General features: G+C 53.2%; 3 protein-coding genes and 1 long non-coding RNA gene across 5 annotated transcripts; 2 read left to right on the forward strand and 2 right to left on the reverse strand.

The window, feature by feature from the left end:
* Positions 1–2,245: 2,245 nt before the first annotated feature.
* Positions 2,246–3,199, forward strand: LOC108580746. Its single transcript, XR_004178866.1, has 3 exons — positions 2,246–2,383; positions 2,757–2,906; positions 2,999–3,199. It is a non-coding gene; the product is annotated as an uncharacterized LOC108580746 (long non-coding RNA).
* Positions 3,200–28,881: 25,682 nt separating this feature from the next.
* RPS19BP1 (ribosomal protein S19 binding protein 1) lies at positions 28,882–32,588 on the forward strand. Its single transcript, XM_003905566.3, has 4 exons — positions 28,882–29,044; positions 29,208–29,336; positions 31,777–31,874; positions 32,061–32,588. Exons 1-4 carry the CDS (start codon positions 28,993–28,995, stop codon positions 32,193–32,195), a joined length of 414 nt encoding a protein of 137 aa, XP_003905615.1. The 5' UTR covers positions 28,882–28,992; the 3' UTR covers positions 32,196–32,588.
* A 6,208-nt stretch (positions 32,589–38,796) lies between these two features.
* ATF4 (activating transcription factor 4) lies at positions 38,797–42,240 on the reverse strand. The gene is made up of 3 exons (XM_009217323.3): positions 40,734–42,240; positions 39,816–40,133; positions 38,797–39,714 (listed from the first exon to the last, which is right to left on the reverse strand). The coding sequence occupies exons 2-3, from the start codon at positions 40,039–40,041 to the stop codon at positions 38,885–38,887; spliced, it is 1,056 nt and encodes a 351-aa protein (XP_009215587.2). The 5' UTR covers positions 40,042–40,133; positions 40,734–42,240; the 3' UTR covers positions 38,797–38,884.
* A 1,116-nt stretch (positions 42,241–43,356) lies between these two features.
* On the reverse strand, positions 43,357–59,045 carry MIEF1 (mitochondrial elongation factor 1). Of its 2 annotated transcripts, XM_003905565.4 has the most exons (6): positions 58,800–59,045; positions 56,387–56,716; positions 50,091–50,241; positions 49,487–49,664; positions 49,019–49,281; positions 43,357–47,962 (listed from the first exon to the last, which is right to left on the reverse strand). In XM_003905565.4, the coding sequence occupies exons 3-6, from the start codon at positions 50,232–50,234 to the stop codon at positions 47,156–47,158; spliced, it is 1,392 nt and encodes a 463-aa protein (XP_003905614.1). In that variant the 5' UTR covers positions 50,235–50,241; positions 56,387–56,716; positions 58,800–59,045; the 3' UTR covers positions 43,357–47,155. The 2 variants fall into 2 exon arrangements, with proteins under 2 accessions (XP_003905614.1, XP_021777258.1); XM_021921566.2 differs by lacking the exon at positions 50,091–50,241.
* Between the last annotated feature and the right edge of the window lie 5,064 nt (positions 59,046–64,109).

Below are 64,109 nucleotides of genomic sequence, written 5' to 3' on the forward strand. Positions count from 1 at the left end.
AGGGGAAGGGCATGCAGGGTGAGGAGGAAGAAATGGGGAAGAAGTGGGCAGAGAACTTTGGTCAAAGGAAGGGGAAGGGGCCTCCGGCCAGCCCTGCAGCCCCTTCCCCAAGCCTCCTATCGTGAGCCCTGGGGCAGGCACAGCAGCTCTGCACAGCTAGGAAGAGAGCATGGAGGCCACGGTGTGGTGCCCAGGCCCTCTGAGGTTGTGGGCAGGTTCATGGGTTTGGTGCCAGGCCAGCTCAACAGCCTCCAGGCACACTCTTTCCTTTTCCTCTTCCTCCCCCTGCTGCAGCCCCAGACCTGGTCCCTGCTCAGTGTCACCCTGTCCTGTCCTGACCTGTCATCCACTGGTGTCCCCTCCCTCTGTCTCTGCATTGACAGTGGAGGCGGGAAGGGAACTGGGAGGTCTCTAGACTCCCAGCCCAGTCCTGGATCCTGAAGCCTGAACAGAAAGTTTGTCCTGAAGGGTGGACAAGAGTTCTGGAAGTGAGTCCTTAGGGCTAAGAGAAGCCACAGATCCAAGAGGTGACCAGGTGCCAGCAGGGCCTGAGGACGGGGCGCAGGAAGGTAGGCCCACACCCCGGGCCAAACCCTTCCCCTGGGCTGGGCCACAGACCCACACCTCTGTTCACACAGCATCCTAGCCCCGAGGCGGTGCCAGCCTCTGCGGGGTGAATCCTCCAGGCGGTGAGAGACAGAGGACGAACTGGCCACTGCCTGGGCCAATCTGAGTGCTCCAACCAAGACTCTCCTCACATGGTGATCAGACCCCAGCACACCACACACGCCAGACACGCAGGCCCACTCCAGCGCTCGCTCATTCTCTGTCTCTCTCTCTCTCTCTCTCTCTCACACACACACACACACACCTGGACCCAGGACACAGACCCTCAGGACGAGAATATAGCGCAGAGGTCTTCTCAGACCCCAATCTCATCCTCAGATCAGGACCCCCCAAGGCTCTGACAGGGAAGAAAGACACTAGCAGAGGGGCTGACTGAGGCCTCAGCCTGGGCCCCACCACAGCCCCCTCCCCCAGGCACCATGACTTCCCCCAAATAGCCTCCCACCACCGCTGCCCCCAGTCCCCCACAGCTCCCCCCTAACACCACCCAGTAGGCAATTAGTACCCAATCATCATGAGCACTCATTACATAACACCTCCAGCCGGCGAGGGTCCCTTTCACCCCTACAGCCCCTGCTCCGACCCTGGCCTGGCTTCATGCAGCGAGGCCTCCGCGCCGCTGGGGTGCGGGCCAAAGAGGGGGTCTCCGCCACCCCCGCCTCCAGCAAAGTTAAACCCTGCCCGGGATTCCCCCACCCAGTGCCCCCCGCTGCCGCGCTCCCGGGCCAGCGCTCCCAGCTCAGCCCGCCGGACACGGGCACCAGCTCTGGCCCAGCTGCCCGCAGAGCCGCAGCCGCTGAGGGGCGGCCGGACGCGCGGACAGCCCGGGCCCCGGCCGCCAGCCTGACTTGTTGAATAAATTTCTGCAGCGCTGGCTCAGCTGGCTTCAGTATTGGCACCGAGAGAACTTTCGTGGCCTTGGAGAGGGGACCGGTCAAAGTTTCCTGTCCTTCCTCCCAAGGCATGGCCCCGAAGGCGCGGGATGGGGGGCTCACCTGACGGGTACGCGCGGGTGGGAAGGATCGGTCCCCAGAAATAAATAAATAAATAAATGCCCCAGTGAAGAGAGAAGCCAACGCGCCAAGAAACTGGCATCGAAACGAAGCCCTCCCTTCCTTCCCCCCACCCACCCCGCCCCCACCTACCTTGGTACGGGACCTGGCCCGGCCGCGGGGGGTCGTCCAGGTTAGAGACGCGGGGACGACGCGTCCGCACCCGAAGCCGGCGATCGAGAGGGACTCTAACCGCCAGCCGACCCCCCGCCAATTCAGGATCAGCTGAGCCCCGGGCGCGGGAGGCGGCGGGCGGCGGCGGCCTGGGGCCCGGGCCATGGTGGGAGGAGGCGGCGGCGGCGGGCGGGAGGGACCGCGAGGCTCTGGGCGGGCGGCGGGCGGGAGCGCGGCGCTCCGGGCCGGGGCCGGGGCGCGGGTGCTGCGGGGACCGAGCGACGGGGCAAGTGCCCGGGAGAGACCGGCGCGGCGGGGAGCGCGGGGCTGGGGCCGGTCTCTCGCCCGCCTGGCTCTGCTCTCGCGCCTCCGGCCCGGCTCGAAGCGCGGGTCTGCGCGGCGGGGGCTGGGGTGGAGGAGCCCGCGGGCCTGGCGGTGTAGATCGTGCGGCGGCGGCGAGACCGAGCCGCGCCGCGTGCGAGGAAAAGCCGTCCTTATACTGACACCAAATGTCTTCGGGGAAAGCTGCAGGCGCGGGACGCTGGAGGGGGGAGGCGTGGAGGCGACAGACAGACTGACGGCGGTGGCTGGTGAGCTCCCTGCCCCTCCCCAGGGGGCAGGAAGCCCCCAGCCACCGCGACCAGCTCCTTAAAATTAAGGGTCGTGCCTGGGGGAAGGTCCTGACCCCTCAGCATGGGGGCTGCGTCAGGAGTAAGAAGGTGGGGGTGGTAATACTGACCACCCCCGTGTCCCAGGTGACTGCTCTGCCGCATTCCACCCTGGCTTCCCACTGAGATCCAGGTCGGGGGTGTTTACCCCACTGTCCCGGGAAGGGGTCACCCACCTAAGGCCCCAGCTCTTAAACGGTAGAGCTGAGCTAGAACCCAGCTCTAGAGGTCGCTCCACCTCCCGGACTGCCTCCCCACTTCTCATTCACACCCCTGCTTTTTCCCACCCTCCTAGGCTTGGCTGAAAGGCCACCTCCTTCAGGAAGGCGTCCCAGAGGGCTCCCCCCAGGTGGAACAGATGCACCTCCTCCAGGAAGGCGTCCCAGAGGGCCCCCAGGTGGAACAGATGCACCTCCTCCAGGAAGGCTTCCCAGAGGGCCCCCAGGTGGAACAGATGCACCTCCTCCAGGAAGGCCCCAGAGGCTCCCAGGTGAACAGATGCACCTCCTCCAGGAAGGCTTCCCAGAGGGCCCCCAGGTGGATCCAGCTGCAAAGGCTTCAGTCTCACCACTTCCCAGGACCCTGTCACACCGATTCCCCCAATCCCATGCTCCTCAGGCCTGTCTCCCTTCCTATCTTACCCAAGGGCTGTGGACTGGGGAGAGGGAGTGTTCAAGGTTATAACCTCCTTTTATTTGTTCATTTGCATGCAAACAAATTAAAGGCATCAAGACTCTCCTCAATGCAGGCCAAATGGTCTACTCACTGCCTCACAACGCAGGAAGCATTTAGTGAGCACCTGCTGTGTGCTAGGCACCTCTTTAAACCGCCTGGAGTTCCACCCTTTTGACCCCATTTTACCGATGAAGAAACTGAGGCCAGAGATGAGCTGCCTGGCAAAAGTTACTCTGCTGGGAAGCAGTAGCCCCCAGTACGAGTCCAGTGCTCCCAACCCCTGCCCATATGTCATCACGCTGGGCTGCCCAGCACAACCCTCTCCACCTCCTGGGAGAATGTGTGGTGAGGGGCACCAGGGGGATGCTGAGGGCTGCCTTGGGCACCCCCATGCTGGCAGATAGTCACAGCTTTAGAGAAAGGTGCACTCTGGTTTGATCCCAGCTCTGCTGCTTCCTGACTGAGGATGGGAAGCAAGCCCCTTAACATCTCTGAGCCTCAGGTGCCTCATCTGTGAAATGGGGATAAGGGTTCACACTTTGCAGGATGCAAACCATCTTTAAAGGGCTTAGCACAGTGCCTGACACATAGTAGGTGTCCAACAAATATTCATCCCTTTCTAGCTTTTAATCTAAGGAGACAAGACAAGCCTTTGTAACCAGACTACAAGGCAAGGTCGTGTAAGCACACAACGGGCTGAGAGGTGTCTTATAGGTGTGAATTCAGCAAGCCAGACAGCCCTGCGGGTGGGACGGATTTATATCAGATCAGAGTGGGCTTTAGATCAGGAGTCTTCAGGGAAGCCTCATCAAAGGCGAGAGACTTGAGCTGAGCCTTGAAAGCTTGTACAGGATTGAGATAAGAAGAGAGAAGTGGGTAGAGAAATGGCATCAAGGATGGAGAAGGCGGCCGGGCGCGGTGGCTCAAGCCTATAATCCCAGCACTTTGGGAGGCCGAGACGGGCGGATCACGAGGTCAGGAGATCGAGACCATCCTGGCTAACACGGCGAAACCCCGTCTCTACCAAAAAAATACAAAAAACTAGCCGGGCGTGATGGCAGGCGCCTGTAGTCCCAGCTACTCGGGAGGCTGAGGCAGGAGAATGGCATAAACTCAGGAGGCGGAGCTTGCAGTGAGCTGAGATCCGGCCACTGCACTCCAACCTGGGCAAGAGAGCCAGACTCCGTCTCAAAAAAAAAAAGGAGGGAGAAGGCATGGAGGCAGGAACAAGGTAGCATGGCAGGCACTCCATGTCCTGAGAAGCTGAATGCACAGCTAGAAAGCCCCAGGCCTGGAGGGTGAAAGAAATCAGGCGGCACGATGGGGAGAAGATACCAACCATCACCAATTTCCTCCCATTTTCCTCCAGCGACGTTTTCATAAAGCAAAGTTCAGAAGGCTGGACGGGACCTGGAGAAGCCACCAGACGGTGAATTCTCAGGTCTGGGTCCCTTCAGCTATAGTCCTCCGAAGTGGCCACCCTGTCCCTGCTTGTACACCTGAGGTGACGTAGATCTCACCACCTCCTGGGGCAGCTTCTCTGCTCTCTGGGTATCTCTGATCATTCAAAGCTCTTTTATAGATTTGAGCAGAAATCTGCTACCCTCCGTGATCTGGGCCCCTTCCTTGTCTTGACCGGACTAACACTCCCACCTCAGCCTCCTTCAAGCATCTATACTAGCAGAAACCCCTGTTTTATATCTAACCTAAATGCCTTATGTTTCTTTTTTTCTTTTTTTTTTTTTTTTTTTTTTTTTTTTGAGACAAGCTCTCACTCTATTGCCCAGGCTGGAGTGTAGTGGCTCAATCACGGCTCATTGCAGCCTCGACTTCCCAGGCTCCAGTGATCCTCCCACCTCAACCTCCCGAGTATCTGGGAACACAGATACACGCCACCACACCTAGTTAATTTTTTGTACTTTTTGTAGCGACGGGGTTTCACCATGTTGCCCAGGCTGGTCTCGAACTCCTGGGCTCGAGCGATCTGCCCACCTCAGCCTCCCAAAGTGTTGGGATTACAGGCATGAGCCACCACGCCTGGCCCATGCTTTATGTTTCAACTAAAACCCTAGGCCAAGTGAGGTGGCTCACACCTGTAATCCCAGCACTTTGGGAGGCTGAGGTGGGTGGATCATCTGAGGTCAGGAGTTCAAGCCTAGCCTGGCCAACATGGTGAAGCTCTGTCTCTACTAAAAATACAAAAATTAGATTGGCGTGGTGGCAAACGCCTGTAGTGTCAGCCACAGGGACGCTGAGGCAGGAGAATCGCTTAAACCCAGGAGGCGGAGGTTGCAGTGAGCTGAGATCATGCCGCTGCACTCCAGCCTGGGTGACAGAGCGAGACTCCATCTCAAAAAACAAAAAAAAAACTTACTTGTCCACTGTGTCACTATTCTGTCCACCCCACTATCCACCCAGGATAGGGAGTGGGTTATGTGGATATGAGGGATGACCCTGAAACCCACTGGGGCTGAGAGTACTACTCCATGTCTCAGCAAGAAGCAGGACTGGGGAGGTCCCTCCTGAGGGCCCTTGCTGACTGCAGGAGTTTCGTCCATGCATTACTGCTATTTATATTGTGCCTGGTAATTGCAGAAGACTGCATCAGCCACACCTTTGTTGGTCCCACCATGTCCTGGGAGTAGGGCTGCCAGGCCACTGCCAGTGGGCAGACAAGGTGAACCCCGGCCTGGCGCCCCCTAATGCACCCACATGACAAATGAACCAAGCTCCCTAGACCCGGAATCGCCTGCCCTCTTCCAGGGACAAAACCCAACCAGGTTCTTCCTCACTACTGCAGCAGCTGCTGGGCCCAGGCTCACCTCCGCCCCCCAGAACTTGTTTGCAATTGTAGTGGCTGGATAGAAAGGGATCTTCTGTCCATGGGGACAAATAAACAAGCTGGGCTGAAGGAAACTGGGGCAGAATTCCTGCCCTACGACATGAAATAAGGTCCCTTCCAGGCCTAAAGATCTTAATAGCACAAGGACAAAGATTCCAGTATGCTCAGAATTCACACTGATTTATTTCTCAAATGCTCACAGATGCTCTATCTGTGCCAGGCCCTGGTGTAAGCACTTGACAAAAATTAACCCCCTTAAGTCTTACTATAATCTTGTAAAATCAGACCAGGCGCAGTGGCTCATGCCTGTAACCCCAGCACTTTGGGAGGCCCAGGTGGGTGGGTCACTTGAGGTCAGGAGTTCGAGACCAGCCTGGCCAACATGGCGAAACCCCGTCTCTACCAAAAAATACCAAAACTAGCCAGGCATTGTGGCATGTGCCTGTGTAGTCCCAGCTACTCAGGAGGCTAAGGCAGGAGAATCACTTGAACCCCGGAGGCGGAGGTTGCAGTGAGCCAAGATCATGCCACTGCACTCCAGCACTCTGGGTGACAGAGTGAGACTCCAACTCAAAAAAAAAAGAAAGAAAAGAAAAGAAGGAAGGAGAAAGAAAGAGAGAGAGAGAGAGAAAAAAAAAGGGAAAGAAAGAAAGAGAAAGAGAAAGAAAGAAAAGAAAAAAATCTTGTAGAATCATTGCTACCATTTCACAGGTGAGAAAACATTGGCACAGAGAGGTTAGGTAACTTGCTCAAGGTCACACAGCTAATAAATGGAAGGGCTGGGATTCCAATTCAGGGGGTCTGTGCTCTTAACTAGGATCCTAAGTTCTAAGACTCAAAAGCTCTGAAAGTCCACGTTTCCAGGATTCCAAACTGACAGAGTAGCTCCACCTACTAAAGGAGGAAGGGAAATGGCCTGAGTTCCCCTCCCGCCATAGGCCACCCCGAGGTGGAGCACATTCCTCTGGGACATGTAGACAGGCCTCTCTCACCAGGCCTGCTCGGGCCCCAGAATCCCAGTCATGCTGCAAGCACTGATGTGGCCTAAACACCTAAGAACCAGGCCAAGACAGGAGCACTGGACCCCAAATGTCCCTGGCCTGGGAGCAGTCCACCATGATAGGAGAAAACCAATGGCAGAATGCAAGCTTCAACAGTCCAAAAGCATCTGTTAATCACCTACTGCATATCAGGCCTGTGCCATGGCTGGAGGACATTACCAGATGGAAAGTCCAGAAGCGCTGACTGTGGGTGAAACAGAGATTTGGAATGAGACCCTAGGGAGGATGAGCCAGATGCTGGGCTTCCAATATGTGATGGGGCAGGCTGAACCCTGGCACCGGTGGGCACCTTGATGGGTTTGAAGAGGCCAGGATGGACCCAGAGCCCAGTCTGGAAGGTAGTGGCTGGATTGTTCTGCAACTTAAAGAGAGAAGAACTAGAAGGTCCAGAGAGAAAAAAGTGGAGAGGGAAGGGAGAGGAGAGAAGAGATTGCAAGATGGAGAAGACCAGGGACACGTGGAGGGGGATGCACCTGGAGGGATCCCCCAGAAGCGGGGGGACTTTGATTTGAAGTGGTTTGCATGGCTGCAGTGTCAGTGTCCCTCCCCTGCCAAGTCCCCAAGAACATCTGCTGGACACACAGGGGTACTCAGTGTGTGGATATCAAGACAGGAGCCGAGCTCCCCTTCAGTGCTGACATGAACAAGAACAGCCCTGGGCAGGTCACCCAGTCCATCCCCAACTGCACTAAGCCAGCAGAAGCAAAAGGTCAAAGCCAGATGGGTCCAGGAGAACACTGGCAGCCCCCCAAGATTGCTGCATCCATGGGAATCTGGGCAGGAAGTGTGGGGGTGGAGCTGGCTTACCTAGCTAAGGAGTGGGGAGCCCCTGGGCCCGGCTGCGGGTGTCCACTTCTTCCATCAGCCCACTTAACTCCCAGCAATCCTAGGTGACAGGGATCATGCAGCTCCATTTACACTCGGGAGAACCAGAATCCGGAGAAATTAAGTAAATTGCCCAGAGTCACATAGCTAATGAGCAGCATAAACAGGATTCTATGCCAGAGAGAGAGAGAGAGAGAATGTGTGTGCGTGTGTGTGTGTGTGTGTGAGAGAGAGAGAGAGAGAATGGTCTATCTGCCCTGAACAAAAGCCTGGAGTGGGGCCAGAGCATAACTGGGGACAGACCCCAGGAACCTCAAGTTCCTGCCAGGTGGGAGGTCCCTGACTCTCAACCAAAACAGGTAGTTGATCCCTGAGGAGCTTCCTGGATGGGGCTCAGAGAATCCAGTCTCTACTAACAATACAGAAATTAGCCGGGCATGGCAGCGTGTGCCTGTAATCCTAGCTACTCGGGAGGCTGAGGCAGGAGAATTACTTGAACCCGGGAAGCGGAGGTTGCAGTGAGCTGAGATTGCACCGCTGTACTCCAGCCTGGGCGATAGAGCGAGACTCCATCTCAAAAAAGAAAAAAAAACGAAATTGAAGTCAAGAGAGCGGGTGTGACAACAGTTACACGCCAGGCCGTCAATCGGTAATGTCACTGGCAACCTACTAAGTGCCACCTGTCGGCTATACAGAAACAGATGAACCCCAGCCCTGTGGGGAAACAGCTACATCTGGACAACCTGGGTTTAAGCTCGGAAGAAAGGAGCTAGGAGCCCCCAGGAGGAAACGATATTTTCTGGGGTCAGACCAAGAGGGCCAAAGAAGGCTCCACAAAGGGAGAGACAGTGAAGGCCTGGAAGGGACAACAGGTGGTGGGCAGATCCGAGTTTTCCTGGCCAAGTATTGGAGGAAGGGCATCTCAGGCCAAGGGACAGCAGGAGCAAAGTCCTGCAGAGCATCAGGTAAAAAAAGACATGAGGGTCTGGGCACAGTGGTTCACCCCTGTAATCCCAGCACTTTGGGAGGCTGAGGCAGGTGGATCACCTGAGGTCAGGAGTTCGAGACCAGCCTGGCCAGCTTGGTGAAACCCCGTCTCTACTAAAATACAAAAATTAGCCAGGCAGGTTCACAGGCACCTGTAATCCCAGCTACTCGGGAGGCTGAGCCACGAGAATCTCTTGAACCCAGGAGGCGGCAACCTAGGTTGCAGTGAGCCGAGATCGTGCCATTGCACTCCAGCCTAGGTGACAGAGAGAAACTCTATCTCAAAAAAAGGCCAGGCGGTGGCTCAACCCAGGTAATCCTAGGGCATCTTTGGGAGGCCGAGACGGGCGGATCACGAGGTCAGGAGATCGAGACCATCCTGGTGAAAACCCCGCTCTACTAAAAATACTTAAAAACTAGCCGGGCGAGGTGGCGTGGCGCCAGTCCCAGCTACTCGGGAGGCTGAGGCAGGAGAATGGCGTGTGAATCAGAGGGCGGAGCTTGCAGTGAGCCGGAGATCCGGCCACTGCATCTGTGCCTGGGCGACAGAGCAAGACCCGCCTCAAAAAAAAAAAAAAAAAGAAGAAGAAGAAGAAAAGAAAATGACATTGGAGGAAGAGGTGGAGGAGGGACCGAAAAGCCCAGCTTAGGAGCGATGGAGCCAGAGAGGAGAGCGGACGACGAAAAGAGCAGAAATCACCTTGGGGTGCAGGGGGTGGGGACCCTCTGGCCTTGCTGGCTTCTGTCTACCTCTGTCTCTGTCTCTTTGGACGTCTCCCTCCTGCTTCCTGTTTCCCTTGCCTGGCTCCCTTCCTCCTTGGTTGTTTCTCTGTCTTACCCTTTCTCTGGCTCTCTCCATGCCCCTCTGTCTCTCTGTCTCCCTAACTCTTCCTGTCTGTCTCTTGCTCTCCCATCTCCCTGCTCTGTGTGTGTGTGTGTGTGTGTGTGTGTGTGTGTGTGTATCTCTCGCACACATGTGCCCTCACACTCTTCCTTTCTGCCATTCCTGCTGCTTGGAGACAGAATAATAGAGCAAGCAACTATCCCTTTTATCCTCAGCTGGACAAAGTCCTGGCACCCCGGCAGTCAGGCTTCCAGGCAAACACCCTCAATGTCGCCATCAAGGAGAGACGATGAGGCCTGTGCCATGGGAGTGGGTCTCAGACTGGAGGTTCTGCAGTTGGCCAGGTCATTACTGTAAGTCTGGGCCCTGCCCTGTGGTCTTTCAAGCCCTGATGGCTTAGGATGGGCATTTGAGGGAGCAGGCAAGCTTTGCCCAGAGGCAGAAGAGGCAGCCTCAGCCTCCCAGGGCACTTGAATTCCACCGTCAGGGCTACAGTGCTTTCTTGCAAGGTTTTGATCATTGTTAAAACCAGAACCTCCTGGAAAGGATTATTCAGTCCAGTTCACCAGCTGAGGCCAGTTCTGTGCCTTTGCCAGATGTGGGTTTGGGAGAATATTCACCAGCTCTGCCCTCGGTTCGGCTGTGGTCTTATGGGGGTAGAAAAGGCTATCATCAGATGTTGCCACGTAGAGAGTGCCTTTGTCTCCCTCAGGCCCGACTCCTCTGTGGCAACCCTGGGCAGAATCCGTGGTCTTTCCCTCCAAACTCCTGCCCTGTCTTCATGGCCCACCTCTGTGCCACCCCAGCCAGACTGGGAGCCCTACGAAGCAGGACCCATTTGTAGAGACCAGAGCTGGGCCTAGAGGGAGTGCCAGCAGGTTTGCTGAAGGAATGAATGGGCAGTGATCCTCACACACAGGAGGCTGTGATGGGGCAGCTTTGCCTCTGCAGCAGCTACCCCCCAAGTTCCCACTGTGTGCCAGGCACAGTTTGGGCCCTGGAGGTACAGCAGTGAGCAAAACAAAGTCTGGTCCTCTTGGAGCTTATATTTTAGTGGGGAAGTCAGAAGATAAATAAGTAAAATATATTAGTACATCAGATGCTGATCCACCTGTAGAGCAAATTAAAGCAGAGGTGGTGGGTGGGGAGTGAGGATCGGGTCAGGGAGGCTTGTCATTTTAAATGAGGTGGTCAGGGACATGGTCTGACTCAAATCCTAAAAAGTGGCAGGGCACAGTGGCTCACGCCTATAGTCCCAGAATTTCGGGAGGCCAAAACAGGAGGATCACTTGTGCCCAGGTGTTCAAGATCAGCCTGGGCAAAATGGTAAGACCCCATCTCTACAAAAGCATTTTTAAAATTAGGCTGGCATGGGCCTGCAAGGTGGCTCACGCCTGTAATCCCTACACTTTGGGAGGCTGAAGCAGGCAGATCACGAGGTCAGGAAATCAAGACCATTCTGGCCAACATGGTGAAACCCTATCTCTACTAAAACTACAAAAATTAGCTGGGCATGATGGTGTGTGCCTGTAATCCCAGCTACTCAGGAGGCTGAGACAGGAGAATCTCTTGAACCAGGAAGTTGGAGGTTGCAGTGAGCCAAGATCACGCCACTGCACTCCAGCCTGGTGACAGAGCGAGTTTCTGTTTTTAAAAAAAAAAAAAAAAAAAAAAAAAATTAGCCAGGTAGCCAGAAGCTCATGCCTGTAATCCCAGCACTTTGGGAGGCTAACGCAGGCGGATAACCTGAGGTCAGGAGTTCAAGACCAGCCTGGCCAACATGGCAAAACCCCATCTCTACTAAAAAGTACAAAAATTAGACGGGTGTGGTGGCAGGCGCCTGTAGTCCTAGCTACTTAGGAGGCTGAGGTAGGAGAATTGCTTGAACCTGGGAGGCAGAGGTTGCAGTGAGCCGAGATCACGCCGCTGTACTCCAGCCTGGACGACAAGACCAAGACTCCTTCTCAAAATTAGTTGGGCATGGTGGCATGTGCCTGTACTAAGTGCCACGTGTCGGATATATACTCAGGAGGCTGAAACAAGAGGATAGCTTGAGCGCAGGAGTTCGAGGCTGCAGTGAGCTATGATCACGACACTGCACTCCATCCTGGGCAACAGAGTGAGACCCCATCCCAAAAAAAAGAAAAAAAAGTCCTAAAAAGCTTGCCCTGGGTGCTACATAGAATAGACCGGGGGAAAGGTGTCACTCTGGAGCAAAAGGACCGTGCAGGCTCCTTGGTTCCTGAAACAAAGGGCCCTGACACCTGCACCCACCGACCCAGCTGAGGACCCAGATATTTCTGCAGGCTGGCTGAGCAGAGCCTGGGCTCCAGCTGTCCTGCCAGCCACCAGGCGCCTCTCTCAGCTCCTCCCGTCCATCTCTCATCTCTCATTTTCTTACACCGGCCCCAGCACACACTCTCACACACACTCTCTCCCTTTCATAAACCCTTTCCAGGAATCCCTTCATGGAGGGCAGACACAGGCCACAGTGGGGGGTGTTGGGAGGGATGGAGGAAGCAGATGCACACTCTCTGAGGGGGAGCTCCCTGCTGGGAGCACCTTTGAAGATGTGCCCTGAACGTGGGCGTGGCCATCCACGGATTCAGAAGGGGGGGCCCTTCCAGTGGGGGGCCCAGCCTCCGATTCCATTTGAAAGTCGGCATAAATTATAAATAGATATTTGGGAAGCAGATAAGCCAACCCCTATGAGGCACAGACTTGACCAAGAGTCCTCAGGATATCCGATGACTAGCAGGTCCTCACTACCCTCCCATGCCTGTGAATTCCCTGACTACCCTCACCAGGCCCCACCCCGCAGAGGGGAGCAGGTTCATCACACACCTCTGGCACATGCAGAGCAGGAACCAGAGAAACCAAGAAACTGGCCCAAGGTCACACAGCAGAAAGTTACATGGCAGGGCCTGAAAGCCAAGCCCACGCCCACCCCACTCCCCTTGCCCAACTAGGTCCAAATAAGCCCAGAGCCCGCGACCACCTCAATCTCAGCCTGCAGATGTCTGGGGGTCCCCTTGCACCCTGACCCCCCAGAGCAAACTTGGGGAGTGGTCTCTGATGTTTAACTCAGAGCATTCGCCTCCCAGGCATGCAGCTGCCCTCCCGCCAAGGGAGAATAAACCCATGGAGACACTGACACACAATCTCACACTCCCACGTGTGCACACACAGATACACACACTGACACATTCACACAGACCCACAAATACCCTCACGTGTACACCCAAACAGATACCACTTTTATTAAATACACTCTCACACCAAGATACGAAATCACACAAATACGTTCACACTCTCTCTCAAGTACACACAGACACATCATGTTATTATTATTAAGTTCACACTCACACAAACACAAGCACAAATAGATCCTTTCCCAAATGCACTCAAGAAGGGGGAAAGACGTTGTCGGTACTAGAGACAGAGGGAAAAGAGAGAGAGGAGGAGGAAGACAGGAAAAAAATCAAAGGAGAGAGAAGAGGAGGGAACTGACTGATGGGGAGGCGGTAAGTTTAGAGCATCAAATAGGTGAAAAATTTGGGGAGAAAGACGGGAGAGGAGAGGGGAGAGATGAGGAGAAAGAGATAAGGAGATAAGGAGGCAATAACGGGACCGAGAAGGATGAAGAGGAGTGAGAGGAGAAGGGAGCCTGTGATTGGAGCCTAACTTTAGCTGCAGCAGCAGTGATGACTCACACTTTGGGGGGAGCATTGAGCCAGCTCCAGGTTTCTGTTTATATTCCTCGATGAGCTAAATATACAGGCAAGGGGTTCTTCTGTTCTGGTCCAGCAGCTCCTGTGTTCTTCCTCCCACCCTCGCCTCCCCTCTCCTCCACACACACTCAGAGCCCCTGCCTCCTCTCCCTCTCCATGCCCACAGGGTGCTGCCTGTGTCCTCCTGCAGCCATTGGCACACATCCTAACCTGGCCCACAGTTCTCCCCACCAGGGAGTCAGTGCCAGGAGCTGACCATGGGGTTGGGCTCTGAGCTTAGAAACAACATGGTCCAAAGAGCCCCTTTCTGAAGCCAGGAAATCAAGTGGAAGGGGGTGATGCTTGCCCAAGGTCACACAGCAGGCAAGTATAAGATGAACCACACCAGTCTCCTGTGTCTGCCAGGCCAGACACTCCCCTAGGAGAAGGAAATGAAGGCTTGGGGTAGTGGGACTGAGGACCCATGACAAGGGGCTGGAGAGGGGAGAGTGGGGTGTGAAGGGAGAAAAAACAAGAGCCAAGGCTTGCAGACCACGGAAGAAGTGGAAGAGTGTGTGTGTGTATGCACATGCATGCACTCAAACCTGTTGGGGCAGGTGGAGGGGTGGTCAAGGGTCTTGGAAATAAAGGAGGGAGTGAATACCATTGGCAAATCATCTCTGGATCCCTGAGTCTAGGGGTCCCCCTGCATCCTGACCCTCCAGAGAAAACTGGCGGGGAGGGTGGTCTTTGATGCTTAACCCAGAGCATTCACTTCCCAGGCACAGAGCTGCCCTCCCCGAAAGGAGAAGAAATCCACAGAGACACTCGCAGCCCCACATGTGCACACACACACAGACACAGAGACTGACACGTTCACACAGACCTACAAATACCCCAAACACCCTCACACGTACACCCAGATACTGCTTGTATTAAATACACTCTTACACCAAGGTACAGATTCACGCAAATACATTCACATTCCCTGTAGAGTACACACAGACACGAATGTTATTATTAACTGTGGAGGGGGAGGTGGTAGGGGAAGGTGCAAGTGTGGTCAAGGGTCTTGGAAACAAAAGAGAGACGGAATTTTATAGGCAAATTATCTCCAGACCCACAAGGAGCTCCTCTGACATCATCAGCACCCCCGATCCAGCTCCCTGCACCCCGACCTCCTGAGTCAGCGTTCAAGGCCCTTTGCTACCCAACCAGCGGGTCACAGACCTACAAAACCTACAGAATAACCTTCCTGCGCCAACCGCGCCCCAACCTCGCCCCAACCTCGCATCGCGCTGCTGTCCGTGGTGCTGAATTCCGCTTCGCCTCTCCGCTCCCTGAAAGGTGGCGATTCCTGCCCTAACCTCTCCCAGGAAGGAGTTCAGTAGGATTGAGGGAAGAGGCTGCGACAGGAAGGAAGGGACAGGAGGAGATGAAGGACAGGGACGGTGAGAAAGGCAGCCCCTGCCAGGGATTTTCAGGGAGAGAGAGCAGTGTTTGCTTTGACATCGTTTTCAGATAACCACAGTGACCAAGGAAAACACCACCAGCGAAGATGGCCGACAAGTCGGGGAACCACTGCAGAGGGAGACGCCCGCGTGCCCGGCTGTGTAAGGCTGGGCGAGTATTGACACAGAAACGGATCCAAGCCGGAGGGGAGAGCCTGGGCGGGCTTGGAGTAACGTCCTCAGCCAAGCCGAATCAAAGCACTCCTAGTTTTCTCATGTTTTTGTTACCCATCTAGATGAAAAGGTTGTGAGTTTTCACACTGTCACAGAACAAACAGAGCTGTGACTTCCGTTTCCCAGGGTACGTGGCTGTTTCATGTTCTCCTGACAGCTCCATCACATTTCTGACAGTCTCTAAAATTTTGTTTTCCTCTGGTCAGACCCAGGGGCCTCGTTCACTGGCACGCACCTCCTCAGAGGTCAGTTACACTTTCCCTATCCCTCACTGACTCATGCCTCCAGGCCTCTGCACATGCTGCTCCCCACAACCTGGAGAGCCCTCCTTTCTCCCTCTTTCTCCTTTGAGGTCCAGCTCCCCAGTCTCCCAAACTGGACAGGGAGCTTCTGGAAGGGAGGAAATACCATAACTCATCGCAGTGCCCCCAGCAGCTAGCACAGAGCCTGCCATACCCATTCACTTAGTTACCTGTCCTTCTATACGAGAAAAATACTTGGCTGAATATCCTAGGGTTAGGATGGGGGTACAAATTGGTTCCTCGAGCAAAGACAGGATCGCAGGTATTACAGAAGAAAAAATGTCCAAGTTTGTAGATAGAAACTTACTGCCCATCGCTGAGCATAGTGGCACACACCTGTGGTCCCAGATACTCAGGAGGCTGAGGCGGGAGGATCACTTGAGCCTGGGAGGATGTGCGCATGGTGGCTCACGCCTGTAATCTCAACACTTTGCAAGGCCATGGTGGGGAGATCATCTGAGGTCAGGAGTTCAAGACGAGTCTGGCCAACATGGCAAAACCCCATCTCTACTAAAAATATAAAAATTAGTTGGGCAGGCCGGGCGCGGTGGCTCAGGCCTCTAATCCTAGAACTCTGAGAGGCCGAGGAGTGTGGATCACGAGGTTAGGAGTTCGAGACCAGCCTGACCAACGTGGTGAAACCCTGTCTCTACTAAAAATACAAAAGTTAGCTGGGCGTGGTGGTGTGTGCCTGCAGTCCCAGCTACTCAGGAGGCTGAGGCAGGAGAATCGCTTGAACCTGGGAGGCAGAGGTTGCAGTGAGTTGAGATCGCGCCACTGCACTCCACCCTGGGCGAGTGAGACTCCATCTCAAAAAAAAAAAAAAACAATTAGCTGGGCATGATGGTGTGCACCTGTAGTCCCAGATATTTGTGTGGCTGAGGCAGGTGAATCGCTTGAACCTGGGAGGCAGAGGTTGCAGTAAGCCAAGATCACGTCATCGCACTCCAGCCCGGGCAACAGAGTGAGACTCTCAAAAAAAAAAAAAAAAAAGGAAAGAAAGAAAAAGAAAAGAAATGAAAAATAAACTTACTGTCTAAATCAACCTTAAAGACAATTTAATGGAATCTTTCCCCCCGACTCTTGGTACCATTTTGCGGATGAGAACACTAAGGCTGAGAGAGAAAAGGCCTCTTATAAGATTGTCCAGGAAGACAGTGGCATCTGAGACTGTGGGAAGGGTCTTTCTGAGCAGGAGGAGGAGTGGGGACCGGCTCCCTTTCAGGCTCCTGGGCTGTCCTGGGCCACACACACCTCTCGGGAGGGAATCTTTGAGCCCAGCAGGAAGATGGTCCCACCTCCCCTCCTCCACCACCCCACCTGCCAGAAGATCCAGCCATCAAACAATGAATGATTCCTAATTTAATTACATCTTTAATTCATCTGGGTCTCTGAGGAACTAGGGACTGGGGATTCAGCTGGAGTCTGAGGAAACATCAATAGTTCCCAAGAGGGAGAGAGGATTTCCTCTCCTGTTTCACAGAAGGGAGAAGGAGAGACTAGAAGCTCTCATTTTCCCACGGAACCGTATATACCACTGCTTCCCTGTAAGAAATCCCCCTTCAGACTTGAGCTTTGGGTCGGGGAGGGAGGGGGTAGAGAAAGTATGGGACAGAGGAGAACGCCCCCAGGTGGTACTAGAAAGGACACAGTGCTCACACACGCCATTGGTTGCAGATGGCCATGTGATCATAATCGTGGTGAGCATTTCTTGAAGTCTTCTCTTGGCAGGCACTTAGTATCTGACTTAACTTTTGTTTTGAGGTATTGTTTTTTGTTTTTTGTTTTTTTTTTTTAGATGGAGTCTCACCCTATCACCCAGGCTGCAGTGCAATGGCGCAATCTCAGCTCACTGCATCCTCCGCCTCCCAGGTTCAAGTGATTCTCGTGCCTCAGCCCCCTGAGTAGCTGGGATTACAGACGCCCGCCACTATGCCTGGCTAATTTTTGTGTTTTTAATAGAGACGGGGTTTCACCATGTTGGCCAGGCTGGTCTTGAACTCCTGACTGATCTGGCTCGCCCTCGCTTCCAAAGTGCTGGGATTACAGGCATGAGATACTGTGCCTGATGGTTTTGAGTTTTTTATTTGTTTTTTTCTAGATAGTGTCTTGTTTCTGAAACTCCAGGCTGAGTGCAGTAGCGCATCTTTTGCTCGATTGCAACCTCAACTCCTAGGTCTGCTAGTTCTTCCACCTTGGCCTCTCAAAGTTTAGGAGGCCAAGGTGGGAGGATTGCTTGAGGTCAGGAGTCTGACCAGCTCCAGAACATAATGAGACCCCATCTCTACAAAAAAAAAAAAACTTTTAATTAGCCGGGCATGGTGGCATGCACCTGTGGCCCCAGCTACTACGGATGCTGAGGTGACAGGATCCTTTGAGCCCAGGAAATCGAGGCTGCAGAAGTTGTGTTTGGGCCACTGCACTCTAGCCTGGGCAACAGAATGACATCCTGTCTCAAAAAATAAATAAATAGGTCGGCGCCGGTGGCTCACGCCTGTAATCCCAGCACTTTGGGAGGCCGAGGCGGGCGGATCACAAGGTTAGGAGATCGAGACCACCGTGAAACCCCGTCTCTACTAAAAATACAAAAAATTAGCCGGGCGCTGGCTAGGGATGCCTGTAGTCCCAGCTACCGGGAGGCTGAGGCAGGAGAATGGCGTGGAACCCGAGGCTGAGCTTGCAGTGAGCCGAGATCGCCACGCACTCCAGCCTGGCGACAGCCGGTTCCGCCCACGCACCGCCCGCCCATCTCGCCCATGCTCCATGTTTCATCTTCCCAAGGGTAGGTGAGAGGCATAACCAGGACGCCAGAGTGCTCTGTCTGGCTTAAAGTCCCTGCCCACGTTCCTCTCAGGGGTCTGCCACACCCACTCTGCCACACCCACTTTGGGACGCAATTACGCCATCTAAAAAAAAAAAAAAAGGAGGGTGTAGAGTCTGCAGGTTGGATCCACAAGGCGTGGGTGACTCCCCACATGTGGGGTGGGGGAGAAGGAGGGAATGGCACCCCTATTTCTGGCTTGGATGAGACAGAGGATAAGAGGAATCACAAGTGGAAGCCAAGAGGCCGGTGGGACACACAGGACGCCTCCAGGAGGCTGTAAAGATGTGGATCTGGGGGCCCAGAGAGAGGCCTGAACCTACACAGAAGTCACGTGGCCTCAGATGGCTCCAGCAAGGTGCCTGTGGATTCTCCAGGCCTCCTCGTACCCGTTTCTCAGGACAGGAGCTGCTCAGAGCCCTCTGGGGACGTTTCCTAACAGCGTCCACCATGCCAGGTCCCCAGCAAGGGGTGGCCACCCCAGGACTCTCTCCTGGGCTGAAGCTGACATGGGCCTGAGTCCTCAGAGTAGGCTTTGGTCTCCCCTCTGGGAGATTCCAGGGATTTGACCTCACCGAGCACAGAACCTGCCAGACACTGTGGGCACCAGGGGCTGACGTCATGCCAGCTTCAGGGAGAACATCTCAAGGTTTAAGGTCATCCCACTGGGGAACAGGCTACCCCAGAATGGTGATCTCCCATGACAGCCACACAACCAATGAGCTCTCCCTAGCCCCAACCATCACCGAACCCTCACCTCACTCATAGTGGATCCTCACCTCCTCCGCACTCCAAACAGCCCCTGGCACATAGTAGCACTCAACAGATTTTTTTTAACTTAAACAAATGGTTTGACACTTATTCATTCATTCAGCAATGGTGTCTGGCACATAGTAGGTGTCATGCATCTACCAGGCACCACTGGGGGCTCCAGCCACAGCAGGGGAACAAGACAGACCGAAGCCCCAGGAGCTGATATTCTGTGGGAGCAGACAGATAAGAAGCAAGATGAAGGAGTAAGCTGTGAGTAGGGTTGGGGGCTGGGGGGTGTCAAAGGCTATGTCAGTGGCTGCCACCTGTGGAGTGGAGGTTTCTCACCACCCCACCCTCCTGGCCACATTTTGAAGTGAGTGTTATTATTCTTTTTATCTCATAGGTGAGTAAATGGAAGCAGAGGCAGGGTAAGTCTCTGGCCTCTGGTCACAGACAGAATCTGAACCAGGCCATCTGCCTCCAGAGTCCATGCTAGAAGACACCATGCTAACTGGGGGTGGGGGGTGGGGTGTCTTAGACAATGCCCAAGCTGCTGAGTGCAGTGGCTCACTTGAGTAATCCCAACATTTTGGGAGGCCAAGACAGGAGGATCGCTTGAAGGCAGGAGTTAGAGACCAGCCTGAGCAACACAGTGAGATCTTGTCTCTACAAAAATGGAGAAGCTACAGGCACAATCTCACCCTATAATCCCAGCACTTTAGGAGCTAAGTGGGGCAGACCAGATTCAGGAGTTAGGAGACCAGCCTGGCCAACATGAGTGAAACCCTGTCTCACAAAAAAAAAATTCAAAAGTGCCAGGCATGAGAGACAGGGCCTAATTCCAGCTTCTCTGGGAGGCTAGAGCAGGAGAATCCCTTGAGCCCAAGGCTGAAGGTTGCAGTGAGCCAAGATCACCTGCTTGTGCTCCAGCCTAGGCAAAAGAAATACAAGACTCTATCTCAAAAAAATCAAAAGATTAATACAGGCCATCATCATTATCTATCTCAAATCTTTCAAATCTCAACGGCGGCATAAGATCAGTAAAGAAAGAAATAATCGCTCTTCGCTTCTAAACAAGTCCTCAAAACCTAAAACCTCGAAGAATGCTAATTGAACCAGATCCGATCTCACTCCTGTCACTTAGGCTGGAGTCTGTGGCGTGATCTCAGTTCTCAAGCTCTGCCTCCAGGTTCTGTGATTCTCACTACCCCTCAGCTTTCCTCCCAAGCTGGAACCTGAGTGCCTGCCACCACAGCCGGCTGGTGCTGTATATTCAATGGGGGCGGACACTGCATGTTGTGAGCTGGAGTCTCAGCTGAGCCTCAGAAATCTGCCACGCCTCAGCTCAGGTGCCTGAATTGAGCATGAGCCATGTGAGCCCTGCCTTTGCTTTGCACCTTGGGCTCCACATATTGCCATGATCCTGCCCTCAGGGTAACAATGCTTTCCTGGTGTTCCAAAGCCCCAGGTGGTTCCTTCCACCCTCCCCTCACCTCTCAGCTCTGGCACCTTCCAAGCTCTCACATATCCTGGGCAGGGGTCTCTTGTGAGGGACAGCACACCTCTTCTCTGTGTCACCACCAGAAGCTGGCCCGAGGAGGACAGAGAGAGTGGAGACTCAGAGGCCTCCTGCTGGGAGTTGGATCCCATAGGAACAGAGATGGAACTCAGCTGGCCCCCCTGTTAGAGTCTTTAAATGGAGTTCATTTGGTCAGAGTCTTCAGCTCTTTTCTCTTTCTCCTCGACTCTACAATTTCCTTCTGGCCTGCATCTGCCTCCTAGTCCAGAGACCTCATGATGCCAAAGCCTCAGGACTACACCCACTCAGGGCTACGGGGTCCAGGGCTCCTCAGGCCCTGTGCCCTGCAGCAAATACATGCTGGGGTGAACAGGTACACTTTTGCCTTCTGCCCTTTGGCCAGGGGGCTGGCTTCCCTAAGGCTGGCAATGGCACATGATATGGGAGCCCAAGCCCTAACACTCATTCTTCTCTAAGTCCACCTCCCAGTGACCTCACGATCCCCAAGTGTCCGCCTCCGTGGCTGAGGGAAGCCCAGGAGAACCTGAAGAAGGCTCGAAGCTCCTGGCGGGGAAGGCTGACACAGTCTTCTTAGTCTTTGCTTTCTCTTTTTTTTTGGAGACAGTCTCAGTCACTGCAGGCTGGAGTGCAGTGGTTGGCGATCTCGGCTGCAAGCCTTGCATGCCTCCCAGGTTCATGCCATTCTTCTGCTATCAGCCTCCCAGGTAATTCTGGGACTACAGGTGCAGCCACTTGGCTAATTTTTCACATATTTTAGTACAGGCGAGGTTTCACCATATTTATCAGTGGGTCCTGAACTCCTGACCTCATGATCCAGCCTGCCTCGGCCTCCCAAAGTGCTGGGATTACAGTAGATTCCCGCTTCCATTAAGGCGTCCTGGGTTTCTCAAAGGCCCCAGGCCCCACAGGGGAGATGCAGTGTGGAAGACTAAGTGAGCATGGGACTTTGAAACCATGGCAAAGCCTGTTGCTCCTCATTCTGCCTCTGCGCCCCTCCTGTAACACAGACCAAGCCAGAGCCCCAGCCTGGCTTCCCAGAAGAATCAAGGGGGACTGTCATGAGGGGAACTGAAAGATGTATTAGTCAGTACATGTTAGGCTATGCTATCAAAATTCTAAAATCTCAGAGTTTTAATACAACAATAGTTGTGGTTTTTTAAAAAATTTTTAGAGGCAGGGGCTCACCCTTGTTCTTGATGGGATGCATTCTCACCAGCTCAGTGTTAAGAGTGCAAAATTGGGCTGGGTGTGGTGGCTCACACCTGTAAACCCAGCACTTTGGGAGGCCAAGGCAGTGGATCACTTGAGGCCAGGAGTTCAAGACCAGCCTGGATGACACAGTGAAACCCCACCTCTACAAAAAATACAAAAATGAGCCATGTGTGGGCCAGACGTGGTGGCTCACGTCTGTAATCCCAGCACTTTGGGAGGCTGCAGTGGGCAGATCACGAGGTCAGGAGTTCGACACCAGCCTGGCCAATATGGTGAAACTCCTATCTCTACTAAAAATACAAAAATTAGCCAGGCGTGGTGGCGTGCACCTGTAGTCCCAGCTACTCTGGAGGCTGAGGCAGGAGAATCGCTTGAACCCGGGAAGCACAGGTTGCAGTAAGCCAAGATCACGCCACTGTACTCCAGCCTGGGCAACAGAGTGAGACTCTGTCTAAAAAAAAAAAAAAATTAGCCAGGTGTGGTGGTGCATACCTGTAGTCCCAGCTGCTCCAGAGGCTGAGGCAGGAGGATTGCTTGAACCCAGGAGGCAGAAAGTGCAGTGAGCTGAGATCGCACCACTGCACTCCAGCCTGGGCAACAGAACAAGACCGCATATATCCTTCCCCTCCTGGCACTTAGTATAAGGCCACAATCATGGAAGCCTAGGGGCTGAAAGGTCTGCACAGAACAGCTGTGCATGCTCTCTCTCCCTCTCTCTCTCTCTGTCGTAATTGCTAATTTATAATTTATACTCTCAGCTATTTCTAAAGAGGATTTTAAGTGAAATAAAAGATCAGAAACCACTTAGGGAATAGGAATGAGCTAGATGTACTAGAAAGTTGACATGAACGTTTGTTAGAGCTGAATAACATAGGGATATAATACAGTCATGTAATAAATTACACTTATGACAATGGAATAATAATTTCCAATCTGAGCTTCCTACCAGCAGAGGCAAAAAGGCCCCACATATTCACCTCTTCCTGCTTATTTTGCCAGCTGTTTTTCCCTTCTTAAAGTTTCTTCTCTTTATCCTCCCTTGTTTTCAGATCCACTGGGAGAAGAAAGACCCCTCTCCCCCATTTTCTAGGTATCCATATCCCCCTTGCAAGGAAAGAACAGCATAAAGTCAAACGGTTACATGATTAGCATGATGGAAGCTTCAGCCTGAAGAAATGAGCCTACACAGGCCTTAAAGGTCCCTCCTACACCATCTTTTTGGCTCCTTGTCCACAGATGGAGCAGAGGGTAGGACTTGAAGGCAGGAGACAGCCTGGACCCCACAGAGGGAGCGGTCCAGGCCTTGGCTTCAGGGAGTTCCCTGGAACTTCATTGGAAGGCAGACTCCCTTCCCTGATGACTTATACATTAATTCATTGAATCCCCAGGACGGCCCTGCAAGAGAGGCCTTGTTATGTCCAATTCACAGATAGGGAAACTGAGGCCAAGAAAGGGAAATGATTTGTGCACAGTTACCCAGGTCCCTTTCTCTGAAGACACGGCCTCAGGGCAGGAGCCCCCCACCCCAGCATCTCTGTGGATGAGATGCTCAGAGTTCTGAGCTGGGGAGGAAAGGGGCTTCTGGGCAGGCCCCAGCTTGGTCTGGAAGGATCAGAAGATGGAGACTTGCTCCCCTCCCCACCACCCCACAGATGCCAGTTGCCATGACAACAGGGCCTCCCTTACGAGGGTGTTGGTTGGAAATTTGCATTTTAATGGAGACGTAATTAGAATTAAAGGACGGAGATTAGAAGGGACAGAACTCTCCCCAACCCCATTCTATGCCCTTGGGAAGCAGAACCCCCACCACAGAGATCTTAAGGCCCCAGAACCACCCACTCCCCACACTGTCCCCTCCCAAAGCCCTATAGGGATATTTTCTCTGCCACAAAGTGCTGTGTCTGTCCCCACTGCCCACATGGCGATAGCAAAGCCCAGAATAGAGGAGGGACTTATTCTAGATCTTACAATGAGGTCAAGTTCCCAGAGCCAGGTGCCATCCGCTTTGCCTAAGGACCTCCCATCTGACCCCAACCTACCGGTAAGTCTTCAGGTACAAGTTGGCTTGAGGGAGGGGTGCTTGCTTGCTAAGGGGCCCCCAAGTTCTCCCCTGAGTCTTCCAAGCTCACCCCTTCCTCTCCCGGTAACCTCTTAACATCTCATGGCCCTGGGGACCTGGCAGGACTGGGCACTCCACCCCACCTTTCTCCAGGAACTGGGAGGGATGTGCCCAAGATCACACAGCAAGCTGGGCCCACTGGCTCACGCCTGTAATCCCAGCACTTTGGGAGGCCAAGGCAGGCAGATCACCTAAGGTCAGGAGTTCGAGACCAGCCCGGCCAACATGGTGAAATCCTGTCTCTACTGAAAATCCAAAAATTAGCCAGGCGTGCTGGCAGGCACCTGTAATCCCAGCTACTCAGCAGGCTGAGGCAGAAGAATCGCTTAAACCCAGAAGACGGAGGTTGTAGTGAGCCAAGATCACGCCACTGCACTACAGCCTGGGGGACAGAGCGAGACTCGCTCTCAAAAAAAAAAAAAAAAAAGATCACACAGCAGCTTAATGGCAGAGCTGCATCTTTGGCTGGTCAGGGTGGAGACATTAAAAAGACCCTGCCTGGGACCCTCACCCGGGGGTTGCTGTCTGACCCCAGATCGCCATGGAGAATTTCCAGTAGCTATTTCTGTGTGTTCATTACACCCTTAAAATCAGGCATGCCACTATTTCACCTTTCACATCATTGGAAAGAAGCCACTTTGCCTCTGCCTGGACGCCCTGAGGGGGCTGCTGTCCCTGGGGCTGGTGGGCACCACCCTGAATCCTACAGACCCTGGACGACAGAGACTCACACTTGCTGACAGTGTAACATGAGCATGTGGGCACCACCAGGCCCAGCGGAGCCCTTTATTCACCCCAAATGCCCACCTCCTGCACATGGAGTGGCTTCTGGTTCACGCTCAGCAAATGCTAGCTGGTTTTTCTCCTATTGGCTGCTCCGTCAGTGGTATCAGCAGATATTTATTGACGGCACAGATTATTAAATGCCAGGCCTGGTGCTGAGCACATTTCATGCCACCTCACTGCACCTCCAACAGACCCCAAGCACCCCCTCGATGGTCACCGATCCTACGGCACCGATCCGCCGTCCTGCGGCCTCCCAGAGTGCTGGGATTACAGGCTTGAGCCGCAGCCCGGCCAGGCGGCACAGATTATTAAATGCCGGGCCTGGTGCTGAGAGCACATTTCATACCCTCTGCACCTCCAACAGACCCCAAGCACCCCCTCGAAGCTCAGAGGTGAGGTAGGCTCCCAGGTCACACGGCTGCTAAGCGGCAAAGGCGGCGTCTGAACGGGGACCAATGACTTCAGGCTGTCAGGTGTTACTCCCTGTGGCCTCCAACCTACCCGTGTGTGAGCACAAGAGCGTGGAAATCCAGCAGCCACATACAAGTGCAGGTCACATCCACAGACAGGGGCCCAGGTCCCACCGGCACACTGCGGTCCACAGAGCAATCACTGATTTACAAATTAGAGTGCTTAGTCTGCGTCCAGCGGAATTCCAAACGCTCGACACTCGATCCTCACAGCAGCCCTATGAGGTAGGGATTATTATCATAATCAACTCATAAACGAAGAAACTGAGGCACAGAGAGGTTGTGGGACTTGCCCAAAGTCACACAGCTAGTGAGTGGAAAAGCCAGGATGTACAGCCTGGTTCCAGAGCAGGCGCTCCCTTCAGACCATAGGAGCCCAGAGCCCCGGGCGCCTCCCGCCTCAGTCCTGTATGGAGGACTGGACAATACTCTCTAAAGCCCCTAAACCTCAGAGGAGGAAATGGGCTAGGGGAGGAGGGCAGAGGCACATAGATGTGTGAGCCGAAGCCTTGTGGAAACTGGGGCATCTGTGCCAGCCCCAGACCACCAGGACACCCTCTCCAGCACTGCCCACCTCCCAGAGTCCCTACGGTCCCCTCTCCAGGGGGCCACTGGTCTGGAAGCTGAGGGAACACGCTCACACACATACTCTTGCTTAGGACCTGGAGACTGGGGCTTGAGTCCTGACTCTTGCTCTTAAAGGGCTGCACAGCTCTGCAGGAAGCCCACCTGCCTCTCAGCCTCCCAGGCCCAGGGAAGTTAAGCTGTTCCAGGGAGCCTGGGAGGAGACATAGACAGGGCATGGGGGCCGAAGGGCCCCTTACAGTGATTTTCCTCTGTGTGGCCAAAGGCCCCAGTCGGGGGATCAGGGACAGGCAGGGACCCAGTGTGGAAACAGGCTCAGAGCAGTGAAACCGCTCACCCAGGGTCATGCCAGGTGGGGAACTAGCCTGGGAGATCTCATGACCTATCCTCCCACAGGGAGACAGGAAGCAGCTGTCCCCCTGAGCTTGACCCATCAGGGCCAACATCAAGACTGGCAGGTCGCAGGTGCCCAAATTCGGGCTGTGGCGTGACCTGCTTGGGCCCAACAGTGGCTGCCCCTGCCCATCCCGTCTTGCCCAGAGGGAGCAGGTAGCATGGCAGCGCTGTAGCACCCTCTGCACGCAGTCCCTGGGCGCAGACCCACCCAGGCCTGCCCTACACGGCACGGTTCTCACACCTCTCCTAGAAGGGGATCCACTGGTTCTCACACCTCTCCTAGAAGGGGGCTGCTTCCCCGCCGAGCCCCATCCAACCGATGAGGAAACTGAGGCACTCTTTGTTAATGGATTGCTGGGGTCACACAGCCCCCAGCTGTCATTTGCACAGTTTTCAAGAAGGGACCTCGCCTCCCGCCCTGGGCAGCCCAGGCTGGTGGCTCTGCCTTAGCTTCCCCAGCCACTCCAGGCCAGGCTGCGAGTGGGAGGGGGTGCGGGACAGCAGGAAGCCGGGGCCACACACTGCTGGCTGCAAGGAGCCAGCTGAGGCCGAAGGACGTCCGAACCCCCACCCCCACCCTACACCCCCACCCCTCCCCCCCCCCCCCGCCCCGCCGTGGCAGCCACTGATGAGGCCTTGTAGTCGCGCCGCGCGAGAAAGCTGTCCTGCGTCGCCACCTAGTGGCAGAAATGCGCCCGGGCCCGCGGATGTGCCGATTCCTCCGCAGGAGGCTGGTTCAGCGCCTAACCTGCCGTCCTGCCGGTGCTCGGCTGGGCTGCGGACGCTGCAGGGGTCTGCCCAGCACGTTGGCACACACAGAACTCCACCCGGGGGACCGTGGGCTGATCAGCCCAGATCGGGGGGAGGACAAAGCTTGGTCCTTTGCCCGCCTGAGAGACTGACTCGCTGCACATCCCACGACCTTCTGGGCCTCTCAACCCAGCGGCTCACTGGCGCCCCAAACTCAGCTCTCATCCACTCATTTAGTGCGTTTCTGGAACTCTTACCGTATGCCAAGCACTGTTCCAGGCGCTAGGGATATAACAATGAACAAAACAAAGATCCCTGCCTTGAGGAGCTTACAGAGGGGTATGGGTGGGGAAAAAGACAATACTCGATACACATAATAAGACAACAATCCAGCTGTGTTAGAAGCAGGAAGGAGGCGTATGTCTGAACAATCACTGGGCTCCAGGCCCCCCACTCCCCTTAGGACAAAATCATGGAGTCTGAGGCCTTTGCGACCCTCCAGCCCAGCATGGCATCCTGAGGGGCCACTCGTGTGTCACAGGGGATAGGTCCTCGCTACAGCGGTCTCCACCTGGAACAATCCCCGCTGCCCATACATGGTCAGCTCCTCCTCACCCTCCAGGGGCCTACCTGACCCCATGGCTTGACAGGCCCCACCCAGCACCACAGCACTGCTCTCCCTGGTGGCTGTGGCAGGAGCGCCCCCACAAATCCTGCGGCCAGGCTGCCAGTCTTGATTCCCACCTCTGACTCCACCCGTGTGACCCTGGCCTCTCTGTGCTTGTTTCCTCGTCTGTAAAATGCAAACGACAATTCCAACCTGGAAGGGTAGGGGGGATAAACGAGTTAACAAATGCAAAGCACGTAGAACAGGGCCTTGACCCTTGAGTTTGTGTTGGTTGGTATTATTACTATCTAGCTGATGGGGCTTAGACGGTGTGGTCTATCCCGGAGGACCAACTCCAGGTCCCACACTCTGTGCTGTCAGGTACACAGAAGGCCCTCAGAAGCCGGCTGAGTGAACCCAGTGGTCCCTTCTGATTCATCGTTCACTTATTGCGTGTCTTCTGCATGCCAGGTGCTGGACGGCCAGCTGCAGATGGAGCAGCGAACAAGCCAGGGCTCCTCCCCCAGGTAAGCAGTGTCACTTCTAGGCCAGAGGGGCTCAAACGTTTTGGTCTAAGAAGCTTCTTACATTTAAAACTTCAGAATCCCCTCACGCCTGTAATCCCAGCACTTTGGGAAGCCGAGGTGGGCGGATCACTTGAGGTCAAGAGTTCAAGACCTGCCTGGCGAACATGGCGAAACCCCGTCTCTACTAAAAATTTTTTAAGAAGAAAATTAGCCGGGCGTGGTGGCGGGTGCCTGTAATCTCGGTTACTCGGGAGGCTAAGGCAAAAGAAGCGCTTGAAAAAACAAACAAACAAACAAAAGAAGCGCTTGAACCCGGCAGGCGGAAGTTGCAGTGAGCCGGCACTGCACTCCAGCTGGGCGACAGAGCGAGATACCGTCTCAAAAAAAATTAATTTAATTAAATAAATAAATTTTTAAAATTCAGGATTCCAAAGAACTTTTGTATGTAGGCAATTGATATTTGCCATACTAGAAACTAAAACAGAAAAAAATTACATATTCATCAATTCACTTAAAATAACAATAAACCCATTGCTTTGTAACATCAACATATTTTGAGAAATAATTGTATTTTTCAAAACAAAAATATGTCTTTAATGTCTGGCTTACGGGAAGACAACTGGATTTTCATACGGCACTCAACCTGTGCGATATCTTGCATTGGCTGAAGTATACGGAAAACACTCCGCCCCGTCCCCAGCCTAGCCCGCCACGGAGACGCGAGACCCGAGAGGATTGGCCAACCCGGCGGAGCTGGTTGCAGACGGCTTCCGGAGAAGGAGGGGCCTGAGCGCCAGGCACCAGGTGGATTGGGATTGAATAACAAATATGTCCTTCTGCGCCTTAAACCCGCCTCCAGTTTCCGCCCCTTCTTCTGCTCAAGTATAAACCTCTAACGCATGCGTCCTAAGAAAGATGGGCACTTCCGCCCATCCCTTCCGGAAACCTCTGTTCCGGCTCGGATTTCCGCCGAGACGGCTAGGACTGCCAGGTTGCAAGTAGTGTGAGGCTCGTGGGCGGAGCCAAGCGCAGCCATGTCCGCGGCCCTGCTGCGGCGGGGCTTGGAGCTGCTGGCGGCGTCCGAGGGTGAGGACGGCTGGCCGGGGGACGTCCGGCGCGGGCAGGAGGATGGCAGTGGCTGCGGGCGGGAGCCGTGGATGGAAAACAATCCAGGCCGGGCTTAGCCCCAGTGGCACGGGAACACTGCGCGCCCTCCGACCTGGGTCCCTTCTTCTCTCTTCCCCTGTAGCCCCCCGGGACCCTCCAGGTCAGACCAAGCCGAGAGGGGCTCCGGTGAAACGGCCCCGGAAGACGAAGGCAATTCAGGCCCAGAAACTGCGGAACTCGGCCAAGGGAAAGGTGCCCAAGTCGGCACTGGGTAAGTTCGGGAAGGGGCTGAAAGCGCTGCCTCCGGTGCTGGGACCTGCGCCCCAGAGGAGGTGGCGCTTGAGGCAGGGCCTGAAGCGTCGGCCCGGTATTGTTAGACCTACTGTGTGCCAGGCGCGGAGCGGGCTCCTGGACATACGAAGGTGACAGAACACGCCACCGTCCTGGCCCTCGTGGACTACGGCCCTAGTGGGGAGAGAAGCCTCAAAGAATATCAAACCCAGTGTATCATTGCTAAGTGCATTGAAGCCTATGAATTAAAAGATTACGGTACTCCGATGGGGACTTGGGCCAAGTCAGCCTTCTCTGAGGAAGCGACATTTCAGCCGAGAGCTGAAGGAGGTATAAGAGTGAGCTAGGTGAAAAGTAGGAAAATATTCTAGGAAGAATAGCATGTGCAAAGGTCCTGAGTTAGAAAGGAGGTTGTTGCCTTTGAGAATTTGAAAAAATAGAGGCTAGTAACGGTGATCTAGTGAATAAGGATCAAAGATGGAGCATTTAAACACATTCACTAACACTGTGTGGCAGGTGCTGATTCTAAATGCTGTGCAAATGTCAGCTCGTTTGATCCTTACAGCAGCCCTTTGAGGTCGATACTACTATCACCCCCGTTTTACAGATTCAGAAAAAGGCACCTGCCCAGGTGGTACGGATAGAAACCAGGCACTGTGTCCTAGAGTGCTGCTATTACCCACTCCATTCAAATGGGACATGCTGTGCCCTGGGCAGTGGCCATAGCAGCAGAGATAAGAGAATTTTGCAGGTGAAAGATACGTTGAAGAGGGGGCAGCAGAGAATTTCAGCCTTTAGAGGGGTTTTAGTGGTGAATTGGCTGTGAAGGTGGAGCCTAGTTTATTGGGGGATGTGGTGTCACTTAACAGACATAAAGACTTTCGGAGGGGCTGGTGTGGGCAAGATGGTGATATTTTGACGTGTCAGGACGTGACAATCCCTGAATCCCTGGAGTCTGATGCATAAATATGTTAAGGTATTTGTTAAAAGAATTATGAATTCCAAGGAGAAAATACAACTTGAGCCAAAGTTTGGAGGCCTTGGAGGAGAAAAGCGAGACAGGTTTGAGGCCCAAGCCCGATGCTTGCCATAAGGAAACACGAGGTGGAGTTACTCCCAGAAATTATTCCTGTCCCAGCCCACTTGTCTCACGTCCTGTCCTGGAGTTATCTTTCCTATTAAGTGTCGGAATGCTCCTAAAGGCACACACCCCTTGGAGCCATCCACGGCTTCTAATTGCTAGTTTTGGCACATAGATGTTGGCCCAGGAGGAATGGCAAATGCCGCGTATGATGGAAAGACTTACCTCCGGCTGCCTTGCTCAGAAGCTTCTTTGTCTCTTTCCTGGATTATTGCAGAAGCCGAGCCGGTCTCCTGCCTTCCACACGCCCCCTCCCCCAGTAATCTTGTTCTCAACAGCAACCAAAGTGATCCTCTAAAATCAGAAGTCATTATTTGTTTCTCCTCTGGGTGGCTCCCATTGTAGTCAGTAAAAGGTAGGGGTCTTAGGGTGCCTGATGAGGCCTACATGACCTACCCCCCCCCACCAAACTTGGTCTCTTCCTGCTACCCACTCCCCCCACTCCAGCTGTTTTTTTGTTGTTGTTTTTGGTTTTTTTTGAGACAGAGTCTTGCTTTGTCACCCAGGCTGGAGTGCAGTGGTGCGGTCTCATCTCACTACAACCTCCTGCCTCCCGAGTTCAAACGATGCGCCTGCCTCAGCCTCCCGAGTAGCTGGGATTACAGGCCCACCACCACACCCAGCTAGTTTTTTTTATTTTTAATACAGACGGGGTTTCACCATATTGGCCAAGCTGGTCTCAAACTCCTGACCTCAGGTGACCTGCCTGCCTCAGCCTCCCAAAGTGTTGAGATTACAGGTGTGAGCCACCGCACCCAGCCACTCCAGCTGTTTTGTGTTTTACAAACACATTTGACACATTTCTGCTTCAGGGCCTTTGCACTGGGTGTTCCTCTGCCTAGACAAATACTCTCCCCCTGGATATCCACAGCTCTCTCCACGTCATTTCAGTGAGAGCTTCTCATTCCCTCCTATTTAAAATTGCACCCTCCACCCTTGGATTTCCCCTTTTCTGTTTCCTATTTTGTTTTTCTCCATGAAATATATGCACTTCTAAAATACTGGGTCGTTTGTCCTTCATCTCTCACTGAAGCGTAAGCTCCAGAGCGCTCCCTTGGTGAGTAGTATTCAGGACATAATTGTTGGAAAATGGGGAGGCCCAGAGCCTGGGGCTTTCAGCAGGACCTGTGTGGAGAATGCATTTGATGGAGAAGAGCCCAGCTGCTATAATAATCTGGGAAGGGGACCATGAGGTCTTTGGCAGGGCCATGGGCCAGGGACCGAGAATGCTTCCAAGGGGAGTGAATGTGAAATGGTGCCCCCTGCCTGCCACCCACAGACGAGTACCGGAAGCGAGAGTGTCGAGACCACCTCAGAGTAAACCTGAAGTTTCTGACCAGGACGAGAAGCACCGTGGCTGAGTCTGTGAGCCAGCAGGTTTGTCGAGGGGACTATGGGAAGGGACCTGGGAGGTGAGAGCCGAGGCTGTTCCCCTAGGACCCATGGCGGTCTCAGCCCTGAGCACAGGGTGGGAGGCTGGGCCAGCCCTGCGCCGAACTCCCCCGTGACCTTTGCGGGCCTCCTCTGCTCTTGAAATGAGCAGAAGTCCCGCACCCTCCCCAGATTTTGCGCCAGAACCGCGGTCGCAAGGCTTGTGACCGGCCTGTGGCCAAGACCAAGAAGAAGAAGAAGGCCGAGGGCACCGTGTTCACCGAGGAAGACTTCCAGAAGTTCCAGCAGGAATACTTCGGCAGCTAGGCTCCCTGGAGGGCACGGTGAAGAGGCTTTCAATCCGGCCGCCTCCATCCGACTCCTCTGCTGGCCCCAGGACCCGGCCGTGCCGCGCGGCCAGCAGATGGCGATGCAGGACCAGCCTGGCTCGAGGAAGCCGTGGAGCTGGAGCCGTGTGGTGGCTGGAATGGAGCTGGTGGGCCAGAAGTCCTGGGAGGATATACACGCAGACTGGAGGTGGCTTCCGCAGGCCTGGGCAGAGCGTCTGCACCTGCCGGAAAGGAACCTATCTGTTTTGTTTGCTTTCGCCCAGGTGGGGCCTCTGGGCTGTTTGCTGTGGTTCCTGAGCCCTCGGGGACGACACCTCCTGGAGTAGGAAGAAGGGTGGGCTTCCAAGTTGTAATAAATGCGAACCCAAGAGCTGTGTGTGGTGCTGATCTGCCCCACGGGGTGTCTCCCATCTCCTGTGGCACCAAAGCGCCACCCTGCCTTCCCCCATCTCCCAGCGTGCTTCTCAGCTCCGGGTCACATGTCCTCCAGTCCAGCCCTGGCAGGCCGCCATCAGAACACCAACCTCTGCTGCCCTACACCAGGGGAGCCTCCATCCTCTGGGGATGGCCGCCACAGCTGAAAAGGTGACTCGAGGCAAAAAATAGCTGCTGGGAGGAGTTCTGGTGCAGGTGGCTAGGTCCGGCAGTGGGAGTGGTGCTGCTCCAGCCCACGCCCAGGGAGTGTGGAGTCCGCCATGAGCGGAGCGTTTCACCAGGTGTGTTCCCTTTCCCGCTCAGGCTCTGGTGTGCAGCCAGGTGGGGTCAAATGCCTGTCGTAGTGGGGAGGGGACCTGAAGAAAGGGTTTCACACTCAGGCATGTGCCTGAGCTGAAGAATGGAGGTGAGGGGAGGCAGACGGGACCCTTCCAGCAGGCATGGGTTGGGATCAGGAGGTGAAGGACAGGCAGGTACTGAATGACTGTGAGTGAAGACCAGAGGTGGGGCCAGTGGAGGAGAGGGGAGAGGTCAGAGCAGGAGTCCATTCATCAGGGAGCCTCAGGGGAAGGGACCTGGGAGGCTTTCTGGCAGCTCCGTTTGTCTCCTGAACTCTTCCCTCCCCACACCCCAGCCTGGGGGCTCCAACTGGTGTGGCTCCCATTGCTACAGTAGAAACTGCAGCACTTGCATAGTCCCTAGGCTGGAGTCACGAGGGTGGGAGTAGCGATCGGCTCCTGGGTTCCTAGTGACACTGCCTCGGGGCCCGTATTGTAGGCCATTTGCCCTGCGTGGTGGGCCACTGTTCCTGATCTTTAACTGCTATTCCATCCTAAATAAAGACATGATGTGGCCACACATCTTCCCGGCAGTGGTCCTGTCTCCAGGTGACCTCCATCAGCAGGGGGAGGGGGAGGGAGTGTGCTGTGACCCCAAACCTTGGAGACCAGGGCCCCTTCCTGCCTGCTGGACTGTAATGACCCCACTGGGCAGAGAAACTCGGATATCCATGGAGACTCGTGCCCTTAATCTTTTAAGCAGCTTAACAAGAAGCCAGTTCAACCTCTAGCGCCTGGAAGAACAGGCTGACCATAGGCCCGGGGCCCCTTTCTATCAAGGACACGCCCACTGTTACAGAATCGCCCAGAAGTGCAGCGTGACAGGCACTGGCCCCCGCTGAGGATGGGAGCCAGGGTCCTGCTGCTTCCCCGCTTGTGAGCTTCCCAATAAATCTTACACTTACGCCAAGTAGCACTATTGGGTGCCTGTCCATGCCCTCTCTGGGTGACAGTCATTTGTGTTTACCGCTGGCACTCTGGTCCAGTGGGTCAAGGACAGGACTGAGGAGTCTGCCTTTTAACTGTCCCCCTGAGCAGTTCTGGTGCAGGTGTCTGGAAGGCAGCAGGGAGCTGGGGTGACTGGGGCAGCACTGGAGGAGAGAGGGTTGTCCCCATGGGGGGCCAAGGAGGTGCTGACCGTGATGGCCAGGACCTGGTGACCAACAGGACCCAAATAAGAGGACACTGAGGCCAGATGCGGTGGCTCACACATGTAATCCCAGCACTGTGGAAGGCTGAGGCAGGTGGATCACCTGAGGTCAGGAGTTCAAAACCAGCCTGGCCAACATGGCAAAACCCATCTCTACAAAAAAATACAATAATTAGCCGGGCATGGTGGTGTGCATTCGTGGTCCCAGCTGCTTGCGGGGAAGAGGGCTGGGGTGGGAGGATTACTGGAGCCCGAGAGGCGGAGGCTGCAGTGAGCCAAGATGGCGTTACTACACCTCAGCCTGGGCGACAGAGCAAGACCCTGTCTCAAAAAAAGAGGAAACTGAGTTGTCACTTCAACCTAGGGCTGACAGGACAAAGCAGGAGGCCTTCCCCAGTCTAGACAGCATGGATGGGTGTGAAAGCACCGGAAGCATTTGCGTCACAGGTGGTTTGGAGAAGCAGAGTTTGAGGAACCTACCCCATGCCCCACAGGAGGGCCCCAGCCATGGCTTCCTGTGTCTTCCACAGTGGGATGGGCTGCTGAAGCCCCCACACTCTCTGACCCTCTTTGCTACTAGAGGAGTTGGCCAAGGGGGCCAGGCAGGAGTGGGCCAGGACTGCAACATGGGACTCTGCTGGGGCCCAGCTGCAGGCTCAGAGCTTAGCCTGGGCAAAGGCCTCTGCCACAGGCAGTGGGACTGTGGCACTTGGTGTGTGCCCCGTTCTTTCCCGCCTGGCTGACTTTCATGGGGTGTTGTTCCCACTCTCTGTCCACAACTCTCCCCACCTTTCAAAGCCCAGCTGGGAGGCCTTGCTCTGTCTCCTGAAGCTGCCACTTTCTACTTGGTCTAAGTGTCCACCTTCAGTCCCCCAACTAGGCTGAGAGCCCCCACCCCACCCCATGGGCCACCTAGGCAAGGGTGGTTGGCACTTGGGTGTCACTGAGGGGACTTTTTTTTTGAGATGGAGCCTCACTTTGTCACCCAGGCTGGAGTGCACTGGCACGATCTCGGCTCACTGCATCCTCCGCCTCCCGGGTTCATGCCATTCTTCTGCCTCAGCCTCCCAAGTAGCTAGGACTACAGGTGCCTGGCTAATTTTTGGTATTTTTAGTAGAGATGGGGTTTCACCGTGTTAGCCAGGATGGTCTCGATCTCCTGACCTCCTGATCCGCCCACCTTGGCCTCTCAAAGTGCTGGGATTACAGGCATGAGCCCCCACGCCCAGCCTCACCCTGCTAATTTTTTAGTAGAGATGGGGTTTCACCATATTGGCCAGGCTGGTCTTGAACTCCTGACCTCATGATCCACCCGCCTCGGCCTCCCAAAGCCAGGAACTTTTTATTTCTACCTGGCCTCTTTGAAATAAAATCATGCTCTTCCCCTGGTTTTCCCGATCTCAGGAAACGGGCCCTCCATCCTTTCTCTTGCGTGGGGGGATCCCCTCTCTTCAAACCCACATCTTGGCTGCCTCTCCTTGCTGATCCCAGCCCAGTCCCCTGCCAGGCTGAGCCCTGTGACTCCCTGAGCACCCATCTTAAGGAGCATGCCCAGCATGTCCATGCCTGACCCAGCTGCTGTGTTACATCTGAATGTGACACATGTCACATCTTTTTCTTTTTAGGGTCCATCTGTCTCCTTTACCAGAAGCAAACCTCCATGAGGGCAGGGATGTTTACTTGGCTCACTGCTGGAGCCAGCACCCAGTGTAGTGCAGAGCGGGCACCCACTCAGGACTAGTTGTATAAAAGAAGAAGGTCGTTCTCTGCTCTCCACAACCTACAGCCTTGTCCTAGACACAAAGCAGGAGAAAATGCTGAGAGTTGTCCGCTCCCGCCTGTGAGGTCCCTTCTTATCCCCCAGCCCCCGGCCCCTGGTCACTGGGTAAAGCCCAGCTCCACCTCTGACCCGGTCACCTAGGCTGGGCTGGCCAAGGCCTGGCAGGGGCCATAAGTTGCCACACGCAGGGTGGTGGCTGGACATCAGCCTCATCTCCGCCCCTTCCTCCCGTACCCCGTATTGCGCTGGGCTCTCCGGAACAGACATCTGCCTAGCCAAATCCAGCTGGTTTGTCCAGGTCATTATCACTGCCTATCCCAACTGCCCGTGGGCCAGTGTCCACCCCCAGGCCAGACTTCCCAAGGAGGTGCCTGAGTCTGGGTCTCAGCTGCATCAGTAAGAGGGGTGCAGTCATAAGACCCTCCTCACAGCCTCAGGAGGACTCTGAGCTCATCACTGGAAGGCGCCTAGAGCATCAGAGCTCTTTGAACGTTTTCGCCACAGTCATTTTTGCTATTTCCCAGGCACTGCTCTAGTCCTGGAAGTACCGGAATGAATAAGATAGCAAAATACCTGCTGCCACAGAGTGACCTTATATTGTAGTTAGGGAATGGAGAACAGAAAGTGAATCTGTATACAGATAAACTCAATGGAGAAAAAAGTTACAAAAAAAACAGCAAGTGTGAGGCTCTGAGGCAGGACCAAGCTTGGCAGACAGATGGAGAAAGGCCGGGAGCACAGTGAGGGGAGGAGGTGAGGTCAAGGAGAAGGGCAAAGCCACTGTGACCTGAGCTGGTGCCTTCTGGGTGTGGGAGGCCTTAGCTGCGGGGGCCTGGAAAGGGCACAGCCCCAGCATCCTGGGTCCACACCACTAGCCTGCACTGCTCTTCTTGGTGCCTCAGTTTCTCGTCTGCCAAATGAGGGCCGACCCCCACTGGCACTAGATGACTCTGATGCTGTTGGCCGCGCCCTAACGCCTATTTAGTACCTGGATGTGAATGGAGGCCCATGGCCTTTGGAGAATTCTAGAATCGCAGCAGGAAAGACCTCGAAGAGCACCAGGTCCAAGACCCATGTGTGATGCCCACTTCCAGTGGTGCCTCGGGCAACTTCTCCACAAGCAGTTGCATACATTCCATCAACAGTTGGCTCTCAGGTGACCGTCTATACTGGGCACCGGAAAGGTCATGTGGGCCCCACCATGCAGGTCATTACGGGCCATTTGTTTCCAGCTCAAGAGGCAAAATGAAGAGCCCAGACTGGAGCCCGAGTCCTGGGTTCAAATTCCAGCTCTACCTCTTTGCTCAAAATCCTCCTGGGTGAGCTGGGCGTGGTGGGTTACGCATGTAATCCCAGCACTTTAAGAGGCCAAGACGGGCGGATCACCTGAGGTCAGGAGTTCGAGACCAGCCTGGCCAACATGACAAACCCCATCCCCACTAAAAATACAAAAATTAGCTGGGCATGGTGGCAGTCGTCTGTAATGCCAGCTACTCGGGAGGCTGAGGCAGGAGAATCGCTTGAAACTGGGAGGCAGGGGTTGCAGTGAGCCAAGACTGCACCACTGCACTCCAGCCTGGGTAATAGGCTCCATCTCTAAAAAAAAAAAAAAAAAAAAAAAGGCCAGGCGTGGTGGCTCATGCTTGTAATCCTAGCACTTTGGGGAGGCCAAGGTGGGTGGATCAGGAAGTCAGGAGTTCGAGACTAGCCTGGCCAACATGGTGAAACCCCGTCTCTACTAAAAATACAAAAATTAGCCGGGCATGGTGGCGAGCACCTGTAATCCCAGCTACTCAGGAGGCTGAGGCATGAGAATCGTTTGAATCCAGGAGGTGGAGGTTGTGGTGAGCCGAGATTACACCATTGCATTCTAGCCTGGTCAACAGGGAGAGACCCTGTCTCAAAAAAAAAGATCCTCCTGTGTGTGGCGGGTGTGCTTTGGGGACGGGGTGAACACAGGTACTGTGCTCAGTTACAGCAGTGCCTGGGCGCACTCACCCTCACTGTCCTCCCAGCCATTCCCCAGGCACACCCAGTCTACACCACCTTCCACAGAAGGAAAACTGTGATCCTGAAGGACACAAGAGGAAAAGACAGACCTACCCAGGATACGCAGATTGCATTCAAGCACTCATCCGCAACACAAAAGACATCGCCTGCCTGGAAAGGCGAAGTCGCCCCGCCAGGAAGTCCGAAGCTGCGGTGAGGAGGCGTGGTTTCTAGGCGCTGATCCATCCTAGCATGACGCCAGACCTTCTAGTTTTGGTAGCAACAGGCACAACAGCCTTCACAGGAACTGTCGCCTTTGTGCCCAGCTCTAGCCAGAACCTGTGCAGGATGTCATCCTTCCACCCCATAAGGAGAAACGGAGGCCAACCCTCAGCTCCTGTCCTGCTTCAGCATCAATTCCGAAAAGGATCCATTTCTTTCTTCAGGAACACGCTTCTACAGAACTCAGGCTAACAAGTGAAACCTAATCTTGTGTGCTTATCTCAAGGACTGTGCAAGCTTATCCAGGGTTTCAGGCGACAACTGTTGGCATGAAGCCCTCTTGAATTAATAGGTGGAGGCCCAGGCTGTCCCTCCCTCCCAACTTCCCAGAGAGCTCCAGCCTCCTCCCTACACAACCAGCGAACTCAGCTCTGGGTAAAGGACCCAACTTGCTACAGTTGGCCAACTATCCGGCTGTATGGCCCCATGAGTCATCAGGCATCGTGGCTTACACCTAGCAGGGTGAGCAGATCCCACTCTGGGCACCCATCTTCAGTCCTGGACTGCCCTCCTCCCCAGATCTCACAACGAATGTTATGACCAGTTTGGGATGGGTGGGTGGCGCCTCACTCGGCTAATTTGCCAGAAAAGGAATTCACACAAGTACTTTCCCTACAAAATAATTTATTCTAACACACAGCAACAGCAGAGACTCTATGTACAAGCACACTGACGCTCCTGACTACCCTCAACTAGGGGACCCTTTTCTTCCCCCTTGCCTTGCGGACCTCTTCTATCAAATCTTTCAGGTACTGGATCTCCTTGGCCAGGGAATCCGCCCTCTCTTTTAAAGCCTCATTCTTCTTTTCCAGCTCTTTGCACTCGCCAGTGAGGGCCTCCTGCTCCGCCCTCTTCTTCTGGCGGTACCTAGTGGCTGCTGTCTTGTTTTGCTCCATTTTTTTCAGCTTCTTATCCAGTTTCTCACCCTTTACTTTTGCTTCTACCATCTTCTCTCCAGGAGGGTCGTAAGGTTTGGGGCGGGCAGAGCCACAGAGAACACCTGGAGATGGGAGGCTCCTATTTGGAGAGCCCCTGGTGGACGGGCTATGCTGAGGAGAGCCCAGATAGGACTCCGGGCTCATACAGATGCCACTATCATTATCTGAGGGGGTGTCTTCCTCCTTTATGCACGGAGGGATCATGGCAACATAAGCAGTGGCATCTGGCTTCCTATCTCCTTCAGTGATATCCACTTCACTGCCCAGCTCTAAACTAAAGGAATGATCTGGAGTGGAGGACAGGACCCCTGGGGAAAGGGGAAGAGGTTGCAAGAAGGTGAAGGGGGCAACCTGGTCGGGTTTTGTTAAACTTTCTGGGAGATGGCCAATTGGGTTCACCGTCTGGGGGGGCTCCTTGTTAGTCTCCTGGACTAGGGGGGCAAAGAGATCACACGTGTCATCCAACGTGGTCAAAAGGTCATCTGGCATGGTTTCCAGGTCATCTATACCCAACAGGGCATCAAAGTCGAACTCCTTCAAATCCATTTTCTCCAACATCCAATCTGTCCCGGAGAAGGCATCCTCTGCAAAAGATTTGAATGACAGGGCCAAGTGAGTCAGACACAAAGATAACAGGCCCCTAACCCTAGATCCCACCCAGACGATGTGGTGGTGGCCCACTCACCCTTGCCGTTGTTGGAGGGACTGACCAACCCATCCACAGCCAGCCATTCGGAGGAGCCCGCCTTAGCCTTGTCGCTGGAGAACCCATGAGGTTTGAAGTGCTTGGCCACCTCCAGGTAGTCATCTAAGAGACCTAGGCTTTCTTCAGCCCCCAAACCCGACTGGTCGAAGGGGGACATCAAGTCCCCCACCAACACCTCGCTGCTCAGGAAGCTCATTTCGGTCATGTTGCGGTGCTTTGCTGGAATCGAGGAATGTGCTTAATTCGAAGATGTCTTTGTCGGTTACAGCAACGCTGCTGCTGAATGCCGTGAGAAGCCTGAATGGGAATCAGAAGCCAACTCCCATTAGAGGTTAGCTGGTCTGAGAATTTCATCTTTCCACTTACGAGGCAGGACTTCTCTAGACCAGCCATCTAGAGTCGGCAACGGGGCAGTTGCATCCGCCCCTCCCTGTTGCGGCTCAGGTTCCACAAAATGGACGCTCACGGAGACCTGGCGATTCTTCCAGCGGCCACCAAGAGGAAGGCGCTCCGTCCCCGCGTCCAAACACGGCCAGGGCGGCCGCGCCCCGCCCACCGCCCGCCCTTGACTCACGCCCGCGCCGCCGCCCTGCCGCCGCCATCTTGGTTCCTGCCACGTTTCGCGGGGGGGAAAGCCGAGACCCCTGGGACCCTTGGGGGACTCGGGGTCCGAGGGCGGCAGGGCCCATGTGGAAGCAGTCCTGGCACCCGAATGCGCCTTCCCGATTCTGGGCACGCGAGCATCTCGGGGACACCCAAGCAAAAACCACGCGTCCCGGGCGCTCGTAAAATCGCTTCCTCCTTGGCGGCACCGCCCCAGCCCCAGGCCGCACCCCACCAACCCAAAACCTGCGCCGGCCCACGGAGCACAGCTGGACGACCCGCCCTGGTACTCACGCCATGGCTTAAGCCGCTGGGGGGGGTGCCGCTGCAGAGCCTGGTGCTGCTGCCGCCGCTGCAAAGGCCAATGCTGCCGCAGGCACTGCTGCCCCTAATACGCCATGGTGGCCGTGGACCCTGCGGGCGGGGAGGAGGGAAGGCGCACACGTGCGAACCAAACTACATTTGTGGGCGGACGAAGTAGAAATGGCCGCAACAGCCGCCCGCCGGCCCTTTATAGACTTCGTCTCTAAGGGGACGCAGCACCGACGCATCCTTCCGCCACGGCCACGTGACCATCTCCTCCCGCCCGCTCGTTTCCCTCCCTTTGACGCCCCAACCGTTTATGCCCAGCGCGTAGCTGTGACGAGAAAAGGTGTTTGTTCTTATGACCTCACGAAACGAGAGAGGTGCACTACTTTACTAGACTTCTATGATCAGAGTCCGTTCTTTCCTTCGCCGTCGGAGCGCGGAGTGATCTCGCAGACACGCCTCGCTTCCGGTGTCGGCGCGGTGGGCGGGGAGAGGTCGTTTTCCGGCGGAGAGTTTTTATTGTGAAGGCCGAGGACGCCAGGTTATCGCGCGAGCTGCTGGCGAAGAGCGCGCGTCAAGTTGATTGGCCCAGGCACGGTGAGTCATATGTACCTCGAGCTCTTATTGGCTCAGGGCCCCAGGTGGGCGGCTGCTGGGAGAGGGATCACGGAGTCCGCGTGGGAAGGGTCGGGGTCTCGGGTCTCTGCCAGGCCTCAGCCCGGCCAGCCTGCTGGCCAGCTACAATCGCACTGGCTCCTGCCCCCAGGAGACCTTAGCCTAGCGCACCCCATAGTGGCCTCAGGGCCCAGCCCCTGCGGTCGGGTCCCGCCGCCCTCAGTGGAGGTCCGCCACTGGCGGCCCCGCCGCCACTCCCAGCCTGCGCGTCTTTCGGTTGCGGGGGCTGATTTCTGGCCTGCGGAAACCGGGGGGTTACCTGTTCCAAGCCTGAGTTTTCCAGAGACGCCATTCATAGCCGACACGGTGTTGCTGCCCCCGGGAGGTTGAAGGGGTCTCGAGAGGGCGCCTCGGGCCTGCCCACCTACACCCAAAGGCCGGCTGAGTCTGCATGGCTCCGCCTAAACTCTGGAAAGGAGCGGGGAAGACGCGCCGTCCTGTCGCCCAACCTGGGTTTTTACAATTCTCATCCAGCTCAAGTGCGAGGCTGCCACAGAATAGCATCATAGGGGAACTTCTGGTGTCCGAAGATTGCGTTCCCCTAAGAACAGAATTTTCTTCGCTGCCATCTACCTGGGGTAGTTTCGATTCACTCCGGGTTCTGAACTCCCCGGCCTAACCCGCTTTTCAGTGGTCATGCCCATGGCCCTGGGAGGAGAGGCGCTTGGGAACCCACGGCCACTTGCTCGGGGTTGTGCGTTGGGAAGGGGGGGGTAGTCTGTTTTAATACAGGAAACCTCCGCATCGTCCTCAGCCCCCTCCAGTCAGGCCCTGTGAAGGTGGAAACTGAGTTTCCGCCTCCATTTCACCGGGCCACACAAGTATTTCTATGATCGCTGTGATACCAAACAACCAGAGAAGCACTGCTCTAAATTACCACAGGCCATCTGCTGCGCTCATTCAACCTCGCCCACAAGTCCTTTCCAATGGTAAACCGAGGCCCAATGGGATGAAGCTTCTTGCTCAAAGTCGCACAGCTCCCAGTGGAGGGAGTATAGGGTAGGAGTTAGAAGACAGATTTTGGGGAGCTCACCCAAAAGAATCCTGGCTGGGACATTTTGGCTAAGTGACTTATCCTCTTTGAGCCTCGGTTTCCTCATTTGTAAAATGAGACTACTGATGAGTATCCTTGCCCCATGAAGTGAAGTCATACATGTAAAGCACTTAGCATAGCGCCTGGTACATGTAAGCACCCAATAATAGTTGCTATTGCTGCTACCCTTCATAGAACTCAGGTCACCTGACCCTGACCTGTGGCACTCTCCACATCCTCCTGCTGCCTCAGAGGACTCTTAACTATTATTTAATGAGATGAAACCAACAACTTTAAAACTTGTATACAGGTATACACAAGGTATACTGGATGCTGGAATAAAAGTATAGTTTTTCTTTCTCTTTGGGGAATCACGAGTGTTGAGATATACAGAATTGGTGCCAGGAGCAGTGGCTCCAGCCTGTAGTCCCACCTACTCAGGCAGAGGTGGGAGGATTCCTGGAGAGGTGCCAGGAATTCCAAGCTGCAGTGAGCTGTAATCACAACACTGCAACTCTGCCTGGGCAACAGGGCAAGACCCTGTCTTAATAATAATAAATACAGGAGTTGTCTAGCCTTTCCATGCAGAGGCAGTAAGAATCCCTGAGCCATTAGCCATGTCTTCCAAAGGCCGAACTAGGGACCCACAGGACGTGTTCTCCTTTTGCTATAGACAGTACCTCCTGACAGATGATGGTGCAAATGGTTGAGTATTAAAGTAACACTGCCCCAGTTTTGACACTGAAAAGGTCATGAAAGAATGACTCTCATGGCAGCCTGTCCCATCCATTCTTTTATAGAGACCTAGCTCAAACACTTCAAAGGTTACTCTAGCTGAAAATGGAGACCCAGTACCACTCCCACAGGAAGAGGTTTCATGCAACACACACAAGTCAACACTGGTGGAAAGGAGACTTTTATTTTCTTCTTCCTATGCTATGGAAGGACACTGTGTTCCCCAGTTTTATTTCCTCCCGCAAGGAGAAAAAGGATAGCAGCTCTCTGGGTCTCAGGGCTAAGCTGCCTCTACTTATACAGACCTAACCAAGACAGTACAGAAAGACTGGTGACTGATTCCAAATCTACCAGCTAACACATCCACCACCACTGATGGGCAGGCAAGTGACTAGAAGGCAAGCTGTGGGACTTGGCCTCAGGGACCAATAATTAAAGACTACAAGGTGATCCAAATGTAAAGGTAAACACTTAGTGTGCAGCTGACCATGGAACCCACATCTCTGGTATTCTGGCCACTTATAGTAAGTGGCATCTACAAGGGCTGGAGCCTCCCAGCCTGGTGCAGGGGTCAGCTCTATGCTAAGTCTCCTTGGCCTTGAGCTTCAGACAAAAGGGCAGAGTTCTAACAAATCCTCTGACAGCACAAGTTGTCAGCCAAGTCAGAGTCCCAAGGAAGTACCATGGCACAGAGCTCTGCACACTCGCAGTAGTCTGTATTTACAGAATCCCCCCTCGGGGCCTCTCCTGGGTCCTTCCATCCTGAAGCTGATTCCCCTTCAAGACTATCTGCACTCTCACCTTGAGTGGAGTGCAGGGAGCACCGTCAGCGAATGTGGAATATGGACAGGTGCGCCTCCACCGGCCGGGACCCAGGAGACCGTGGGCCTCTGCAATGCTTTCTTTAAACTGGAGCTTCAACATTTATTTAAATAAAACTTTAAAACTCACAACCAAGCATGTAAAGAAAAATACTGTCATCTTGAACTCATTTTTTAGGAAGGGCAACAGAAGAGAACCAAAATAAACTCTGAAATTTATTAGGTTTAAGATAATGAGTGCATTTTTTAAGTGTTAGGCGAAGTATAAAGTTTGCTAACCTTGATGGCACACACACAAAAATCTCTAGATGGAGAAGTAGATGCTGCTATTACTTCAGGCAAAAGTAAGAGTTACTGAACAGGAAGGCAGAGTAGCGGGGAAAATTACTCATCTTTTCCCAAAGATTTAAAAAAGGGGGCAGGTGCAGAATGTCTTCTTCTATCTAAAAATCTCAAAGCGAGTGCCTATGTTCCACATTTTATGAAGAGGAAGATGGCAGCAAAAAGAATGGCTTGCCCAGTCATGGTCAGCAAACCCACCAGGACCAACGCTGAGAGTTCACACTGCTTCTAGTTCTGAGGACTTCTTAAGAGGTTCTTGCTTGTAAAATGACAAAGTTATGGTTTTGTCAAACAGTTAAAAGAGATGGTCTTTAAGAAGAATGATAAACTCATTTGCCTTCCTCAAGTGACAATTACACTAAAATAACTTGGAACTCTTAAAATCTTATCTTTTTTAAGCTCTCCTTCCAATTTTTATTTTTTAAAATTTTTTGAAACAGGGTCTCACTCTGTCACCCAGGCTGGAGTGCAGTGGTGTGATCTCAGCTCACTGCAACCTCCACTCTCCAGGTTTAAGTGATTCTCCTGCCTCAGCCTCCCGAGTACCTGGGATTACAGGCACCTGCTACCACGCCCAGCTTATTTTTATCTTTTTGGTAGAGACGGGGTTTCACCATGTCGGCCAGGCTGGTCTCAAACTCCTGACCTCAAGTGATCCACCCGCCTTAGCCTCCCAGTGCTGGGATTACAAGCATGAGTCACTGTGCCCAGCCTCCTTCCAATGTTTTATGTGAAATTTGGTCAGAGATGCAAGGTTGGAAAAACTTAAAATTTTTTAATACTCATGGCAGGGAAACCAAATCCTTTATCTCAATGAAGAATAATCTATACTTTTGCAACACTCTATCAATCCTCTCCTCTCCCTTCCCTGTAATGGAAACCCAATGGGTACACTGGAACCCTCACTGTTAGGCTCTACCCCATACCTTCTAGATTCATCCAGGATGGTACTCAGGCATACAGATTTTTTTTTTTTTTAAACTCTCATTCGAGTCTTACCAACAGACAGGTAGATAAGCTCTCTCACGATTCTCAGCTTTATCGTTTTTTGTTCCCTCTTAATACTTTTATGCAAATGAAATTGAAACCACCATAAGAAATCCTTGTTAAGGGGAAAAGAGCCCTCTAAATATAGTCAAGGTTAAGCCTAGTTGTCAACTTCCTAATCTGTGACAAAACAGGGGCAGGAATCTCTACCCTAAATTGCTGCTGAGGTATCAATGCTAAAGAGTTATTTCCTGTTACTATCATTGGAAAGGAATGAGACAGCTGCAGAGAGCTTCACCAGAACCTCACTGATGGAGAGGTAGTCATCGAAAAAATAAGACAACTTGACGGGAGGAAAACAAAATACTGAATAGGCAGATGAGAAACAGAATTATCATCAGAGTCTTGCCACAAACAGGGAAAAACACAAACCAAGACGACACACGGACGTGGTGGCTTAAACATTCCTCCTCACCTTCAGGATACATTTACATTGCAATAAATACTGCAATCTCAGCAGCAGGAAACAATGAGGAACGTAAGAAATGCCCATCTCCTCCCCTCTGCCTTATCTGTGTGCTCTCTTCCTTGGTAGCACCAATCTCCCCAGGTGCCGGGTGAGAACAGGACAGGGGAAAGAGGTCTGTGCATGCTCACTTGCCCTCTGGCCGTACCCCGAGCGCTCAGCAAACAGCCCTCTCACGTTCCTATGGCAGACACTGGAGGATGAAGGGCTGGCTGTTGGGTCTGTTCTTGCCTAAGGCCACATCCTAGAAAAGCAGGGCCTGTCTGGGAAGAAAACATGGCCACCAAACCCCAACTAGTGACCGGATTTTCCAACTGACATTCAGTTACCTGTCTACCTCCCTCATCCTCAGCTGATGGCTAAGGCTGCATTCCTTCAAGGCCTTGTCCTGATTGGCAATAAAATAAGGAAAAGGGGTGAAAACCAGCATTCATGATGAGGTGGTGTCCTGGCAGCCCCCATCCTTGTCTGTCTGACCCCTGCAGCCACAGATGAGGAGCAGACACTGGGCACACAAACCCTCCACTAGGCCCTTAACCAGCTCTGGTTCCCTACTCTGCACTTCTGCTGATAGCCACCCAGAAATTCAATCTGCAAATAACTTAGAATCCAGCTTGTCCTGTGGGGATCACTAACAGTGTTTCCGTGAGAGACGTTCTCAGCATTTAGGAATGGGTCAGGAGATGGCGGGGAGGGCAGACTCTACTCCAGGAACCGGGGTCAAGGCCAGCTCTCCTACCAGCCTCACTCCCAGAAACCCTAAATACTGTCCCAGCACTCACTCTGTACAGTTCAGCTTTGAAACATGCTATCACAGCTCTTCAGTGGCATTCAACTAAAAGGCAACATCTTAATTAGGCAGATATGCTCCCGGGACAAGAGCAAAACAGAAGGCATGAACAAGAAAGGAAAAAATAGAAAAGACACTGAATAGGAACAGGCAAACAGGCAAGGCAGACCAGACAGAGGCAGCAAACATGGGCTGAAATGCAAAACAAGTGGTCCATCAGCTCAGGCCAGCACACCACCTTCTCAATTCATTCCAGAAAAATTAGCCTGGAGCCAGGGGGAGCAGGGAGCACAGTGATTGGTAACAAAAATAGGAAGAGTTGGGTAAGAAAATAGGAGACGGAAGAGATGTCATTCTAATCAGTATGAAGTGACCAGGTTGATGATCAGCAAGACAGCAGGCACCAGGAACCCTGTGAGGCACCAACTACGTAGCCAAGTGTATCTAACGGAGAATCCAGGGCCTGACCACCAACACCCGCTTTGGCCTTCACCTGCCCTACGTCTGCAGCAGCACCTCTGGCTCGGACAATGAGCAGTACAGAGTGTATCCTAATTCGTCTATTTCTTCAGGGGTGAGCTCTGCAAATAAGTTCACCTTGGGGTTTAGAGCACTAGGCAGGATTCCAGCCTCTAAGTAGCTGATAAGTCCCCTCAGGGCCTGCAGGAAACGGTCGGCCAGCATATCTGGAGACCAGTCAGTCTCCTCCTGGGCCAAAAGGAGGATGACATTGGTTAGCTGGCTGGCAGTGAGGTGGCCCAGAGACGGGGTGGACTTGCATATGGCCTTGAGGATCTTGAGGCACAGAGATCGGCAGCCCGAGTCAGCCTGGTCCAGAGCCCGCAGGCGTGCCGTCTCTGCGGGACGCAGGCTCAGCCGCCACAGGTTGTCATACTGGGCTAGCCGGTGTGGTTTGGCCACCAAGACTGTGTCACCGAGGGTCACTGATGGCAGGAAGTCAATGAAGAGATGTTTGTCACGCTCGTACTGTACCTCCAGTGTGAGGGCCTCTGGGGGTGGTGCCGGGCGGATCACATAGTCCAAGAGGGACCCTATGGCTGGCCAATTGATGGAGCCAGCCACCACCTTCTCAAATGTATCTGCGACTGTCTTTGGGGAGAGGTAGCCCCCCACTACACAGCGGTCCCAGTAACTGCTCCCACGAGGAAAGTACTCTGGATTCTCACGACGAACCAGGAAGAAGCCAGGAACATTCATGATGGTGTCTTCACCAGGAATACACGACCACAGGTTCTGCTCCAGCACAAGGGGCACAATCAGCTGGATGTGGTCAGCTGCCACCACCTGTCAGAGCAGAATTTAAAACGTTTGGAGGGTTTACTCTGTTCAAAAGACACGCTTCCTCCAACACAGTTCCCACCATCTTACATTTCCCCAGCAAGAATGGGAACTCTAGGCCAGGCGCGGTGGCTCACGCCTGTAATCCCGGCACTGTGGGAGGCCGAGGCGGCCAGCTCACTTGAGGTCAGGAGTTTAAGACCAGCCTAGCCAACATGGTGAAACCCTGTCTCTACTAAAAATACAAAAAAATTAGCCAGGCATGGTGGCGGGTGCCTGTAGTCCCAGCTACTCGGGAGGCTGAGGCAGGAGAATTGCTTGAACGCAGGAGGCAGAGGTTGCAGTGAGCCAAGATCGTGCCACTGTACTCCAGCCTGGGCGACAGAACAAGACTACATCTCAAAAAAAAAAAAAAAAAAAAGAATTCTTTCATGTCACCATATCAATCTACACAGACTGAGAAAACTAGAAAGGAGAGATGGATACAAGAACATAGGAAGGAGGAAGCCTCTTATAGCTTCTTAAAAGTTGTAAGTAGGACTAAAACATGAGAAAGGATTAAAGACACAAGAATTTCGAAAGAATAACATGCCAGGCGTGGTGGCTCACACCTGTAATCCCAGCATTTTGGGAGACCAAGGTGGGTGGATCACCTGAGGTCAGGAGTTCGAGACCAGCCTGGCCAACATGGCAAAACCCTGTCTCTACTAAAAATACAAAAAAATTAGCCAGGAGTGATGGCACACACCTGTAATCCCAGTTACTCAGAAGGCTGAGGCAGGAGAATCGCTTGAACTCGGGAGGTGGAGCTTGCAGTGAGTCGAGATCACGCCACTGCACCACTCCAGCCTGGGCGACAGAGCGAGACTCCGTCTCAAAAACAAAACAAAACAAAACAAAAAAAAGAATAACAAGTATGGCTCTCCAAATGCTGCTGCAGTACACAGGATTCGGAAGCTGTAAGACCTCAGTCTTTCTAGCAAGCCTGGACACTGATCTGTGCCAACAACACTACTGTGCTTAGCACCCAAACCCCACCCACCATGAGAACCACCTTCTTACCTGCAGGTCATCATAGAGGCTGCCACTCAAGTACATGTCCCGAAGCGGCATGTCAGGCAACTTGGCCCGCAGGAAGCTCCGGAGCTCGGCACATATGTCCACAGCAGCTTGCTTGGCCCGAGCCTGCTCTCCAGCAGGGATGGCTGCCCGGTTCCGGTAGTAAGTAAGAAGTTTCTCCTGCAGGGACATGCGGAGTCGTGACTTCTTCAAGTCTACCTGGCCCTTCCTGGCCACTGGCTTGGGCCGGGGCGGGCAGAATGTATCTGCCAAGGCAAGAGAGAGAGGCACGTGAGCTCTGCCCATGCCTGCTCAGTCCACAGCTGCCTCAGCCCCAGAAAGAAGGGCCTGGCATGGAGGGCAAGTGCTGGCACAGTGCCTGGCACAGATGTGCTCAGGAAATATCTGTTGAGTGCAGGAGTGGTACTGAAAGTCCAGAGAGGTCCCAGGAGGGGCAGCAGCCCTTCTCACCTGTGTCAAAGGCAGAGGAGTCTGTGGGAAGGGTCTGCAGGGACCGGCTCAGGCCTGTCTTCATGTCCCTGTTCAGCAGTCGGGGGGAGCCCATCCAGTTTGGTTCTTCCCAGCTCCTTTTCCCTGAATGGCTCAGGCGGGTGGGGCTGGTAGGGGCACTGATCGCCCGATCGTACATCTGAAATAGCAGAGAGGACACAGGACATAAACCTGCCCTCTTTCCCTATTTCCTTCCAATTTACTTCCTCTCCAGAAGCTCTGTCCTAGTAAGGTCAACTACTATCTTTTAGTAATTTTGTTTTTATTCTAGATTATAGAATACTTTGCTCCATGCAGAAAATCTCAGGGAAGACTAAATAAGACATAGATAATCCATATGTCATGACCCAAAGAAATCTGTTTGTAATATCTGGTATGTTTCTTTCTAGATGCATGTAATGAGGACCACTCTATACGTACTTTTGAAACCTGTTTTTTTCACTTAACATCATTGCGATCATTTCCTCCTATTACTAGAATGCTTCCACATTTTCTTTCTATAAAATATTACATGTTATGACCATACTACTACATCCCACCCCTAACCCTGGCTGCATGCACTTACCCGCTTAACTGCCAGCGTGGCGATGCCCAGCATGGCCGCTCCACCCACCCCCAGCACCAGCCGGGCATTGGAGAGCACAAAGTCAATGGCCGTGCCAATGCCATTGTCATCCTTCTTGCCTTTGCGCTCACCAGCGCCTGCCATTGCTCATCTGAGAATGAAGATAGAACACGGCCATAAGTACTGGGACCCCAAGAACCTCCCTCCCCCAACAAGCCAAACCCCAACAAGTATAGGGTACTCTGTGAGTTCCAGCAACCCAAATCCTCTTGCCTCCAGCACTGTATGCTTTAGGGTCTAGAAGGAGCTACAGTGTCCCATGATAGATCAGGATGCAAGGAGAAGGGATGGATCCTGGGTACTGTAGGAAAACCTTCCCCAAGCTAGTGAGATTAAGAAAGCATTAAGCTCAGTGTCAATCCTTTTTTATATGTTACAATGAAGTACCCCACATGCAAAACAACGCAGCTCTCTCTACCCCTTCACGATGTGATAACGCAGGTCTCTCTACCCCTTCACAGGGGTGATAACGCAGGTCTCTCTACCCCTTCACAATGTGATAACGCAGGTCTCTCTACCCCTTCCCAATGTGGTAACGCAGGTCCCCATCTCTTAAAAATAAAAACAAAAAACAAAATGGGCCGGGCACGGTGGCTCACACCTGTAATCCCAGCACTTTGGGAGGCCGAAGTGAGCGGATCACCTGAGGTCAGCAGTTCAAGACAAGCCTAGTCAACATGGAGAAACCCCGTCACTACTAAAAATACAAAATTAGCCGGATGTGATGGCACACTCCTGTAATCACAGCTTCTCAGGAGGCTGAGGCAGGAGAATCCCTTGAACCTGGAAGGCGGAGTTGCAGTGAGCCAAGATCACACTATTGCACTCTAGCCTGGGCAACAAGAGCGAAACTCCACCTCAAAAACAAAAACAAAATGACACAGTCATCTCCAGAACTCAGGACTCCCCACTCCTTGTATGATGCTTTTTCTACTGTACCATGCTCACCCTTACCCAAATCAAATCGGCCCTTATTCTATCTACTTTCTGCAAACCAAACACAAAACAACATGTACCAAACACCCTGCACATGGAACTGGAACTACACATCCATATGTGAGAAAGGTCCCTCCATGGACCCTCCTACTTGACAAATGCTTTGTTTCTTGAGAAAAGTGGGCAGCGGGGACTATAAAAGCTTAGGTGAGACTGGTATCCTGGGAGATAAAAACACAAAGGACACTGCAGACTTGACTGCTAACTGGAAAACAAAACACCCACCTGCTCGATTACACTTGGAAGAGGAACTAAAAATGTGGTCACCTGAAAGGAGTACTTGGGCACCACAGCGAAGAGGCTGGCCTCCAGTGCAGTGCTCAGGCCAGTGCTGCTCCCGGCTAGAGGGGAGTCTTCCTGACTGCGGCTGCAGCAGCAGTCCCCAGATAAGCCCATTCCCGTGGAGTTAGAACCCTGGGCCTGAGCCGGGTAAAGGATGACAGCGTGGTTCAGATTGGAATACCTGCCACTCTCCTCTATAATATCCCGTGTCCTTCACACCAGGAATGACATAAGGGAAACCAAAGTCGGATACCATTTAGTGTCCCAGAATGGGAGGACATCAAGAGACAGGATCCGCTGGGCGCGGTGGCTCACACCTGTAATCCCAGCACTTTGGGAGGCCAAGGCAGGTGGATCACAAGGTCAGAAGTTCGAGACCAGCCTGGCCAACATAGTGAAACCCCATCTCTACTAAAAATACAAAAAATTAGCTGGGCATGGTGGCCGAGGCAGGAGAATCGCCATTGCACTCCATCCTGGGCAACAGAGCAGGACTCTGTCTCGAGGAAAAAAAAAAAGGATCACTAAGGATTATCTTCCATGTAAAATAACATTCCTTCTAATACCATGTTACAACTGGGTATTGCCAGCTTCCGCATATTATGCTCCTGCCTCTACCTCCCTGAAAAACAAAGAAATATTTCTGACTCTATTATTCCAGCAACTGAGTTAACTAAGAGTCACTGTCAAGCCCAAAAATATTTTTTCCCTAACTAGAGTTCACACCTTGGGGGTACTTTCCTTTTCTCTACCATTTACAGTCAACAGAAGCTTCAGGTTTAGGGACATGAGAGACTATCTGGCCAAACCAAGTACATTCTTACCTCAAATGTACAGAGCAAGGCCAGGGAGAAGAGTTAATGTTTGTATTTACAGGTGGAGTCAGGGAAGAGCACCAGACACCCTCCCTCCAGACAGTGAGACACTGAGACAGAGACGAGCCATACCAAACTTAGCAGAGCAGAGTAACCCAATCAGGAAAAAAGCAGAACATTATACATTTCCCCACACATAACAATGTCTCTTGTTTTAACTCTTTACTGAAATATTTACAATAGGGAGAGCCACTGGACACAAGGGCCCTCTAAATGATCCTTCAGTGTGATGCAGCAAGGCCAGAAGGGCACCTCCTCGCTCCGGGCAGAAGCAGCCTCCCTGGACCATTTTAGTCCTTGGTGCCCTTCTGTTGACTGCAAGGTGGTGCTACAGATGACAAAACAGAGCGTGGGTTTTAGAGTCAGAAATCCTGAGATACGGAACTTGCCTTAAGCCCTGACTTATTAGCTGGGTGACCTCAAATGAGTTACTTAACACCTCAGCTACCAAAAGGGGATAATGGTCCCTGCATGGGACCAAATCACAGGGTTGTAGTGAGGAAATACCACCCACTGCAATACTGTATGTGAACGGTATAAACTGTATTGCAGTGGATGGTCTATAAACTGTAAAAGTGCTCCACAAATGAGTTATCATCTAGTCTTTTAAGATTTCCATCCACAGGACAAAGGTCAGCTTCCAGAATTCAGTCAGCAACCCAGACTGTCCTCTGAGTGATATTTCACCTTTTGAGACTGCTCTAAAACGGCCTTTAAAATTCGCAGTGATATTGTCTTGAGTATCACTATTTTTTAGATCAAAACTATTTTTTCTTTCTTTCTTTTTTTTTTTTTGAGACTGAGTATCGCTCTGTCACCCAGGCTGGAGTGTAGTGGGGCGATCCCGGCTCACTGCAACCTCCGCCTCCTGGGTTCAAGCAGTTCTCCTGCTTCAGCCTCCCCAGTAGCTGGGATTACAGGCATGTGCCACCACACCCTGCTAATTTTTTGTATTTTTAGTAGAGCGGGGGTTTCACCATGTTAGCCAGGCTGGTCTCGAACTCCTGACCTCAGGTGATCCACCTACCTCAGCCTCCCAAAGTGCTGGGATTACAGGCGTGAGCCACCAGCTAAGATCAAAACTATTAAGTTGGGCCAGCTTGTTAAAGCCTTTTCCGCCGGATGCAGTGCCTCACACCTGTAATCCCAACACTTTGGAAGGCCAAGGTGGGCGGATCATGAGGTCAGGAGATCGAGACCATCCTGGCTAACAGGTGAAACCCTGTCTCTACTAAAAATACAAAACATTAGCTGGATGTGGTGGTGGGCGCTTGTAGTCCCAGCTACTCGGGAGGCTGAGGCAGGAGAATCACTTGAACCTGCGAGGCGGAGGTTGCAGTGAGCCAAGACTACACTGCACCCACTGTACTACAGCCTGGGCGACAGAGCAAGACTCCGTTTCAAAAAAAAAAAAAAAAAAAAGGCTTTTCCTGCTGTAGTGCAATATACACCCCCCACCCACCATCCAAGGACCAACTGACATCACAGACCTGGTGACCTGGAATAGAAGAGAGCGTCCACAAGCTCAACAGACAGACATGGACCTTACTTGAAGAGTTAATTCAACTTGTTCCAGTTTAAACTGCTTCTCCACGACACATTCTCCACTCGGGTTCTGCTACATAACCTTACAGCCTACTAGCAGGTAAGAACTGCACCTCCAATCAGGACTGTCATGAAGGAACTCCATTGTTTAATGGGTATAGAGTTTCAGATGTGCCAGATGAAAAAAGTTCTGGGGCTCTGTTACACAACAATGTGAACATACTTACTGCTCCTGAACTGTATACTTTAAAATGGTTAAGATGGTTAAAATAAAAAACAAAAAAGGAACACAGACCTGGTGGGCAGAACTAGGGATAGAGAATTTGAGCTCTGCCAACATTGCAGGCAAGTTATTTAACCTGTCTCCCTAGATACAAAAATGGGAACAGAAATGCTCATTACCCTAATAAAGTAAGGATGATGAATAATGGAGGCCTTGTGGCTTCCTAGGATGACAGCACAGAATTGTTAAAGTTCCAACTTATTTTAATTGAAAAAGCCATAGGCCTTTTTATAAACCTATCTTGCTTGAGTACGTATGAGACTAGGTAACATATGTTGAGTGTGCATTATGTGCTGGGAATTTTACTCTTATTATTAATTCCCTCAATCCTCACAACAACAATCCCATGAGATCAGTAATATTATTCCAAATTTACAGGATTTAGAAACTGAGTAGTTTCTGTAACCGACCCAAGGTCACTGTGTCAGTAAATTACATGGCCAAGATTTGAACCCTGAGCTCAAGCTGGTGGGGAGAACTAATCTACAGGAGTCCTAGGTACTTGCTCCCCACCTTGTTCCCATCTCCACTCCATTAACCCCCGACCATATGCTTCTGGGGGACACCTGGGCTCATTCACTGCTGCATCCCCAGGGTGTGCAGTGTTTGATGCATACTAAGTATCTCCTGTGGGAATGAAGTATTAACCCTACAGCGTTTTGTTTCTTGGTTTTTTTGAGGGGGTGGTGATAGCAGCGTGTAGCCCAACTCACAGCCAAAATATATTAGGAACACAAAGATTTCAAGGAACGCCCTAATGCCCTCCCAGATCTGCTAGCCAACCCTCCCTGTGCAGACAGGCTCCCATGGGCATCACCCCACCCCGGCCCTGTACTGCCAAAGGCAGGTGTGCCAATCCTAAGTGGCTGAGAAGAACCAAAAGCCATTATGTAAGGCTCCTCCTCCAGCTTTCCCTCCTCCAGTTAAAAGCAGCACCCTCCACCCAGCTGGCAGGCCTTACACCCAGTTACCCAGTTACTCTTCATCTTTCTCTCTCCTCCTCCTGCCTCAGCCAACTGATCACCAAGTCCCACTGCTGTACACACTGTGTTTATATGCGGCCACCCCCACCCCTCGGTCCCTCAATCTCATCCGGCTACATCCACTACCTCTAGTATCTCTCATCAATTTATTCTTCACACTGCCACTGGTACGCTCCCTCTACGATACAAATGTGGCTATGTCATTCCTCTGCTTACAGAGCTGTGATGGTCCCCGCATAATAAGATATACATTACCATCTCAACTTGGAGTCAATGTCCTTCCAGATCTGGCCCAGCCTCAACTCTGGCTATCTGCCTTACAGAGGTACCATTCTGGCCACACCAGACTTAAGTTTCCAGACTACAAAGTGCAGTCAATGCTTTGGGAGGCAAGGATGGGAGGATCGCTTGAGGCTAAGAGTTTGAGAGCAGCCTGGGCAACATAGCAAGACTATCTCTACAAAAAAAATAAAAATAAAAAATTAGCTGGGCACATTGGTACATGCCTGGCGTCCCAGCTACTCAGGAGGCTGAAAAGGGAAGACTGCTTGAGGCCAGGCATTCAAGGTTCCCGAGAGCTATGATCATGCCACCGTACTGCAGCTTGGGTGAGAGTGAGACCTTGTCTCTTTAAAAAAAAAAAAAATTGCAGTTCCCACTTCCCTGCCCCGCTGCTGATAAGCCTCTATTTCTCATTTGAGGCAGACCTCAAATAATCCTTTTTTCTTTTTCAGGCGGTCTTATCAGTTACCCAGGCTGGAGTCGCGGTGGTAGCGATCTGGAGTTCACTGCAAGCTCTGCCTCCCGGAGTTCCGCGCCATTCTCACCTCAGCCTCCACAGTAGCTGGGACTACAGGTGCCCACCACTACGCCCCGCTAATTTTTTTTTTGTATTTTTAGTAGAGACGGGGTTTCACCATGTTAGCCAGGATGGTCTCCATCTCCTGACCTCATGATCCGCCCGTCTCGGCCTCCCAAAATGCTGGGATTACGGTGTGAGCCACCATGCCGGCCTTTTTTTCCCCAGGAGATAGGGTCCCATTCTGTCACCCAGCCTGGAGTGCAGTGATGCAATCATAGCTCACTGCAGCCTCAACCTCCTGGGCTCAAGCCATCCTCCTGCCTCAGCCTCCTGCAGAGCTGGGACTATAGATGCACACCAGCGCACTGGCTCTCCACTGATTTCTAATGACTAAAAGGACGACTTTGATCCTTTTCTCGGTCCCTTGCAACAAAAAATTACGAAACATACAGGAATAAGGGCCTACATACCTGAGGCTTCTTAATGCATCTGTAAGGTGGGGATGGGAGAGAGCAGGAGTGTCTACAGAAGACACCTTTGTCCTCTTTCCCTTGGAGGATCCTAAATGATCCTCCCCAATTTGCCGTTGAGAAAGACCAGGCCCTTCTCCAGCTGCCTCTCCCGGGCCTCAGGGTCCTCTAGCTTCTGATGTTTTCGGAATTCACGGCGGATGGAGGCAAAGTAAAAGTCTCGATCAGTGTAGCGAAGCTGTCGGCCCTGGCGCAACAGAGCCCGATAGAGACTCAGCACCGCCGCTCGGCTCCACCGGGCCATGGGGGACTGGCAGGCTGGGTGTCACACTATAAACAGAAGGAAAGACATACAAGCCTAGTATCAGAATTAATAACAAAAGGACCTGTAGAGACTATAAGACGTTTTTTTTTTTTCTTTTTTTTTTGTTTTTGTTTTTTTTTTTTTTGAGGCGGAGTCACAAGCTCTGCCGCCCAGGCTGGAGTGCAGTGGCGGGATCTCCGGCTCGCAAGCTCCGCCTCCCGGGTTCCGCATTCTCCTGCCTCAGCCTCCCGGTAGCTGGGACTACGAAGCCCGACACACCGCCGGCTATTTTGTATTTCTTAGTAGAGGCGAAGGGTTTCACCTGCGTGTTAGCCAGGATGGTCTCGATCTCCTGACCTCGTGATCCGCCCATCTGAGCCTCCCAAAGTGCTGGGATTGAGCTTGAGCCACAGCGCCCGGCCTATAAGACGTTTTTAATCCAAGTTCCAGAGACCCCCTAGATCACCTTATGACTTAATGGCAAGACTAGGACTAGAGACCCCAGCCTCTGGATGCCCATTCTGGAAACATACAGGTTGTGGTTCACCAGGGCTCAAATCCTGGCCCTGCCACTTACGTGCCATATGACTTTGGGCAAAAGACTCAACCCCCACTGAGCACCAGCGTCCTCACTTACAAAATGGAGATTAGGATATTATGGCAATAGTACCTACCACATAGGGTTATATTTTGAGAACTGTGCATGTAAAGAACGGTAATACAACTTCACCACAGGGGGTGATCTAGGAGGGCTGAAGACAAGCACTCAGCCATACTTAAATCCTGGCACCAGCACTTGCGAGCTGCACTACCGTGGGCAAGTCTCCTAACCTCTCTGTGCCTGTCTCAGTTCCTCATCTATAAAGTGAGGATAAAAATTGTATTTTGCCCATATGGTTGGCATAAGCACTAAATGAATTTAATGTATGTGAACATGTTTAGAACAGCACTTGGCACACACTAAGCACTCTATCAACAGCAGCTGTTATTAGTACCACCTAGCCAGGTTTGTAGATGCTCAATAAACAATTACATTTAAGTTTAAACTGCCACTGCCTTCCTTCAGTAACAATAAAGCCTTACACAAGCGTATCTGTAAAGTGCTTTGTTGCCCATTGTCACATTTACACTAACAATCTAGGAGGTGGTCAGGGTTCTTAGTAACAGTAAATGCTTATTGCACTATATTGCACTATACACAATGTGCAATGTTTGAAGCATGTCTCACGTAACAACTCATTCTGTCAGCTACCCTAGGGTCAACATTACCCCATTTTAAGTGGAGGAAACAATCTCCCAGAGGGAAGTAACTTGCCCGCGGGCCCACAACTGTCAAGAGGAGGGCTGCACTCCTGACCCCAACTCTGCCTGCCTCTGGAATGAGTTACCCTTTGCTGGAGCCGGACCATGTGTACAGCACTTCTGAGTGCTCCGCGAACTTTCCTAGCACAGCGCTTGGCACATACAAGGCGCTCAAAATTATGTTTAACGAAGGAGAGAATTTCACAACGTCCCTATGTGGAAAAAATGATCACCTCCGTTTCAGAAATAAAGAAATGACACTGAGTGGGGGAAGTATTTGGCTGGAAAAAAAGATTGGACTTTGGGCCCAAAGTCCGCTAGCCCTTAGCCTCCGGCCTTGCTAACTTCCTGCGCAAGCCTGAGCAAGCCACCATCCCTGTCCATTTTTCCTCAACTGTTTAGGAGCTCCCTCGGCCTTCCGATGTAGAAAATCAACAGAAGCGTTTGACGAGGCAAAAGGCGACTGTCACGGCGAGGGCTGTAACTACAAGGTCGCTGGGAGAGTGGGCGGCTGAGCCCCAGACAGTCTGCATTTCCCCAACCCTGGGGGCCGGGCCGGGGTGCGGAGGCCCAGAGGCCAGGGCAGGCCTGCTCCGGGACCCGGGAAGTCTCCGAGGTTGGGGCTGGGCGGGGCCGCCAAGGGGCCTCCCAGAGGAAAGCCCAGGGCGGGATGGGGCGAGACCACCGGCTGCAGGCCGGTATCCTGGGTCCGGGCCGCATGCGAGGCGCCGGCAGCAGCCTGAGAGGAAGCGCCGCAACCTCCCGGCCACCCAGCAGCCGCCGGTCCTCATTCCTCCCCTCACTCACCCGTAGGCCGCGCGCGCTACCACTCCGCAGGACTCGCCTCCGGCCGGGTACCTCTCCCCGGGTCACCCATCAACATGGCCCCTTCACTTCCGGGACACGACCTTGCGCACTGAGCTACGAAGGGGCTGAAGGGAGCACGAGGGCGGGCGGAGGCGGAGGGACTTCCGGTCTTCTCCAAGCTCTCTCTCGGGCCCCGCCCCCTGCGCATGATTCCGCCCCCCAATCCTGAGCCCCGCCTCCGTGTGTGACCTCACCAAGGGACGGGCCTGCAGAGGCCACTCGCGCCCTGCCCCTAGAGGATTCCGTTGTCCGGGTCCGGCTGTGGGTACTGGGGTGGTCCCGATGCTGGCAGAAGGTTAGAGGGCAGGAGGTACCCTCGCTGTCCAACGAGGCTGCCGCACCCGCTAGGCCCCTCACCTGCTGGCAGCCCCTTAGCTTGTCCGGGGTGCCTGGCCAGCCTCCTGTACCGTCTGCTGATCTCTGGCTGGGGTCCTGGGATACCTGAGGGAATTCTAACACTAATATTCAGAGCTCCTCCAAACCTATTTTCTCACATCGACTTCTTTTCGACTTCTTTCCTCCATGCTGTTCCTACTCCCCAGGCCTCGTGGCTTCTAGCAAACACCTACCCTTCCTTCAAAGTGTACCTCAAATGCCCCCCTTCACTGGGAAATCTCTCCCAGCCCCTTCCTCGCTCCCTCTAATACACTCATGTGTCTTCTTTAGGCCCCACGGAAATGTCTGCACATCTTAAGGCTCATAATCTGTTCAACAACAAAATGTATTTATTGGCGCCTACCATTTGCCAGGCACTGTAATTTATCCATTTGCTTCTCTGTCTCTCACTAGATTTGAGGACCCGGGTGGTTTCTCTGTGGAAGTCCCCTCTCCCAAGTGCCTCCCTCCATACCTGGCTCAGCCAAGCCCAAGGCCTGGGGCTTTGGAGTCCGGGGCCACAGGGGCCACTGCTAGCTCCTAGTTCCAGTTCCACCACTTAGGGACAGCTGCCCTCTGCCAAGTTTCCTAACCTCTCCCAGCCTTGGGGCTGTGGTGAGAATTAAAAGGTAATATCTACCAGGAGAGGGGTGGGCAATTACAGAATAGTCAGGCTATCAAAAGGACAAGAATCAGGAGAAGAACATGGCAGGGAAGAGCATTTCAGGCCTGCCCCCAGGTATGCCCTTAAGCTCAATGTGGTCTAGGAGCAGCAGGACGAAGGCCAGTGCTTTCGCAGCCAGGTGAGCGGGAGCTGGGAAAGAGGCCCTTATCAGAACTGGGAGGGATATGGTGGGTGCAAAGGACCCACAGCAGGGTTCGGAGCCAAGAAGTGCTGGGATCTGACTTTCCTTTCAACAGGATCCGTCTGGCTTGAGAGTAATGGAATGGAACGAGGGCTGAGGCAGGGAGACCAATCAAAAGTCTGTTGCAGGGCCGGGCACAGTGGCTCATGCCTGTAATCCCAGCACTTTGGGAGGCTGAGGCAAGCGGATCACTTGACGTCAGGAGTTCGAGACCAACCTGACCAACATGGTGAAGCCCCCATCTCTACTAAAAATACAAAAATTAGCCGGGTGTGGTGGCATAGCGCCTGTAATTCCAGTTACTCAGGAGGCTGAGGCAGGAGAATTGCTTGAGCCCAGGAGGCAGAGGTTGCAATGAGCCGAGATCACACTACTGTACTCCAGCCTGGGTGACAGATCAAGACTCCATCTCAAAAAAAAAAAAAAACAAAAAACAAAAAAGAAAGAGAAGAAAGCCAAGATGGAGAGAGGCATAGTAATTTTTCTAAGACACTGAGCTAAGAAGGAAAGAAGCTTTTGGTGGAAGCCAAGTCTGTCTTACTCTGAAACGTGTGTTCTTGCCACTCTTTCAGGCTGCCCTAATTTGCTTTTTAAAGAATTTTGTGACCCAAATAAATTGGTGACATTTCCACCTGGCATACCAGGTGACCTCTTCCTATCTCTCCTGACTTTCTCGTTCTATGGAATGTTATTTTTCGGAGGGAAGACAGAGGGAGGTCGTTTGGAGGGGTCTCCCCTTCAGATCAGCCCCCCTAGATCCACTTGCTCTTTAGGGTCTTATCTTTACTTCGACTGACAAGGCCTCTCCCTGCCCCCAGTGCTCCCATGGCAATGGAGCATGGGCAGTGAGGTGGCATCTAGCACCTGCATGTACGTACCCATGGTGCCTTTGTAGGCCAGGGACCCACGGCAGGGGCACTGACCCAAACCTCTGGGCTCTGCCAGGTTTCACAGGGCAAGAGGCATTCCGGGATCTCTTGGATTGAGATTGCTGGGGGGGTGTGTGTGTATTTGCTTGTTTGTTTGTTTTGAGACGGAGTTTTGCTCTGACACCAGGTTGGAGTACAGTGGTGCGATCTTGGCTCACTGCAACCTCTGCCTCCTGGGTTCAAGTGATTCTCCTGCCTCAGCCTCCTGAGTAGCTGGGACTACAGGCGCCCACCACCATGCCTGGCTGATTTTTGTATTTTTAGTAGAGACGGGGTTTCACCATGTTGATCAGGGTAGTCTCGGTCTCTTGACCTCGTGATCTGCCCGCCTTGGCTTCCCAAAGTGCTGGGATTACAGGTGTGAGCCACCGTGCCCGGCCAGATATTGCAGGTTTAACCGTAACCCCCCGGATCTCACATCTGGATGATGGCATCGGCCTCTTAATGGTGATCATGGCTGGAGGGAGAGAGGGGAGCACTCGTTTACCCAGAACAGTGACTCACATGTAGTAGTGAATGGATTTAATTGTTGAATGAATGAATGTTTTGTGGAAAGACAGGAGAGATGGACCATTTCACCTGGTTCAGGGTGGTCAAGGCTGTCTCATTTGAAAGGGGCCTGTGGGTTGGTGGTGAGTGCAGGGCAAGTGCGTTGGGCTTCGTGAGCCTTGGTCCCTCCACCTGTGTTTTGGAGATGGTGAGGAAAGGACTAGCTCATCAGGCTGTTGAAGATTAATCAGAGAGGGCATGTGAGGCCTGACACATGAGGTGAGGGGTGGCTAATTATAAAATGTCATTGGAAGCCGGGTGCGGTGGCTCACGCCTATAATCCCCCCACTTTGGGAGGCCGAGGCGGGCGGATCACCTGAGGTCAGGAGTTCGAGACCAGCTTGACCAACATGGAGGAACCCCGTCTGTATTAAAAATACAAAAATTAGCTGGGCGTGGCGGTGCATGCCTGTAATCCCAGCACTTTGGGAGGCCAAGGCGGAAGGATCACCTGAGGTCAGGAGTTCGAGACCAGCCTGGCTAACATGGTGAAATCCCGTCTCTACTAAAAAAACAAAAATTAGCTGGGCATGGTGGCGCGTGCCTATAACCCCAGCTACTCGGGAGGCTGAGAGGCTTAGGAGGCTACTCGGGAAGCAGGAGAATCGCTTGAACCCAGAAGGTGGAGGTTGCAGTGAGCCGAGATCGTGCCACCGCACTCCAGCCTGGCAACAAGAGCAAAACTCTGTCTCAAAAAATAAATATGTAAAATGTCATCGTTCTTTCTCAGGCATGGATGGGCACATGGAAATGTTGGCCCATAGCAGACTGTTTTTTTGTTTTTGTTTTTGTTTTGTCTTGAGACAAGGTCTTGCTGTGTCACCCAGGATGGAGTGCAGTGGTACGATCATAGCTCCCCATAACCTTAAACTCCTGAGCTCAAACGATCCTCCAACCTAGCCTCCCGAGTAGCTGAGACCACAGGTGCATGCCACCATGCCTGGCTAATTTTTCATTTTTCGTAGAGACAGGATCTCACTATGTTGCCCAGATTGGACACGGCCAACTTAGGAAACCCAGGACTCCAGTTCCGGGGCAAGACCTCAGGGGAGTCACAGGCTGTGGGCCCCCGGGCCCTGGAGAGCCTTGGTGGTCAAAGGTCTGGGCCCAGGTGCCTGAGGTGGGATGCCGGAACAAATACCAACAAAACTTTTTTGCTGAATGACTCGTAAGAACCAACATTGTTGTGTCCAATGCGTTAGCCAAGCAGTCAGTCGCTCAGCATTTACTGAGCAGCTAGTAGAAGCCAGGACTAGAGGCAGGAATGTAGAAATAAAATGCTCAGCTTCTGTCCTCATGAAGGTCAGAGTCAAAGTGGGAGATAGAAAAACGCACACGTTGCCGGGGTCGAAGACTTGGCAGGTGCCATGGGAAACCAACAGAGCCTGTGATCGGCGCAGAAGCTGGGGCTGGGACCCAACAGACTGGAGCACAGGGTGGGAAGATGAAGGTTGAGACACGAGGCTGGACAGGAGAGCACCTTGGCCTCAGACACACCTGCCTGGCCTGAGGCTGCCCAGGGAGGAAGTGGTGGCCAGCAAGGTGTGCTTAAGGCCATTCCACCTGCACCACTGGTCTGGAGTCAGCCGTGGGTTTGAACTCGACCACCTGACAGGAGACTTCAGCAAGGTTCTCAACAGCTCTGGGCCTCAGTGTCCACACCTGTAAATGAGGATTAGGTCAAGTTCCCAAGGAATCAGACCTTGAAACTGACTCATGCTAACCAAGATAGAGGGAGGGATAAGCAGATCAAGTGACTTGTTTGCAGTGAGAATTCCAGTCTCCTTGAGGTCTTAGGGAGTCCCCAGGTGAGGATGCAGGGCAGCAGAGGTCCAGGCAGAAGACATGGTATGGCCTTTGAATGTAGAAGTTCAAAGGACTGGAGCCCAGGGGATTCAGGAAAGAGAGGCCCAAGATGAAACTGGTGAAGAAGGTGAGGGTTGACCACACAGGGCCTGGCAGGCCACAGCCAGGAATCCAGCCCTGATGCTTCTAGCAATGGGAGCTGCGTGCTATGATCAGACTTGCATCTGGGAAACATAACCCGGCTGCTTTGTGGGAACTAGACAGGCGGGCCGAGACCCGAAGACCGGTGCCAAGCCACTGCAGCATCCGCCTGAGGCTCTCATCAGCTGAGAGGAAGAGTTAACACTTAGTAAGCTCTGCCTGTGTGCTAGCACTTACATTCACCGATTTCCCTAATCCTCAGCCAGATCTGCAAATATAAGAATTGCTGGCCGGGCGCGGTGGCTCAAGCCTGTAATCCCAGCACTTTGGGAGGCCGAGACGGGCGGATCACGAGGTCAGGAGATCGAGACCATCCTGGCTAACACGGTGAAACCCCGTCTCAGGCCGGGCGCGGTGGCTCAAGCCTGTAATCCCAGCACTTTGGGAGGCCGAGGCGGGTGGATCACGAGGTCAGGAGATCGAGACTATCCTGGCTAACATGGTGAAACCCCGTCTCTACTAAAAATACAAAAAACTAGCCGGGCGTGGTGGCGGGCGCCTGTAGTCTCAGCTACTTGGGAGGC

Source organism: Papio anubis, chromosome 16 (assembly GCF_008728515.1).
Source record: "Papio anubis isolate 15944 chromosome 16, Panubis1.0, whole genome shotgun sequence".
NCBI lineage: Eukaryota > Metazoa > Chordata > Mammalia > Primates > Cercopithecidae > Papio > Papio anubis.

Excerpts from the sequence above, each read along its gene's own strand:
- RPS19BP1 (XM_003905566.3), top strand. The coding sequence starts at position 28,993 with ATGTCCGCGGCCCTGCTGCGGCGGGGCTTGGAGCTGCTGGCGGCGTCC. Across the intron at positions 29,337-31,776 it reads GGTGCCCAAGTCGGCACTGG|ACGAGTACCGGAAGCGAGAG; the intron begins GTAAGTTCGGGA and ends TGCCACCCACAG. Across the intron at positions 31,875-32,060 it reads CTGAGTCTGTGAGCCAGCAG|ATTTTGCGCCAGAACCGCGG; the intron begins GTTTGTCGAGGG and ends CACCCTCCCCAG.
- ATF4 (XM_009217323.3), bottom strand. The coding sequence starts at position 40,041 with ATGACCGAAATGAGCTTCCTGAGCAGCGAGGTGTTGGTGGGGGACTTG. Across the intron at positions 39,715-39,815 it reads TCCCTCCAACAACGGCAAGG|AGGATGCCTTCTCCGGGACA; the intron begins GTGAGTGGGCCA and ends AATCTTTTGCAG.
- MIEF1 (XM_003905565.4), bottom strand. The coding sequence starts at position 50,234 with ATGGCAGGCGCTGGTGAGCGCAAAGGCAAGAAGGATGACAATGGCATT. Across the intron at positions 49,665-50,090 it reads CCACGCTGGCAGTTAAGCGG|ATGTACGATCGGGCGATCAG; the intron begins GTAAGTGCATGC and ends CTGCTATTTCAG. Across the intron at positions 47,963-49,018 it reads GCCTCTATGATGACCTGCAG|GTGGTGGCAGCTGACCACAT; the intron begins GTAAGAAGGTGG and ends CTGCTCTGACAG.